The sequence below is a fragment of the Tamandua tetradactyla genome, chromosome 7, assembly GCF_023851605.1.
Source record: "Tamandua tetradactyla isolate mTamTet1 chromosome 7, mTamTet1.pri, whole genome shotgun sequence".
Taxonomy (NCBI): Eukaryota; Metazoa; Chordata; class Mammalia; order Pilosa; family Myrmecophagidae; genus Tamandua; species Tamandua tetradactyla.
The window spans coordinates 69,453,765-69,506,139 of record NC_135333.1 but is presented as its reverse complement, the minus strand read 5'-3'; the positions used below and the strand labels follow the sequence as shown (position 1 = coordinate 69,506,139).

At 47.6% G+C, this 52,375-nt stretch overlaps 2 protein-coding genes across 4 annotated transcripts; one reads left to right on the top strand and one right to left on the bottom strand.

Moving 5' to 3' along the window:
• Positions 1 to 2,511: 2,511 nt before the first annotated feature.
• On the bottom strand, positions 2,512 to 30,115 carry CLSTN3 (calsyntenin 3). Of its 3 annotated transcripts, XM_077169923.1 has the most exons (19): positions 29,985 to 30,115; positions 29,750 to 29,881; positions 27,280 to 27,402; positions 26,727 to 26,922; positions 25,213 to 25,421; positions 24,798 to 24,947; positions 24,352 to 24,537; positions 23,601 to 23,882; positions 22,757 to 22,869; positions 20,041 to 20,203; positions 19,237 to 19,293; positions 18,243 to 18,400; positions 17,960 to 18,108; positions 13,559 to 13,785; positions 13,089 to 13,259; positions 12,078 to 12,223; positions 11,724 to 11,859; positions 3,715 to 3,914; positions 2,512 to 3,515 (listed from the first exon to the last, which is right to left on the bottom strand). In XM_077169923.1, exons 2-19 carry the CDS (start codon positions 29,811 to 29,813, stop codon positions 3,375 to 3,377), a joined length of 2,871 nt encoding a protein of 956 aa, XP_077026038.1. In that variant the 5' UTR covers positions 29,814 to 29,881; positions 29,985 to 30,115; the 3' UTR covers positions 2,512 to 3,374. The 3 variants fall into 3 exon arrangements, with proteins under 3 accessions (XP_077026038.1, XP_077026037.1, XP_077026039.1); XM_077169922.1 differs by having other exon boundaries at positions 29,750 to 30,115; XM_077169924.1 differs by lacking the exons at positions 29,750 to 29,881; positions 29,985 to 30,115 and adding an exon at positions 28,434 to 28,839.
• A 1,356-nt stretch (positions 30,116 to 31,471) lies between these two features.
• On the top strand, positions 31,472 to 36,271 carry RBP5 (retinol binding protein 5). Its single transcript, XM_077167901.1, has 4 exons — positions 31,472 to 31,681; positions 31,936 to 32,114; positions 34,199 to 34,300; positions 34,691 to 36,271. The coding sequence occupies exons 1-4, from the start codon at positions 31,609 to 31,611 to the stop codon at positions 34,742 to 34,744; spliced, it is 408 nt and encodes a 135-aa protein (XP_077024016.1). The 5' UTR covers positions 31,472 to 31,608; the 3' UTR covers positions 34,745 to 36,271.
• Positions 36,272 to 52,375: the final 16,104 nt, after the last annotated feature.

The following is a 52,375-nucleotide window of genomic DNA, read 5'->3' as shown; positions in this document are numbered from 1 at the left end:
AGTTCAAGGGCTTCTCCAGTCCTTCAGGCTTCCACTTACACACCTACCATAAGTCAACATGCTCGACTGTCATGGGGACAGGGTGGCAACCACAGTTTGGGACCTGGGCTGAAGAGGAGGGACAGGAAAGCTTGCACAAGTAAGAAATCAACAGTGGTCAGTGGTTCTGATTCTGGAGAGTTTCCATGGAAACTAATGAAGAATAGCACTTTCAGAAAAAGTCCTTCGTGGGGCCCAGGGGGTGATGAGCTAAGAGGGCTGACAGACAGGGAGAGGCTGGGCAGATGCTGAAAGTAGGACCACACACACTTCCATTTGGCCCTGTGCAGATGTCAATACAGCAAGAGGGGAACAGAGTTTGTAGCAAGCTTGCCATCTCACCCATCTGCTCCCTAGAGCGGAACTTGTAGAAGGTGAATAAAGACCCAACTCCTAAGTCTCAGTAGCAGTGGAGAGGGCTGCAAGGACAACAGAGGAAGTAATGGGACCCATCTGTCTTTGGTTCCCCTGCATGGGAAGCTGTGGTCTCAGAGACCAAGGGGTAAGCAAGGACTAGGAGGGGCGATATGAGGAAGGACAAGAAGCTGAACTAATGGAAATTCAGAACCACAATGTATAAAATTCTCCCACTGCTTGGAGGGCTAAATTTCTCAGATGTCTGAATACCTGACCCCTCACCCACAGCCCTGAGCCTCAGAGGGACTCCAGGTTTAACCGGTAGGGCAGCCTCCCACATGGCATTGTTACAGCTGCTGAAACAACAACTTAGCATCTAGACGCAACCTTCGACGGGAGAAGCTGCTACAGGCATCAGCCTGGGTCATGCCCCCTCCTGAACCCTGATCTTCCAGGCCAGCAGCCACCAGGGCAGCCCTTCTCTCTCCTACCCTCAATTCATAGTGCTGTGGGAGGGCCAGGGACACAGAAGACTTCCTAGAAGGGGCAACAGTGAGCTGAATCTTCAGTGATAAGCAGAAGATTGCCAGGCACACAAACAGGAAAGGTTGTACTAGGCAGAGGGAATAGCATGTGCAAAGGCACTGGACAAGAAAGAACAGGGTGAGATGGGGGAAGGACAGTCGTTCGTGCCAGGTGGTGACTGAGGGGAGGCTAGGGAGGGAGGGCGGAGGGCTGGACCCATCTGGCCTGGGTGGCCTGCCCGGGCATCAGACCTGACCCTAGTAGTGGTGGGGAGATAGGGCAGCATTCTGAATAAAGAGTGGCATAACCAGGGTTGCACTTCAGCAAAGTCACTCACAGTGAAGGATGGGTTGAAGTGGAGCAAGACTTCCAGAGGCAAGGAGGATGGGAAGGGACAGGGCAAGTAGGAGACTCTTGTGACAGACCAAGCATAAAAAGAAAAGGGTATGAATCAAGGCAGCAGAAGCGGCAGTAGAAGGAAGAGAAAGAAAAGTCCAACTCAGAGATCTTAAGGGGTAGGAATGCTCTGGTTTCATCACCATTTGGACATGGAGCCCAGGAAAGGAAGGAACCTAAACTGGCCCCTGGGTTTCAGCTTTTGGTGACTGGATGGAAGGTGAGAGGGACAGGCAATGGAGAGTGGAGCAGAATTCGGAGAAAGTTCATTCGAGGTCCAGGCCATCCTGGTGAGGATGTCAGGAGGGAGATGTAAATACAGGTTAGGAAAGCAGCATGGGTGGGAGATAGGAACCTGGCAGCCTGGGTGAGGATGGAGGCAACAGGCAGAAGCAGGAAGGGGTGTTGGGCAGAGAAGGGGTGGACCAGAGAAGCCCCCCTCCACCCCAACTGTGTCTTGTTGTCACTCCAACTCCCTCATCGACAGAAAGGACTTCAGACTCAGATCCTCGTTATTTCCCAGGGTCACTTCACACTTGGGAACTGACCCCACCTGGCTACTGTCCCATAACACCCAGGCTTACATCAGACCTGGGCCAGTGAACCAATGGCCCGAGAGACTGAGGAAGGACCAGAATCTGCCTCTCATGGGCCAGGCTATAGGGTCAGTGTGAGGGGGTGGAGGCTGGAACCCAGCTGGAGGGCTGTGTGGACATGGAGAAGCAGATCCCCTGGACCTGAGAGCCAAGGACTGCTTAGCAAGAAAAGCCCAACCTTGGAGTGTGTCTTCAGATCCCTCTTTCTTATTATAAGCAGCAGGGCCAGCTGGCCTGTCCCTCCAGACTCCAGGGCTGAGAGGCCCTGAACTCAAGGCAGAATATTCCCAGTGGTGGGGAGGGGCTGGCAGAGTTTCCACAATGCCCCCAGCACCTGCATTCCCTGCACAGTGGACACTCCTTCAGGAGGTGCTGAGGGAAGGAGGCCACGGAAGCTATCTGCCCCAGCTTCCCAGGCCCTTGGCCTGGCATTTTGGTGATTTACCCACTCAGGCCCCAAGACAACCAGCCTGCTTCCCTTCCTGTAGCCCTGCTCAGAGACCCACACGGCCCCTGAGACCCAAGGCCTGGCAGCGGCACCCACCCCAGGGCAGGCAGGCAGGAGGCAGCTCACCAGGCTTCTTTTTTTTTTCTGAATGTTTTATTTGAAAACCCCAGAGCATGTCCCCTCCCTCCCCAGGCCTATCCCCCTACCCCCACCTCAGGACGCAAGGATGCCACACGCACACATGAGGCTGTGAGCTGCACACAGGAACACGGGGGCTATGCTCACGACAACATTGAAAAAATATACATTATATATAATCACCCAGCAGAGCCCTCCCCCCTCCATCCCTGTGACCTAACCACAGCCAGGCCATGGCGGAATGGGCTGTAGGACCTCGGGACTGCTAGGGAAGGAGGGGAAGAGGACAAAAAAGGAAGGAAACTGGGAAAGGTGGAGAAGCAGGGATCATGGAAAGAGAGGGGTGTGAGCTCATTAGAGGAACAGGGAAGGCCCAGTGGAGGGAGCCCAGGGTGAGAAGGGCCTCCTGAGGACAGGAGAGAGCAAGGAAAGGTAAAATAGCGGACTTCTTTCCATCCCAACCCCTCCCCACTGCAGTTGACCCCCCACACTCACATACACACAGCATCCATGGTGGGGGGCCGAAGAGACAGAGACACATGGGAGCTAAGGAGGGGGTGTTGCCATGAGGGGCAAAAAGGCAGCCAGAGTCCTCCAGCCCCCTTTCCAATGCAGCCAACCCGGGGCCTGCCTCAAGGAGCACTCCAGCGGAATGACAGGCCAGAGGTAAGGGGAATAGGTGGCAGGGGGAGGGCAGACCTCTGGGGGCCCACGGGGATTTTAATATTAAAGAACGACTTGCTCTGAAGAGTTCTCTTCCTCTTGGTCTCTCGTCTCTCCAAAATGTCCTTCTCTCTTTTCGTGGCAGGGGAGGGGGGGGGGTCTCTAATTCACCACGGCAGAGTTCTCTCTCTGTTTGGGGAGGGGCCGAGGCCTTAGTAGTGGTGGGGGGGCGTCTCGATGATGCGTCTCTCATCGCTGCTGGGGGAGTCGGCTGCCTCTGAGTCGCTGCTGTCCTCGTCCTCCTGCTGGCCACCAGCAGCCCCCGCCGCACAGTTCTGCCGCTTCTGGTAAGACTGGGAAAGGGCGGGAGCAGAGAGGAAGAGATGTGTGTGTGTGTGGACTGCACATACCCCAGGCCACAGGTCCCTTCTCCCCCACCCCAGACGCCACCCCCTGCCCGGGCTGAGCCTTCCTCCTGCCTGGTCCCTTCCAGAGCCTTTGCTGTAGGTTCCAGAGGACTCTGCACTCTGTAGACCCCCCACGGCCACTCACCTCCATGGGGTTCACAATAATGGTGAGAGCCGAGTCATCCCAGAAGAGGTCGGCGTCCTTGGGCTCAGCAGAGGCCTGGGGGCTTGAGGCCCCCGAGACACGGCGGTGAAGGGAGTGGATGCGTACCAGGCCCAGGACGACCATGAGCACCAGGAAGCCCACGCACACCACGATGATGAGGGTTGCTGCACTCGGGACCACTGTGGAGGGGAAGGAGCGGAGTGAAGGGGACATGGCCGGCGCCACTAGGAGACTGGGACGGGGGCGGGGGGGCAGCCTCGGGCATCAGGGGATCCAGGGTGAGAGAGGATAAAATCCAGGGTGACCCAAAAGACATGGATACCCTGCAGGCGCTGAAAGGGAAACCGAGCCCAGTGGGAAGAACAGGAGATGGACTGGGCAGGAGGGGACAGAGATGCCACCACAAAGGCCAAAGTGACAGACACACAGTCAGAGGGAAGCAGACATGTGAAGGGAGGCAAGGGCTCCTGGCCCAACACGGTCTTGAGCAGCACATTCTCAGCAGAGAGAAAGCAAGGACTAGAATTTGCCTTCCCCAGACTCCACCCAGCCTAGGAAAGAGGTGCCCCTGAACCCAGCAGGGGAAAAACCAAGAAAGCCACACGGGCTGGTCAGGTGCAGAAGGAGAGAATGTCGCCCTGCATCTTCAGGGGAGAAGCAGGCTCTAAGCCTGGCCTGGCTGCTGGAAAGGTGGTTCTGACACCCATGACTAGGGGGACAGTTCCCAGGGGCAAGGAGCAGCCTCTCTACTTACCCACCTGGACTGAGCTCACTCCTGCTCAGTGACACCTCCCTTCTCCTTGTGGGCACGGGGCTCCTGGACATCTGGGGTATCTGTTCCCACTGAATCTGGCTCTGAGGTGTGCCCTCCCCCTTGGCCCTGCTGTGCCTCTGGTCCCACAGCCTCATTTTAATGCCCAGGCTCAAGGGGGCATAGACCCAGAAGGGCAGGGAGACTTGGAAGGGTGCATGCACCCTCATCCAGACCTTTGAGCTGATGGCGGCAAGGCAGACATGCATGCACAGGGACATGCCCAGGAAGAACATGTGGGCACACAGCTGGACGAAGCCCACCACAGCCCGCACCTGAGACAGGCCTCGGGCGGCCCGCACACTCACCCACACCAGCCACTGGACCGCCTGCTCACACAGCAGGAGTAAAGGGATACACCTGAGAGTCTCCAGCAAGGCACTGCAGAGCTGCATGTGTAGCGCCACCCAGCTCCCCAGCAGCTGGGCGGACCAGGCAAGCCCCTGCAGGAGCACGTACATGCTGCACACCTGGACCCCGAGGGCCGCAGAATGAGCAGCTGTGATCACCACCCTGCCTGCCTCCTGAACACACACGTACAGCGCCCGGAGCAGCACCCGCAGGCGAAACAGAAGGGCCCACAGCCCCAGGAATAGCAGGTGGAGATAGAGACCCCACACCCGTGCCCCCAGGCCCAGGACCCTCACAGGCAGCTGGCTCACTAGCCCCCACATAGGTGCATACCCCTTGCCTGCCTGCTACAAAGGGGCTCACCCAACACAGAGGCCCAGATTCTGAGTTGTCGCACTGCTGGGGGACTATCACATTATATGTCCCCCCACTCGCCCTGCATGTACAGACCAGCAGTCACACGAGCTCCCAGGAACAGACACACACGTGTTCCGGCTCACATATATATGCTCAGGCCCGAATATACACACAACATCTGAGACTCCTATGTCTAGAGATAAAGCAGAGAGTGAAGAAGCACACGGCACAAGAGCCCCCCACCTGCTGCCTGGCCCTCCTCCCCAGCTGCCAAAAGCTCACTCACACAGCCGCCTGCTCCCGGGCCAACCAGGTGTGTGGAGAAGGCCCTGTCCGAGCAGGCACACCACTGCGCACCTCCCTAAGGCCGCCCAGATGGCTTTCTGCCAAGTTGGTCCCCCTCTTGCCCTGACCTACAGCCCACTTAGTGCCACTCTCCAATTAGAACTGACTCCTTGGGAACTGACACCCGGGCAAAGAAGGGCTAACTGGATCAGCAATTTCTCAACTGCCTGGGGACAGGGAAGGAGGCAGGAAGGGACAGAGCTGCCCTTTCTGGACGTCTGCAAGGAATCGTCCTTGCCAGGACTCTGTGCCAATGGACAAGACCCAGGGGCAGGTGACTCCACCAGCAGATGGACCCTGTGACAAAGCCCAGGCCCTAGAAGGCATGTGAGACCCCACATTCAAAGTGGAGGCTGCGGAGGGCAAACTTGCCCTTTGGACACAATGATGACAAGCCAAAGCTTCTGGTCTGTGCCTTCCTCCTCTGAGTCCCTGGCCTGGTGAAGGAGATGGCAAGTGGATTGCCAGGAATAAGAAATGACCACAGGAAAGACGAAAGGCTGATGCTCTATCTGTAGGCAAACAAATATAGTTAAGTTTTTTTTTAACAAAAAGGGAGGTAGGAAGATTTTTAAACTCACTAAAGACAAAACTCAGGAGTTTTTAAGAAGCACAATGACTTTTGCTGCATTAGATCTAAGCAGTTAATTCTGGCCCTGAGTTGCCTCCAAAGCCAGCACTAAGAGTGTTTTAGCACATGGCTCATGCGAAACTCAGGGTTTTGTTTGTTCTTAAGAGCTCTGAAAGCCCTATCCACAGCCCCTGGAATGCCCCCTTTTTGCAGATCCTCGGGAAAAGACTTCTTTCTGGGCTCCTATCATATGATTTTCGTAAACTGCTCTGGTTTCCTTTTGCTTTAGCCTCAAGGAAGCTCAGAGTCAGAATTCTGGCCCATTCTAGCAACTGCATAATATCTCATAGCATGTATTTTATGTACTGACTTTATTCCCTGGCTTCATCTTATTCTGTCATTGTCCCTTCCTCCTAAACTCCTAATTCACTTTCTTTTTAAATTCTTTTTTAATTCTATTTCACTGTACATCTTTCTGCAAAGACTCCTACTTGTAGGCTACAAAGTAGGGAAGTGGTTCCCAAACCTTGCTGCACATTGGAATCATTTGAGTATCTTCGAAAACTACTGATGAACAGTGAACCCTAAGTTAAACCATGCACTTCAGTTAAAAGTACAATTATTAAAATGCACAACAATCTATTGTAACAAATATTCTGCCCATTGCAAGATGTCGGAGGTGGGCTGGTGTACAGGAATCCAGCATTTTATGCATGATTGTTATGTAAATCCACAACTTCTCTAATAAACAAAAAAGGAAAAACAAAACAAGACCAAAAAAACTACTAATGCCTCACTCCCAGCCCCAGAAATTCTAATTTAATGGGCATAGGGTATAACCTAGGCTTTAAGAGTTTTTGAAGCTCTCCAGGTAGTTCTGATATGCATCAAAGCTTGGGATAACTACATGAATAATAAATGACATGTCTTCATCATCTCATCTCACCCTTCTTGGCCAACCTCGCACTTCCTTGCCATCATGTTCAGTCCCGTCCCCTTTGTCTTAACACATGCTATTCCCATCTGGAATACACTTCCCTTTTCTTGATGCCTATCCAAATCCCTTCTGCTCTTCAAGGACAAAGTTCAAACTCTGTTCACCACAAAGCTTCCCCTGAGGGTCCCAGTTCACACTGATCTCTCTTTTCTGATGCATTTATGAGCTTCAGGAAATGAACCTCTTGTCCCTTTAGGGGGAACAGTATCTCTTACTGTTTCTGCATGTTTTGAGTAGTTCGATATTGCAAAACCATAACTCTGTAACAGTACTCTTGGGGCGGGAGGGGGAGGGGAAGGAACACTCTGAAATCAGGGCGTGGACCTGGTATGGATCACCAGGTAAACTCAGGAGACATCCGTCACCAATGCCCTCAGGTGAACCATGAACTCTGTGCCCTATTTAGGCCAAAATAAGGAACTCGGCAGGGAGAAACAAAGGTGGGCTGCTGCTCTCCATAAGAATCTCAGGGGAATCACTTGGAATACATTTCCCTTTGGATGTGTATTGACCTGGGAGGCTTGACCTGACGTCCGCTCACAACAGTGGATGGAAAGGCTGGGATTCACCATGGGCAGGGGAAGTATGAAGGGTTGTATTATGTCCCCCACAAAAGGCACTCAAGTCCCAACCCCAGGTCCTGTGGATGTGAACCCATTTGTAAATAGGACCTTTGAAGAAGTTATTAGTAAAGCTGTACCAAACTGAATGAGGGTGGGCCCTAAAGCCATGGGAGCAGTCAGAAGCCTGAAGCCAATGGATTCCAGAAGAGGAAAAAGAAGATGCCACCATGTGAATTGCCATGTGATGGAAAAGCCAAGGACCAAGAATCTCTGGCAGCCAGCCCCAATATGCCGCAGTCTTCTGGGAGAAAGCATCTTTCGGATTGCTGATGCCTCAATTATGAGCTTCTCCTAGCCTCAAAACCGGGGGCCACCCAGGGGTGTAAACCTCCCTGGCAGAGTAGGACAGAAATCCTAGAATGAGCTGGGACTCAGCATCAAGGAATTGAGAAAACCTTCTCAACTGAAAGGGGGAAGAGAAAAATGAGACAAAATAAAGTGTCAGTGGCTGAGAGATTTCAAATAGAGTCAAGAGGTTATCCTGGAGGTTATTCTCATGCATTATATAAATATCCCCTTTTTAGTTTAAGGTGTATTAGAGAGGCTGGAAGGAAGTGCCTGAAACTGTAGAGCTGTGTTCCAGTAGCCACGTTTCTTTTAGATGATTATATAATGATACAGCTTTCGCAAGTGACTGTGTGATTGTGAAAACTTTGTTCTGATGCCCCTTTCATCTACGGTATGGACAGATGAGCAAAGCAGATGGACTAAAACTAGATAAATAATAGGGGGAACAAACGTTAAAATACATTGGGTAGAGGGAAATACTAGTGGTCAATGAGAGGGCGGGGTAAGAGGTATAGTATGTATGAGTTTTTTCTTTCTTCTTTTTATTTCTTTTTCTGGAGTAATGTAAATGTTCTGAGAAATGATCATGGTGATGAATATACAACTATGTGATGATATTGTGAGCCACTGATTGCATACCACATATGGAATGATCATATGTTAAGAATGTTCATATTATATGTTGATTGATTTTATTAATAAAAATTTAAAAAAGAAAGAAGCCATACCCCACCATGGCTGAAATGTTAAAAAAAAAAAAAAAGAGCCAAAAAATTCCCATTCCTTAAGCCAACCCATTGTATGGTATTTGTTTTAGCAGCTGGAAAACTAATACAGGAAGCGAGGGTAGTCCTTACAGTTACTGGAGCTTCCCAGGCAGCTCTGGGGCTAAGCGGTGAGAAGCACTGCCTGACACTAACAAAGGAAGCTCTGGGGCCATGAGAACATGACTCCCTCACCTGGGGCTCCTGCCCAAAGAAAACAAGGTTCAAGAATATCTCCAGGCCCAACAGCAAGGCCAGCCCTGCTGTGCCTTGGGCCTAATCTGAGTAGCAGGACTAGTATCCAACTCAGGTAAAGTTGAGTGGGATGATGCCTGAGGAAAGAACTAGAGAAAAAGCTATGGAGTCAAGAGAGGGACTAAATATATATATATATATGTATATATAAAGCTGACCCCAAGGATCGATAATAAACCACTTGTGATGCTTTGAAGCTCTATGTGCCCCAGAACAGATCATGTTCTTTTCATCCATTCCTGTAGGTGTAGATCTGTTGTGGTCAGGACCCTTTGATTAGGTTATTTCAGTGGAGGTGTGCTTCAGGCGAGTCTTAATCCTCTTACTAGAGTCCTTTATAAGATATAAGAAGATAAAACAGAAAAAAGCCCCAGAGAAGCTGAGAGAGGACACACAGAAGCTCAGAAAGAAAGCCACAGAACAGAGGAAGCCACTGAAGCCAGAAGCTAAAAGCAATGAAGCCCAGGAGAGAAAGGAGAGGCCAGGAGAGAAGAGAGAGGCCAGGAGAGAAGGGAGAGGCCACCAGATGTCACCATGTGCCTGGCCATGTGACAGAGGAGCTGAGGATTGCCAATAGCTGGTCTTCAGGGAGAAAGCACTGCCTTTTGATGCCTTGATTTGAGCATTTCAGGGCCTTAGAACAATAAACTTATCGGCTAACAAGTTGGATTTTGTTAAAAGCCAGTCCATTTCTGGTATATTGCATTTCATCATTTTTAACAAACTAATAAAACTCTTTAGTTCACTCACATGTGTCTACACTTGATCTTAGCCAAAAGGCCGAGAAGCGATCACTCACATGTTTCTTACTGGTTTCTTTGAATCTTTGCAACTTATGTCTTATACCCCTCCCTCATTGCCACTTTCCTCTACTTTGCTGTCCTGAATCAGAGTAAAACCCTTTACATTTAAAAGGCCCCTGTGTTCATTGGTAGAGAGAGCAAGGAAGAAGGAAGGCAGTCCTGGGAAAAAGGAAACAGAGGGGTCTGTACGTGTGGTGGACACAGGGCAGGGAGGGAGAGAAATGGGGGAGCTGGCCTAAGCCTTGGGAAGCTCCTCAGGAGCTCTCCCAAATTAGAGGCAACTACAAAGAAATGAGCCTAATAAAAAAAAAAGTACCGCATCTAGAAGGAAAGCATGTGGAGGGCCAGGGTTTAGTGTGCAGGCTCTGGAACCATGTGCATGGGTTACAATCATGACTCAGCCACTTTCTAGCTGTGTGACCTTGGACACAGTACTTAACCTCTCTGTTCCTTTATTTTCTTGCCTTTAAGTTGGGTTAATTCTAGTACCTATTTCAAGTGTTATTGATTGCAAGGACTAAATGAGTTAATATGGGTAAAAGCCATTAGCACAATGCCTGATACACACTCAGAGTGGTATTCATTATTATTATTATTCCCATCACTATACTGAAATGCATGCTAACTTTTACCATAATGTCTTCAGCAACTACGAACTTCTTCCAAAGTGTTGCCTCTGCAGAAAGCATTCTTGGAACTCCTTTGGGAATTGCCTTCAGAGGCTGTGACATAACCTTTGACCATTTTCAAAAGTGAAAAATCTGTGCCCTTTGAGCGCGGATTTAGTGTTTAAAAATTAAAATGACATCCAGCATCAACTCTGACAAAGGTTAATGATGAAGGTGGGTAATAATGAACTGGGCCAAAAGCAAGGTGCATCTGCAAAGCAATAACAAGAACAAAAAAATGTGCTTCCTAAATTGGCTTTGAAAGCAGTTCTTAAAAAGAGATTCCAAAAACCATTTTCAGCAACCTCAGCATCATTTTTTCATTTTAACCATGTGGAGGAATACCTGTTTTATAACATTAAGTGTAAATATCAGGTTACAAAATAGTCTGATCCCAACTTTGAAAAAAATTAAAAGAGGCATAGGAAAAAGACTAGGACAGAATATACCATATTAACAGTGCTTTCCTTTCTGTGATGGAATTATGGCTGATTTTTCTTCTTTATGCTTGTATTTCCTACAATTAAGCAACTCTTAAATTGGAAATTAAAAGTTGCATCACTGGTAAAGGATCCTGGGCAGGGAATGGGATTGCTTTGAAGGTCAGGATTTCATCTGGATGTAACATTTTGAATATTTCATTTTAGAAATATTCTTATGGCTTTATAGATAACACACAAATTGCTCATGTGACATAGTACAAACTTTCTACATGAGGTTAGAGACAGTATCTATCCTATAATTCTTTTATGTCACTAAAGTACCTTAGGACAGTAGTCATACACAACAGATGTTTAATAAATACTTGATAGCTTCTTTACAGAGGAAACCTCTGTAGGTCCAAGGTTAATTTGATATTGTTGGGGGGGAGGGGATGGGCAGCAGGAAGAACAAAGATGCCTAAACCCCACAATGACCTATGATTCCAGGCCCAAGTGCCCCCTGAAACAACACAAGGCTTATGTTCTTCACGAGGGAAAGTAAATGATCCAGAAAGAGAAAGGGCTGTTCCATCACCACCCACCATGCCAGATACCCCAGGGAACAGGACCCAGTGTTTCATCCCTTCCTTCCCCTCAGTGGTACAGGGAGAGGATGCCTGTGCCCAGTCCTCGCACCCGCTCCCCCAACCCAGCCTCACATGGCCTTACATACTAGAGTTTCGGTGGGAGCTGGCCAGGCTGTGTCCAGCCATCTCTGGGGGTGGCTGATGACCACGGTGCAGGAACTGCTGGGAGCTGAGCACGTGGCTGGGGTGGGCCACCCGGTTCACACTGTGCAGGACATTGACCTGGGGAGAAGCAGGGCTCAGTGGGCACATGTGCTTCCCCCCAGGTCCTACTCCAGCCATCTAGAGCCAACCTCCATCTCTTAACTATGCACCACATCTTCTTCTCCTCCACCCACTGCAGGGTCTAGGACCCTTCCTGCCATTTACATTCCCACCAGCTATTGGTTCAGTCCACTCCACCCCAGCTCCTTGCCAGAAAGAAGGCAGACTCTGGATACCTCCACGATGAACTCATTGCTGGAGTAACGGCCGTTCATTTCTGAGCAGGAAAGCCGGAATTTCCTGGCATAGAGGGCAGCTCCATGTCGCAGCCGATAACGAGCTTGCCTCAGGATCTCCTCATAGACAGTGATGCTCTCTACCCCTGTGGGATGAGGAAACAGCTCAGCATGAGAGTCAGGAAGGCAGGCCCTGGGGGGTCACCCTCTCTGGACTCCCTTCAGCTGCCACCACCATGGCCCAAGGTAGCGGGGTGGGGGGGCAGAACCAAGTCTCCTAGATAGGTTAGCCCATCTCTCAACAGGGGTGGGGCCTGAGTTCTCTGAGGAAGAGATGGTCCCCTCCCTCTTCCCTACACTAATCACTCTGTGGCTTCTGGGAGGGAGAGAGTGAAGAGAATAAGGAGATCCCCCAAGACAGAAGGAAGGTTGCAAGTAAGAGAGAAATTGAGAGTGAAGAAAATGCAGAAGTCCTCAGTGAGTCCCTGGAAGGAAATGGAACTATGAGGGAACTGGATTACGTCCAGCCTTTTCCATTCTCCCTTCTGGAAGGGCCTCCAGATAACAGCAGCAGTCTTCCTTTGGAAGCTACTAAATCATTGCTTTCCACTATTCATTAAGAGAGAAGTGTATACATGATGTACTAGCTATGATGTGTAGATGAGATTAGTAAAATGGAGGATTGAGAAAATGGTTCATATTGAACAGCTAGAGAATAGAACCTAGTAAGAGAAGAATGAGCCAAAGGAGAAGGATAAGAGAGACCAGAAATGGAACCAGAAGTTCAAGGGCTAGGCTGTAGTGAGGATTAGGGAGAAAGCCATATTTGGTCCCAAGCCCTGGCAAATCCCCTGGAGGGGCAACCTGAAAGCCAGAGGATCTTCCAGCCTAGGAACAAAATAGCACTTGGCCACATCCCCCAGGCCTGGAAAGAGGTCTCTCTGGGTTTCCCTGGTGCTGGAGGATAGGGAAAGAAGCAGAAAAAGAGGACAGGCTTTGAGGCCCACTGACCAGAAATGGTGAGGTAGGCAGAAGTATTGGTGAGCTCCAGTGTTCGCTGCTGTAAGGACACCAGGTCCAAGAGCAGACTTTCCCGCTCAGGATCCAGATCATCTCCCACCAGAGAAATTTCACAGCCATCCAGGTTGTGCACAATCTCATCCGACATGCGTGTGTCTGTCACTGGACAGGGAAGAGTCAGGGAAAGAGGTGAAGGACCCAACAAGGTTCAGCCATCAATCCACAGCCATCCTTCCTCCCCTTCCAGGGTCATTCCTGGAGAAAAGTCAGCATCAAGAAATTCATTCTGACCATTTCCTAACACCCAGGCGTCTCCCTGTGGTTCTGCTTCCTGATGGCAAGTGGTTCTAGTCAAGCAAATGCAAGATGCTGTCGTCTCCTATTTCTAGCCTCAGATTTTCTCCCTCACTCTGGTTCCAGCCCCTTCTCCTGGAGCTGTCACTTCCTGGAGTCATCCTTACCTGTGCCCTGCCAACTCTCATCCTTTTTGGCCTCAACTTGGTGAGAAATGGAACATGTGATTTGAAGATCGGGGAACAAAGGGATCCCATCGGGCCCCTCAAAGTCCACAGCCGGGCGGACAAAGTGAGCGGTGCCACTCAGGAGGATCTGGGGGGCATCAGGCTGCAGAACCACCACGTAGCCCTCTACGTCGGGGATGGAGACACAGGACTCCTCGCTGAAGCACCTATGTGAGTGGAGGGGAAAGAGGCAGCTGTGACCCCAACATCCCCTTCTTTACAGTCTATATTCCATTTCACTCCTCGGGGCCTCCACCTTTCCAATCGAGCACCCCATATCAGGGATGTTAAAGGGAGGTAGTATTTCTTTATCCCCAACCCTGGAGCAAAGCTGGAGGGCATGACCCCCTTTCCTGGTAGGACGCCACTGCAGGAAAGGGTTAGGAAGAAAAGGTCAAGCAAACCCAACCTGCAGGGGCGATCACAACCCCGACATCCCACCCCAGGCTTGTAGAATATCTATCAAACCTGATTTTAATGAAAAATAAAACAAACTGAACTGATGACATTGCATATACAAATGCAGTTCTTTACCCAGGAAGCTTTTTTTTTTTTAAGTGTATTCAGTAGAATATCTTAAAAATATGTGGGGTGGGGGCCTGTCAAAGGACATCCTCCTTCTTGGTGGTGTCTTCCATTCCCTTCAGTATCAGAGAAACACACTCTAGTAAAACCTGACCATCTTGGACATAGCTCCCCCCTCCCAAGATGTCACACTGATCTAGGCACCAGGACATTCTATCCCTAGGGGACTCGGCCATTCCAAACCAACCAACAGCACAGCCACTCAGGAACTACCCTTCCAGGGTAAGTTCTAGCACAATCCATTGTCAAAATAATAATGACACCTCACAGTCATATAGCACTCGCTGGTCTATAAAGTATTCCACCCATATTATTTCATGCTAGCCTTATTTCATCATGGTAGAGGAGGAATTAGAATCCAAAGCTTACTTAGATAAAGCATGCTGGCCACACAATTAAGATGCTACAGAGTCAAGGCCTAAACCCATTCTTCGCATTCCAAATTCACTGATCTTTCCACCAAACAGCCACACTTTGGAGAATGGTGAAGTAGGGAAATTTGTACCAAAGGAATTTATTTATAAAAGAAGTACCCCCTCAGTCTTCACAAGGGAGTTGGTAATTCATGGAGAGGGTCTATGGTCCACATGCTTGTGCTGACTGAAATTATTTTTAGGAGATTGCTGTTATTCCTAATGTTACTGAACACACAAGCTTAACTGTCAGAGCCAAAAGGGGGAAGGTATAACCACAGCAGGTGTGATGACCACTTGCTGAGTTCCTATGCCTTGAGACTCTCCCCAGCTACACAGTCCCCACTGTCATCCAGAGAGGCCCAGGTCAGAGCCTCTTGGTAAGTGACCCAACTGGCCCCTGGGAGCACAGGATCCAACAGACATCCCCACTGCAACGAGCAATGTTGTGTTCTTGGAGCCCCAAGGGGAATAGGGGGCCACCTCTGATCCAAAGGTACTTACTATCTGGTAGAGAGACTAGGTGTGAGCCATGAAGCTCACAACACAGGCAAATACCATCACGGCCATGTGAATGGAACACACAAAAGATGGCTGAGAGTTCAGGGGAGGGGAGGGTCATTTCTGGCTAGGGTGGAAGTGGGGTACTTGGAAAGGGAACGTAAGAATAATCAAGAAAAGCAGCAGTTGAGTGAGCCTTCGAAGGATGATAGGACTTTGGTAGGCAGTAGAAAGGCTAAGGGGAGTAGAGGAACATGAAGCAGGAAAGGGAGGCAAGGGCTGGATGTTGAGGGCTTGAATACCCTGATGAGAGTCCTTTCCATTCAGTGAGCAAAAGGATGCCACTGAAGTCTTCTTTCATCAGAGAAGCATGATGGTGAATACTATGAATTAAGGTCTCTGACCTAACCTGAGGGTGGAGAATGAACTAAGGATGGAAGACTTGAGGTAGGTAAACTAAACTAGTCAGGAGGCTACCTCAAGAGGCCAGGTGACCACTCATGGGAGCTTGGGTTCAAGTGATTACAGTAGAAATGGAAAAAGAGGAGGCAGAGAGTCTAGATGGCCTGTAAATTGCTGGGGCATGCAGGAGGAGGCAGACGGGGAGGAATCAAAGATGACACAGAGGTTTCAAGCTTGAGTGATCTTCAGAACAGAGATGCCATTACAGAACTGGAGAATTCAGGGAGAGGAGCTAGTTTGGGCATTAAAGATGATGGCTTCCACTTTAGCTTATTTTTTTGAGGTGCTGGCAGAACTTTCCAGATAGAGGTTACAGCATGCAGGTGGTAACCCAAGAGCTACAGAAAGAGGACAAAGTTGGAGAAGATGTAGAATCCATCTGTTCAATGATCGATACCATGAGAATAGACAGACTTTCCAGGAAAGAGAACAAAACAAAACTTAGGAAAAGCACACAATTAGGCATTCAATGAATGGCTACCATAATTCTTGCTTTAGATGAACAGAGGTTCAAGGACTGAAAATTGGAAGCTAAGGAAGCCAAACAAATGAGGGCAAAGATATGCATCAGAGAAAGGGAGATGCTGCTGGGTATCTGTCACTCTCTGTTTCACACACACATATACACCCACCCACCCATACACACATACACAGCCTCACTCTATATCATTTTCCCCCACGACCTCAGGGAGGTATTGGGATAGCACCAACCAAGTGGTAGCCCAAGAAATAGAGAAACAAAAGCTCTCTCTTTCTTAACTTCATAAAGGAAACACCAAGGCTCTCTCTCCCACCTCTATTACAGGATTCAAGTCAGGTTTCAAACCCTTAGATAAGCTTCTTCCCTGGTCATGAAAGAGGAAGGAGGGATTCTGAGGATAAGCCAGTCAGCAAAGAGGATGTCAACTCTTCCCCTGTGGGAACTCCCCTTACTGAGCTCCACCTCAAGCCAAGAGACAGAGTCTACCCTCTGACTCCTGAGCATCCTGAAGAGGACAAGATGATTCCTTCGTCTCGGAGGAATTAAGCCTTTCATAACTAGATGACAACCCATAGCAGCCAGAGTTCTGAGTAGGATCTAGTGGGTGTACCCTCAGCTCTGACGTGTGCCCACTGACCTCACCTTCTGCCTGTGGCTTTCACACCATGACCACCCAGCAGCCCAATTCCTAAAGGCCACTGACCCCGCCTTCCACAGCTCCAGCTGGGAGGTCTATTCCTCACACCCCATCACTCTCCCCTCTAAGCTGACACTACTTCCCTCCTGTGACAGGGAGAAGTCAAAGATGTCTGTCCTCACATGGTTCATGGAGAAACCAAAGTAGAGGAAGGGGAACTAATGTGAAAAGAATTCAGAAATCCAGATCCTGGGTCATGTCATCCACCCACTAGATGTCAGTATCTCCTAAGAACTAACCCACAAAAGCTAAGGGAAGAAAATGCCTCCAGCATTTCCATAACAGTTAATAAGTGCTTTGCTAAGCATTTAATCTGGATTATATCACTTAGTTCTCATAACAATTCCATAACTTAAATTCTATTGTTATCTCTGCTTCACAGATGAGAAAACTGAGGCTCAGAGAGATTAATTTGCCCAATGTTAAAATGTTAATAATAGACTCTGTGTCCTTCACTGCCTTCCAATTAATATGTATTTTAAGCATCTAATATATACTTAAACATTGAAATACCTATAATTTTTCTTTTAAAGAATTCAAAACCATCCATCTGGAATTCAGAGATCAGCAAACTTTTTCTGTGAAAAGCCAGATAGCAAGTACATTGGGCTTTGTGGGCCATAGGGTCTCTAACCAAACTACTAGGTTCTGCTACTGTAGTGTGAAATCAGCCATAGGCAACATGCAAATGAATGGGTGTAGCTGTGTTCCAGTAAAATTTTATTTACAAAATCAGGCAGCAGTCCAAATTTGGGACCAGAGCCCCAGTCTGCCAGCACCAGATTTACCACCTTGTATTTAACCTTGCAAACACTTGATGAATCAAAGTTGAAAAAGGGAAAGAAATTAGAGCTTACTATTCATCAAGGTCATCCAGGCAATTAGAATTGAGTAAGAATTAATGTCAGGGTTTCCAGTACCTTCTGTCTTCCACTTGACATGTCAGCATAGAGACATAGAGAAGACCAGACTCCCCCAAACCTGGAAGTATGGCTAAGGGGAAAGAGTCACAATCCAGTTGCTGGGAAATCTGAGTCTAGTCCAAGCTCTTCCATGTGACCTTCAATAAGCCAAGCGCCATCTCCAGGGGCCAAATCTCCCCAAATGAAGGAGGTGTGCCTGGTCCACAGTGATGGCTCAGGCCAAGGAGTCCTGACCCTCTCTGGTCACTCTATCATCAGCCCGCCCCACCCGACACTCACTTGACAGCAGTGGTGAGGCGCAGGGGCCTGACGCCAGGCGTGGCAAAGCGCAGAGTGTTCATGTAAGCCACATGCTGCAGGGCATGGTTGAAGGTCTCCACATCATCCCCCTCCAGAGTGAGCAGGGACTGCGAGGGGTTCACGTGGACCTGGGTCCCAGACACAGACACAGCTGAGAGCAGGGCGGGGAGGCAGGAGAAGAAGGAGTACAGGTAGACAGGTGGGGCCAAGGTGAGGGGCAAGGAGCATGCCGGGAAAGAAAAGGCTAGAGGAAGGGCTATACCTTCATGCCTTTGCCCAGGCTCTCGAAATCCCTATAGTCCAGCCCCTCCCGACATGCATAGAGGCACTCGATGACCTCGCGGCTCTCCAGGCGACCTGAGCGCACGCTGAAACCAGCCAGGTAGCCATGGAAGTAGTGGTGAATCGGCAAGGGGTCTCCTAAGGCAGGAACAGAGGAGCGGGACCAGAAGGTGAGAGGCCAGAGGAGGGGAGAGGTTGGGCAAGGAAAGAGGGACCAAGAAAAGGGGGAGGAAGAAGAGAAAGAGGAAGGGGAGGAAAGAAGAAATATGGAAATGAAAAGAGAGAGAGAGAGAGAGAGAGAGAGAGAGAGAGAGAGAGAGAGAGAGAGAGAGAGAAAGAGAGGAAGAGAGAAAGAAAGGAAGGAAGGAAGGAAGGAAGGAAGGAAGGAAGGAAGGAATGAAGAAAGAAAGAAAGGAAGAAAGAAGGAAAGAAGACAGGTGAGAGAAAGAAATGAGGATAAGGGGTAGATTGGAATAGTGAGAGATGAGACAGGGGAAGAAGGGTGAAAAATAGAAGCAACAGAAATGAGGAAATATTCCAGTGGAGCGAGAAAGGGAAGACAGAAGCCAGGACTGAAGAGAGGAAAGAGGAGAAATGACGAGGAAAAGAAGACTGCAAGAGACAGCCTCTTATTACGGTGGCATGCAAGGAGACAGAGAATGAGTGTGGGCAAGCTTCAAAGGATGCCCAGATCTTCCCCTCCTGATATCTGACTCCTGCCACCTCCTTTCTGCTCTGTGAAAAGCTGGCCAGGGAGCTCCTTTTTTTAGTCCTGTAAGCAGGAAAGGATCCCCAGAATCCAGCCAAGCTACATCCAGCCTTGACTTTCCAAGGAAACTCTGCCTGGCTGTATTTCTCTGAGACTTTGCCCCCTGGTGGCATTTTACAAGTAAATACAAGGCTGGGTAGGATTTGGGGTGAAAAAGGGAGCACAGAACAGGAAGCTCAGGTCTCAGTTCTTACACACAGAGTACCTTGTGTCGGGTCTGTACTGTTGTCACCTCCTTTTTCCTTCTCTTTATTCTTCTCTTCTGGAAAAAAAAAAGTACCAGTGAGCTCAGGACTGTGGAGACAGATTGACCCAGAAGAATGAGAGGTCTTCCCTGCTCTGATGACTCTGTTCAGGTAGCACTTTCAACCACTTCACTGAGTCCCAATCCTCTTTTCACATCCCGATCACTCAGGCCTTTATTATAGAGGTCTCTGTAACAAATCCCCCAACATATTGCTGGAGAAACACAAGGTTCTGGGAAGACACACACACACACCTGGAAGGAAACATTCCCAGTTCTACCAAGCTAGCTTACTAGTGAATTGCTGCCTTCCCAGTTTAGCTTAAGGAATCATGCCCTTGTCCAAAATCTATCAGACAACCAACCTAATACCTAAAATGACACCCTCTTTGGGTAAATGTGAAATGAAAAGAAAAGGCTCAAAATTTAGAAAATCAATGAATCTCTAAAGGCTCACCATCCTCTGACAAGGAAATGAGATGGTGAAATCAAAGTGGAAACTGGCTGAAGTTATAACAGAGATTCTGATGATACCTGAGAAAGGCATTCCTACAAGTCAGGGGTGATGGTCATGGAATGGGTGGGAGATGTGGGAGACTGTGGTCTCTTCTCCACTAGAGATCTTTCTGAGTCACCCTACCCAGCTGCAAGAAGATGCTGCATGAGGTGGCCTCCGCTCACCACCTGTCCTTGCTCCTTCCTTCACCAGTCCTAAACCATTGGTGGCTCTAAGCTTTGTTCTTCTGGGAAGAACAATGGACTTACCAGTCCAGCAGGCCCCAATCATGAGAGCAGGTTCCCTTCGGGGCGGGTGGATGAGGCCATTGTCATGGATGAGGGCAGGGTCGAAGGAGATGCCATCTGCATAGAGTGTGACTGTGGGAAACTCAAGGTTCAAAGCGTAGTGGTGCCACTCGTCATCACAGACCTGGGAGATGAGGGTAAGAGCAAGAACTTCTCAGCTATTTCATCTTCAGGGAACTAACCCAAGGCACTGCCCCAAATCCTGGGAGAAGAGGGATAGTCCCTCATGTCCCCAGTTCTACCAACAGGACTTACTAGTGAATTGCATAAGGAATAGTGCCTTTGCTCAATATCTGTCAGACAACCAGCCTTGTACCTAAAAATTCTACCCTTTTCATGTAAATTCTTAAAACTATAAATATTCCTAAGAGGAATAATACACCACTTTATGAATAAATTTTTTCCCCAAAATTTTATGTATGAATTTTATGTATGAATGTATGGCACTGGAGCCTCTAGGGTAATGTCTAACCCACCAGGAACCACCAAAACACATTTTGCTTCTCTTTGCAGTTTCTTCTAGGGTCAACCAGAAGATGGGAGTGGGAGGCAGTCAGAGGAATGAAGGGTAAAGCATTCTCTGCCCTCTCAACTTCTAAACAGTGGGACTCCTCCAGGTTCAAGACCAAGGCCCTCTTCCCTTTTCTCTCAACATTCTTTCCCTACATGTAACCTCATCTATTCCCATGGTTTCAGATACCATATTTATGCTGATAATTCCAAAATCTACATTTCCAGCCCAGAACTCTCCCTTGAATGCTGGGCTCTTCACTTGGATGTATCACAGGTATCTCAAATTTAACATGTGTAAGATGGGAGTCCAAGTCCCTTTCCAGTCCCTCAGTCTTCCCTCAGCAATAAAATGCTCCACCATCCATCCAGTTGCTCAAGTGGGCGGCCTAAGGAACAGCCTTCATTCTCTTTCTCTCATCCTCCATATCCCACCCATCAGCAGGTCCTGTCAATCTCGGTCCTACTAGAACGAAAAATAGTGTGTTTCTGTGCACTTGTGCCCACCCCCATTGCCACATGTCACACAAGGCCCAATCTCTCAGATGGACCATTGCAACAGTCTTGTCTCTTCACTTCCCCTCTTATATCTCTTCAGTACAGTTTACCTACAGTTGCAAAAAGGATCTTCTTAAAATGTAAACCTGATCGGATCATGTTCTTTCTTAAAATCCTTCAAAAGGCTATCCCATCTCTCATAGGACACAATCTAAACTAACCCCAGCAGACAAGCACAGCATGGTCCCTGCCCATCTCACAAACCTCATATCCAGTCTTTTCCCTTTGTTCACTGAACCCTAACCTCGCTCACCTTTTTTCCACACCTGGAACTTGCAGTGCTCTTTCCTGCCTCAGGCCTTTGCACTTGCTCTCCCCTCCACCTGGTACACTCTTTCCTACTCTCTTTTCATAGCTGGCTTCTCCTCATCCTTTAGGACTAAGCTTAAATTTTCCCTTAGTCAGGCCTTTCCTGGACTTCTAGTCTAGAGTGAGTTCCCCTTCTTCCTGCCCTCCCCCTTCTCTACCTCATGCGCGTCCTTGTTTCTTTTAGTGCAATTATCAGGATTTATCATTTTGCACACCTATTTATTGTCTCAAAATCTAGCTCCATCACTAAAATGTAGGCTTAGTGAAGGAAAATATTTTGTTTCATCTTGTACGCCATGGTATCCCCAGAACCTAGCAGAATGTCTGGGACTTGATTAGTGTTTAATAAGTACGTGTTGAATAAATGATGATGAATCAAAGAAAATAGAAAGGATAATATTACCAATATTAGCAATCTTGGGGGAAGATCAAGAGGTGGCAATTTTAAAGACTATCACTTTAAGAGAATTCCTCAAAGAGCAAAATCTTTTGTAGACAACCCTCAATTATCCATCCAGTTTGTAGATTTTTAAGCCCTTCATTTCCCTTCCTTTCTCTTCTACTTCCTGCCTTTTTTAGCCATCTGCTTACTCAGCCACTCCACCAGGGTTTGCAAGAAAAACAGAAGATGGAAACTCAAATTAGTCCACTTTGGTCCTTGTGGTCAGCTTGGAGAATGGCTGAAAAGAGAAGAGCCTATAACTGTTGGCTCAAGAGAAGATTTTTTTAATTTTTTGATCATTTTATTTATCCTTCATACTCATGGACAGCAATAAAGAAAATTAACATGTGGAGAGAATTACAAAGTTCTATTATATCACTTAACTCTAACAACCCTGGGATATAGTTCTTGTTATCCTTATTTAATAGGTAAAGAAACAGAGATTTAGACACATTAACCAAGATTTCATGACTAGTAAGTTCCCCTGGCAGGACTCAAACCCAACCTTTATTCCTACTTCAGAATTATTTATTTTCTTGATTACATGTTAACTGCCTGAGAGTCAGAGATGTGTACTAATAAGGTTCTAAATAAGAGAGAGATTGAATAAAACAAGGGGAAAAAGATGGTTCATCGGTTTGGGTGTTAGTGGTGATTTGTTTCTTCCAGGAATGCTTCCTGCAGGAGATATGCTTTGGAAAAAGAGAACAAGAGAATCTTGGGTAGCATAACCAGTGAGCAAAAGTGGAGAATGAATGAGAGGTACAGGGGTAGCCCAGGAAATGCCAACACTGCCTGAGAAGCCCCCTTCCTGAGAGTGACACCCACTGGCCTTCTGGAATCTGGTCCCAACCTCACCTGCTCCAGCTTCCAGAGGAACTTGACTGGGCGGGCACTCTCAAGCAGGGGCCAGTAGAGGAAAGCAATTCTGCAGCCATGGACAGTCAGTGAGTAGTGAGAGAAGCCATCCTCTGAGAAGAGAGGATGGAGGCAGTGGTCAAGCAAAGGACCTGTGGCAATTTCAAAGCACCAGGAGGGAGAGGACATGTGTGCTTGCTCTCTTGGTCTCTTTCTCTCTTTTCTTCTCTCACACACACATGCACACACACATACATACACACAAGAACCAGTCTAAGTAATAACTACGCCTTTTCGACACTCTGATTGCCTGAGAGAGGAACACTGGCAAGCCTGCTCTCATCCAACTCTTTATTGGTCCTCTAGTTAAGAGAAATGTCATGGGTGATGACCTTTTTCAGGTTGAGAGAAATGGGGTTGGAAAAGCGGCTACAAATGAAGGAGCAGATCAAGGCTGAGTCCTCCCTAGAGGCATGTGCCACTGCAGTACAGAAAAGATACCTACTTGGAGATGCAGCCGAGGCCCCTAGAGGCAGAGGATGGGATGGTGATGGAGGAGAAAGAACAGGACACACTGTTACCCAGCCTTTTCCATTACAATGAGGGGGCTTTGATGGGAGTGGAGATGGGAGCAGTGGCTGTGAGTGGTTCTATTGCTCTCTGAGAAAGGCTGGATTTCAACATGTCTTGTGCAGATAAATCACAGAATTTCAGGGAGTATCAAACCTACTGCTACCATTTCACAAAATGAGGAGAGGAGGAAGTGATCTGCCTGCAGGACAGTGACAGAGCCAGGACAAGCCAATTTTCCCAGTCTTGGACCAGTCCCCCATGGGAGGCTTACCGTTCTGGACAGTGTTACACACTATGGTTTCCTCTTCCTTCTTGCCCTTGTTGGGAGTGATGCCATGCTTCATCCAGAAGGACAGGGTGAAGTGGTCACTGAAGCTGTCCTGGGGCCCAGAGCCCAGACCAGCTGTGCCACCCAAGGGCACCTGCACAGCTTGGGTGCCATTGAACCAGTAGATAAGGCTGCTGTCTTGGCTGTAGTGCACTGAGAGCCCTGCTGTCCAGTTGGCATTGGGACCAGGCATGGGCAACAGATCCACCTCCCCAGGGGCAGCACCTGCAGAGCCCCAGGAGGCATAAACATCAGATCTGGGAGGCAGCACGTGGGCAAATGGGACAGAGGTAGGGAAAGAGTGACAAAGTGGGGCTGGGGAAAGCTATCCCACAGCTAGTCCCACCACCTCTTCTCATCTCTCAAAGACAAGACAGGGATGGACCTGTCCTCTAGAAACATCTCTTCAATTAACTCAACTGATTTTCCAACACTTCGTCTCTCCCTACATTGCCCCATAATGTATCTAAATTATTGTCTTATGCTAGGATTATGCATCTTGGCCAACGACATATCTATCTGCCTTTTTGGGTCACAAGAGCTAACCATGTGCCACGACCCAGGTAAATATATACATGTGGGGATGGTCAGAGGGAGACGTAAGGCAGGTTGTAAGGAAAGGGGCAGAGGAGTATCCAGCAGAGGCAGAGTGGGGAGGGACAGGCCTGAGAGGCTGGGTGGGGGGAACACCAACCACAGAGTTTCCGCAGTGCCCGCTCTGAGTAGTTGTCGCGGTCGCAGCCCTTGGCCACGTGGCTGGTCTGCAGTTCTATGGTGGCCTGAATGTTCCACAGTGGCTCATCACAGGTCTCCAAGCGGATACCAGGGAACAAAGCCAAGCTCCCAGCTCCTGGTGCATATTCAATCCTCTTGTTCCAGCCTGCATGGGTGAGGTAGAGAGAGCAATACAGAAAAGGGAGGGTAAAGGAGTAAGTCAGCCTCTCCCATTCACCTTTCTCCTACCATGTGCACTGCCAGCCTTGGGCTTCTAGGAAAATGGCTCAACCATCACTACAAGCCTCCTCCCAGATGTCCCTCCCCTGACTCCTGGCCTAGCCCCTATGCTAACAGAAAGGACAAAAAGAGAGACACAGGTGAAAACTGATCACAAGATGGGTCTCACAGAGCTGAGCTGCTCACCTTGCCAGCTGGGTTTACAAGTGGGCTTCACCTGGATTTCCACCTCAGCGTCATCTGCTGCCCTCTTCTTCCCACAGTCGTAAGCCGTCACTGTAAACTTGTAGAGCCTCTCACCACTGTACTGCAGTTTCTCGGTGTTCTCAATGTTTCCTGGAGCGGGAGAGGACAGAGAGGGCCAGGAGCACTAAAGAAAGCCTCAGAACGCGAGGAGAGGATTCGTGAGTTCATTGAGAAGCAGGTGAATTAGGAAGCAGGAAGCTGAGAAGGTATCTGGGAGAAAAGGGGCTGCTCCCGGGGGACGGAGGATGTGAAACGAAGGTCTGAGGGGCAGGAGTGGAGGGCACAGCCCTGGGTTGCACTGGCAGGTGTGGAAGGACAGAGGAGAGCAGCCAGGGTGGCCTCGGGAGGGACTCACCATCATTGTCAATGAGGAAAGGGGTGTTGGGCGTCAGGATCTCATAATAACAGATCTGGCTGTACTGCGGGGAGCAGTCGCCATCGATGGCTTCCACCCGCAGGATGCGATCGTACAGCTTCCCTTCAGTCACCGCGGCACGGTACAGCCGCTCCACAAACACAGGGGCGAACTCATTCACATCATTGACCCGCACGTGCACGGTCGCCCTGCACACACCGGGGCGGAAGAAGGGACAAGGAAGAGTCAGCCAGCCTGGATGGGTCAAGTAAGAAACCAGATGGGATGGTTTCTACCCCCTGCCCCCTGGACACCAGCCTGGGTCAAGATTGGGCCAGAGACGGGCAGACTCAAGGGAGAAGTTCCTCAAAGGAACTGGGGCTAAGGAAGGGGTATCTGGTGTAAGGAATCTGGAACAAGCCCAGGGGACACCAGGAACTGGTTGTGCTGACTTCTAGGCCACAGGTGGGGTACCCAGCTGAGGGACTAGGCAGAGGATATCATGTTCAGCAGATCCTTTCTCCACAACAGTCAGAGCCAAGGGGATAATCAAGGAAGATGCAAAGCAAAAGCCAAAGTTAAAGCCAGCTGTAAGAAGGGACATGACGTCTGTACAAAAGTCATAAGCCTTCTGACATGCTGAGTAATTTGAGAGAGGTGTGCGCTGCCTTCTGTGCATGTGTGTGAAACGTGCTTGTGAGGTGGGTGCCTTCCTGCTTGTGCACTGGGCCAGAAGAGCAGGAGCCCTTCCTGCTGAGCTCCCACCACTGGCTGAGTTCCAGCCCCGCCATCTCCATCCCAGGAGGCAAGGGTCCTATCTCCAAAAGGGAAACTAAGTCATAAAAAGCCATTGCTCTCTAATGCCTCTCTGGGTGCAGGAATCCTGACTGCCGATCTTTCTCCCAATCCCCAGTGAGAAGTCAGCTGGGAAAAGAGGAGTCCCAGACTCTATTCTCTTTCATGCTATGCCGTCTACTTGTCACCTTCACCTGGAGCTGCATGTGTGTGTGTCTGTGTGTCCATGTGTGTATGTTATGAACTGTGTGAGTGTGAGATCTGGATGAGAGCTGAACAGGGTACATCCTCTTCCTCTTCGTCATCATCACAGCTCCCACGCATTGAGCCTTTTACCACATGCCAGGCACTGTAAGCTGTGCTTTACACACACCATCTCATTTAATCTTCACAGCAACCCTATGAAGTAAGCATCATCATTACGCCCATTTAAAAGATGAGGAAAAGTAGATCCAAGAAAGCTAAGTAAGATGCCTGAAGTCCTAAGAGGCTGAGACAAGATTAGATCCCACTAAATCCTACTCTATGTTTCAATCTCCTTGACCAAAGACTCCTGGACAGGAAGAACCTTGTCCCCAAATCCTACAAACAGCAGGGGTTGGGTTCTATTCAGTGACAACATGGTCAGGAAATGGTGAGAGGCTTGGGCAAGGAGGGCAGAAGCTTGGGAAGGAGAGGGAGGGCCTGCTATGGTGGGGGGGGTTCAAGGACTTCCTCACTTGTGGGACTTCTTGGTGTTGGCACCATCGGGCCCCTCGCCACAGTCGTAGGCCTGGATAGTGAAGGTGTGCTCCTTCTGGGCCTCGCAGTCTACGGGCTCCTTGGCCCGGATCAGCCCTTCTCCCGTCGCCTTGTCCAGGATCACGGCCTCAAAAGGCACCCCGGACCCATGGAGCCGGAAGCCACAGATCTCACCTGGCAGAGGGAGGAAGGAAGGAGTGAGGTTCCTGTGTCACCTCCATCATCTCCTCCTCCATCCTCAGATTCCCAACATCAGGTTGCAGCTTCACCTTTCCTCCCAAATCCCCAACCCTTCTCTTGTAGGCAGGAAAGCCTTAATTATCAACCAGACCACTCCAGCCTCAGCATCACTGAGCAGCAACCTCTTAGAGCCACCAGGTCTGAGATCTGGTGAAATTTTGATGTGATGAACCCCTACCTTTCCTATCTCTGGAAAAGTATCCCGTTCCCCTTCTTGAGCCTCCTTCTTCTTGCCCTCCCAACCACTCTTCTCTCTCCTCCCCAACCTGGCCATCCCTCAGCTCCAGGTACCTGCATAGCGCAGTGGGGCATCCTTGTCCAAGGCAAAGAGTGGTGGGTTCAGCAGGACAGTGTTGTCGTTCTCCATGACAATGCCCTGGTATTCTGCCTCTATCCACGGCTTATGCTTGTTGGCTGGCCCCGCCCCAAGGGAGAAGAGGGGAAGCACTCCTGTGAACTGGACCTCCAGTTCCAGAACCAACGCTTTTTGGCCAAATTTACATCCCAGCATCAACACCCTTTCCACCCCCTGTAGAGGCACCTTGCAGAAGGAAGTCCTAAGTACAAGAAATCAACGTTCTAAATAGTCAGACTCTGGAGGTCACAACCTTCTCCTACAAGATACATAGTTTCCATGGCTACAGACTGCTGGGGTGGGGAGGCTCACTATCTCCCCTGGGTCCCAGGATCACGGGAAACTTCTTTAGGGATTCTAAATGTTGGAGAAGAGAGTGGAGACTAGGGAGGCAGGGAGCAGTGTGGGCCCTCAGATGGCCCTGGGAGAAGGAAGGGATGGACGAAGCCAGATTTGGAATTAGGAAAAGAAGGAGATCTAGAAGTTTCTTGAGGTCCTGGTTGCTTATCTTCCCTTCCACCCTACCGTTTTGGTTCTGATCCCTTCACTCTGCATTTCTCCCAGCCAAACCCCAACCTAGGGCCATTCTCCCAGCACAGAGGGAAGGGGAGAAAGGAGGGAAGAGAAGAGATATAGGACAAAGGGAGGGGACAGGGAGGTGAGGGATGGAGCAGAGGGCTCAATGCCAAATGACTGGACCCAGCAGAGCTGACATCCTAAGGGATTATCCAGCTGGCCTAGAAACATGATAAATCCCCTCCCTACTTCCCACTCCCACACTCAGAAAGGCACACACTCATAACCAGCACATTCTTTACCTCCCACAAGGCCGCACTCCCTGAACCCCAATTCTTACACAGACCCATGACTTAGTCCTAATTCTTGCCTACCCCATCCTTCTTCCCTTTAATCACTAGCCAATGCAGAACACTATGGGACTTAGTTTCTGGAGCTCCTCTTCTCCTACCAGACTCAGCTAACTTATCCCCCTTCCCAGAACTGCTGGCCTGATAATGTGCTACAGGGAAGCTCTGCAGCCTCCCATTCCCTCTAAATCACCCCCAAATCCAGCCTCCACTGGTTGCTGTACCTGATCCCATCATGCCAAGCCCCAGGCTCCCAGAACACGTTCATGTTGACACATCAGCAGGACATGGGCAGAGGGGTCATACCACCAGAGGGAAACTGAGTCACCAAAAGGAAATTCATCCCCAGTTAGAGCAAGAAATCCTGATTTCCATTCTTTCCTTTAACCCTCCTCCAAAAAGCCTCTGGCAGCTGAATGCCAGTCCCTTTCATGTAGATGACCACCTAAGCCCCTGCCCCCCCTCCAATGGCTGAGGAGGAAGCCACAAGATGGTGTACAGGAGGCGGCACAGGAAGTGGCAAGAGGCTAAGAAGCCAGGCTGAGGTCAGAGACGGAGGCGAGGAGCCCCAGGCAGATAAAAGAGAGTGCAGAGGGAGAGCTGAGGCACAGCCACAGCAGAACCCATGCAGCTCCGCAGCTCGCCCCTGTCCCTGCTCCCTTCCCTGGTGCAACGGGCCACTGCCCTCCTCCTCTGTGCTGCCTACTCTCCCCTATTTTCTTTCGCTCACTCCTTGACTCACTTAACTCTTCCTCCCGTGGCTCTCCTCCCCCACTTTTTCTCACCATTTATTCTTGATTTTCCTCTCATTCATCCGTCCTTTTTCCACCTCCACCTTTGTCCTTTTCTGCCCCTTTGGGTTCCCTTCCCGTGCTTCATCCCCCTTCTCCATCTCAGTTTTCCCTCTCACCACTCTTTTAGGGCTCCCCACCCACCCCTTTCTGCCCTTCCTTTCCTTTCTCTATCTACTTCTACATACCTGTACCCTCTGTCCTCCCCACCCCCTCCCTCAGTCCTTCCGATGGCCTCACCCAGCTGGATTTATCTGTTGTCTGCCAGAGAGGGCAGCTCTGGTAACCCACAGCCCAGCTGTGCGCAGGCATGAGAGTGTGGATGCAGAGGGACACGCAAAAATATACGTGCTCCGAATTGCTGAGCTGCGAGGAACAGTTTCTCCCCAGCATGGGGTGGAGATGAACCAGATGGATCTGTCACACACCTTAGTGCGTGGGGCACACCCCAGTGAAAATGGATACCCGCTGGGAGACGGATGTCACCCCTGGGGGCAAGTCCTTCCCAGACTTGAGACATCTACCCGCATGGAGAAATTGTGGGGATGGAGACCAAAGGGGGACAAAATGACCAACAAGAAAAGCACATGGGTAGAGAGGGACCAGAGAGGAGGATATGGCTGAGGGAAAGAAGAGGAACAGACACCTGTAATGTGCCAGAGAGCCTCCCACCTCTGCCCACCCCACCCCCACATCACTGACCCAGCTGCCCCTCTCTTAGTGCCCCCACCCCTCCCCACCCCACTCACCTTTGTTACAGGAGCTGGAGGGGAGCAGGGAGGTCAGCAAGAGGGACAACAGCAAGAGGGTCATGGTGTGGTATGGGGCAGGGCAGGGCCAGTGATCGCTCTCCCCTGGGAGCCTCAGCCTGCTTGTGCCACCTTGAGGGAGGGATACAGGAGCTCTCCAAGGATGGGAGGGATGATGAGGGCAACAGGACAGTGACAGAAGAGGCTGCTGCTCACACTAGTCCATAGAACAGACCTGGGCAGACCCCAGCTGGGTGGCTGAGGTGGGGGACTTGCAGTGGCTTCTTCTCGGTCCGTCTCGAGCCCGGCGTCCTGACTCTCTCACTCCCACCCCATCCCCGCTACTGCAGGATGACGTCAGCACAGCCTGGCAAGGATTGATGGGGCTGCTGGCCAATCGGGTAGCTGAGGGGGCCAGGTGCTGCAGGGGGGAGGGGACCAATGAGACTGGGGAGCAGGGGCGGGAGAATGTGTTAGAGCTTTTTTCCACTGACTGCAATTTGGGGGTGCAGGGGAACTGCGGGGGCCAGGGAGGAAACTGAAAAGCCATAGAGGGGGTTGGAAATAAGAGGGACATTGGGAGAATCGAGAAGCTGGAAGTCAGGGGGCGGGGAAGGGAGGACGTCAGCAGAGACCTGAGTAAAGGGGGAGGGCAGTACCCATGTCACCACCATCCCTCAACTCTGCATTAACCTCTTTTCACACACAGCCCATTCCCTCAGCAAGCCTCCTGGGAACTGTGAATTAAAACCTCAGCCTCAACCGGAGATGCTGGTATTTCAGTTCCCAGCCCCAAGACACAGGAGAAGCCATGGGATGGTCAGAAGAACCGTGGAAAGGGCTCTAGAACAAGGTCACTGCGCATGTCTCAGACATACCTGCTGGGACAGTTCACCACCAGCCAGAATGTCTGCCCTGCGGCAATGGACCTACCACACGTATGCTTCCCCTGCCTGCCTCCCCTGCCTCGCTCTCCCCAGGTTTCCCACCACAAACCAGGACCAGCCCAGCTCATTCTCCAGCTGAAGAAGTTTGTAGGTCTGAGAGAGAGAGTGGGCCGTTGAGGGACAGGACACAGTACTTAAGGCAAGGACCTCAAAGGGATGGATTTATCTGGTCCGCATGGTCTGAAGGGCTGGGGTTTGGGATTGAAGGTATCACTGATGAATCTAGAAAGAGAGAAAACCCTGGGTCCCATCCCAAAGAATAGAAAATTCTCCCAAATTTCCAACCTCACCTAAACTCTACATCCCCCTCAAGATGCTGAAAGCCCCCTCTAGGGTTGAAAGGCCAGTTGTCCTTGCCCCGCACCTTATGAGCCTATAGGACAGAGCCTGGAATGCCAGAGTTTGGGCTCCAGCTTGGCAAAGGTGTCTGAGGGAGTTATGGGAGCCAGAGATACAGGGCTTCCTTCACTGTATCTCCTGGCCAGCTGGCTATCCCTGCTTCTCTCCACCTCCTCCCTCTCACGTTTCTCAAGATCCCTGAATCAGACCAGGATCTCAGGATATTGTCAGAACTCAAGTCTTGGATGACTGACAGCCCTGGGCTCCTCCAGTTTCCTTCCTCAGGAAAAGCCGAAGTCAGACACAATTTTGCCAAATCCCTACCCGTCCTTCAGTCTGCTGGACAGCCCCAAACTCACTGGGTGGCGGGATAGGGAGAAGCCTGGTGGGACTCTTATTGCAACAGGGCCCCAGCCCTATAAAAGCTTTGGTAAGCAGAGACCTTCTCACACACCATTCTCACACACCAGGAGAGCAGCCTGGAGTCTCAGCTCCACCTGCCAGACAACACCTCCTCCCACCCTGTCTCCTCTTCTTCTGAAATCCTCATCTCCATCTTGACCTGCTGGGACAATGCCTCCCAACCTCACGGGCTACTACCGCTTCGTCTCGCAGAAGAACTTGGAGGACTACCTGCAAGCCCTGAGTAATGCACCTCCTCCCAGACCCCTTTCCCTTCTTCTTTCCTCTCCCTTCCTGCCCCTGTGTCCCATTGAGAAGCGGGGAGTGCTGGGGTTGGACACAGTTCAAGGGCTCAGGCTGCTGGAACCTGGCTTGGGATCCATTTCTAACCAGTGGCAATGCTAGGAGGGGGTCAGTCCACAGTTCCGGCCAACTCAGGGAGCGTGCACAGCCCTGGGTTTTGCCAGCAGGACCCTGGCTAAGAGGCGGCCCCCACAGACCTCAGCATGGCTCTGCGGAAGATCGCACTGCTGCTGAAGCCGGACAAGGAGATCAACCACCAGGGCCCCCGCATGACAGTGAAGACCCTCAGCACCTTCCGTAACTACATTCTGGAGTTCGAGGTGGGAGTTGAGTTTGAGGAAGATCTGAAGGTCGTGGATGGACGAAAATGCCAGGTACTTTTCCTCGGACTGGGGGTTGGGGAGGGGGGTGGATGAGCAGGTGCCTCTTAATTTGGTCACAAAACAAAGTGACCTCTACAAGCCAGAGCCTGGCGAAATGACACCACGGCAGGCTGCAGAGTCCCCAGGATACCAGACCCTGGGACAAACGGCTGACAGTGATCCCCCCACTCTCACCTACTCCTTCCCCACAGGTCACCCTCTCAGGGCCGATGAACAAATACCTATTCACCCTCTGCCCAGGGACGCTTCCGGTCACCTCCCAGGCTCTATAACTCTGAGCCTCTATAGCTTAACTCTCCAGCATTTCTTTCTGCTGCTTTGGTGTGCCTTCTTGGTCTCCTCTGCAGATCTGACTTCCCCTATTAATCCCTGGAAAGTGATTTTCTTCCCCAGTGTTTTTCTTGACTTTCTCTCTCTTTCTTGCACATAATCCATAAGCTGTCACGTCTTCAGCTACCATCTATAAGCTGCACTTGATATATATTCTCTAGTCAGCACTATCACCTGAGCTACAGGGATGCTTTCAACTGCCTGCAAGATCTTTCCATTTGTGTACCCCGAATTCATTATCTTCTTACCCAGACCTATTCCTCTTTTTATATTTACTGTTAAAGGCAATAACCTGCCACTAAATCAGAGACCCAGGAGTTCTGGACAATATCTCTAGTCCCTTTATGTCTGTGTCCTCAATACACACACACCACACATCTAACTGGTCAATTTTTGCATTGTCTAATATAGTAGCTGCTAGTCACATGTGGCTGTTGAACTTTTGATACTTCCAAACTGAATGAGCTATAAGTGTAAAATGCATACTGGATTTTAAAGACATTACCAAAAGTAGAACGGAAAATATTTAATTAGAAATGTTTATGTTGATTACATGCTGAAATTATATTTTGGATATTTCAGGTTAAATGAAATATATTATTAAAATTAATTTTACCCATTTCTTTTGACTTTTCTAATGTACCTACTAGAAAAGTTTATATATATATATATATATATATATATATATATATATATATATGCCTTGCATTTGTGACTCACTTTATATTTCACAAACAACACTGTTCTAAATGGTTCTCATCTGTCCCTTCCTAATCTTTCTCACAGTCACCACCTTAATCCAAGCCCTCATGTCTCGCCTGAACTTTGCAACAGGCATCCAGATTGGCCACCAGTGTTAACCCTCCTCTAATCCACTCTGCATACTGTTGCCACAAGGACCTAAATGTCAATGTGACCCTGTCACTCCCTGGTTTAAACCCTTTTGGTAACAATCGATTCCATTTCAGATAAAGTCCTTACTCAACATGAGGGAACGGGGTCTCCATGACCCAGCTCCTCTTGTCTGTCCTGCGCACACTCTAGGTTAGAGCCCCTCGGATCTATGGCTCTTTCTTCTCTCTTACCCAGAAGCTTCTCATTGTCTCCAATCTATGTCCTAACTTCCTTGAAGATTCAGCTCTTCTGTCTCTCTCCCAACTCCAAAACACTTGCCTGATATAACAGATTCCTGCTTACTGAGCCTCTGTCTTTTCAGGATGGTGAGCCTCCTATTTAACAGGGCCCGACCTCTAGGAGGGCTCAATATACTTCTAGTTGGAATGTCCAGGGCCATCCAGTTCTGGCCTAGGGGAGATTGGTCCTTCATTTCCAGGGACACACCCCAGCCGTCCTTGAAACCTGAGAATGGGGATTTCCTAGTGGGAGGCCCTAGGATCACTCTTCTTTCCCCAAGTCCCCTCCAGCTCAGCCAAAAATATCCAAAGGACAAAGTCTCCATTCTTCACCCATCCACTATCCTGCCCAACCCCTGCTTTTCCCTAGATCATTCCAGGCCCAGCCACCCCAAATGTCTCTGTGGAAGAGTTGTGGGTCCCCTCAGTGGCCTTTAGGAGTTGAGGAGGGGAGCCTGTGGTACTCAATCAGAGAAGTCCGCCCACTCAGAATGAAGGGGCTGGAGTGGAGTAGTCTCCACTAAGGAGTGAAGGCGGTTTAGCAGGGTGGGATGTGATGTATACTGGGTACCCCATCTCCCAATCTTCCTTTGTTCCTGCCTCCCCCTACAGACCATAGTAACCTGGGAGGGGGAGCAGCTGGTGTGTGTGCAGAAAGGGGAGATTCCCAACCGGGGCTGGAAGCACTGGCTGGAAGGAGAGAAGCTGTATCTGGTAAGCTGGGTGAGGGCCCAGAGGCGAGAGACAATTGGGGTGTTTCTGGGAGAGGGGCCTCCAGCTGGGATATGTCCCCTTTCCCACACCAAGTAAGTTCACTCCCCCCGTCCCCACCCCCCCCAAGGTAGGTCACCATGGAAGGAAAATAAAAGCACTGGGACAGAGGGGGAAAGGAAGAAATAGAGTGGCCAAGATGGGCCCTAGCTACAAGTCAGATGAATGTCCATAAATCATAACTGTAGGATGGAGATTTAGCCATTTTACATTCCCTGACCCAGCTACCTTCCTTCCTCTGGGGTGAAAAGTTGAGGATTTGGAACAATGAAACAATTGCCTAGCTTGTATGACCTTCTTTCTCTCCCTTCATCTCCCCTACTCTCTCCGCAGGAACTGACTGCCAGGGATGTGGTGTGTGAACAGGTCTTCCAGAAGGTCAAATAGCTGGAGAGAAGTTGAGCTCCCACTCCAAACAGTGGCCAGGCAGTTCACAGACCCCTCTTGTTTGTGCTCCCTTCAAGCCTAGATTGTCCCAGGTCAGCAGCCCCTCCCCGCTCCAGGTCCCTCTTTACCCTCCTCACGTTAATCTGTAACTTGCAGCCCCCAGGACAAAGTCCTTTCTTTCTCACACTCTAATGCCCAATAGTGTCCTCATATCCAGTTCAAGGACTGGCCTTCAGGGGAAAGAAACAGGCAAAGGGAAAAGAGCCCTTGGAATGACCAGGCTCTTCTCTTTTCTCTCTGTCTCTCTATCTCCCCCCTCCTCTCTCTCTCTGTCTCTGTCTCTCTGTCTGTCTCTCTCTCGACTTCTTTGACCTCTCATCTGCCTTCTAAAAAAGAACTAAGCTCTGAGTATTTAGGGCTTAGTGAAAATTCTACCTGGTGGACCTTTTGGAAAACTGTGACTGGGGTTCAAGAATTTAAATGGGAGCTACTGGTAGTCTTTTTGTCCTTTTTCCTTGTCCTTATTCTCAAGAAAGCCTCATGTACTCCATGGAACCGGACCCAAAACATGGTCCCATGCACAGGGCTCAACAACCTCCACATTTCTCAACTTCCTAATACATCTCACTATTTTATACATCCATCCTACGTGTCAGGGAAGAGGCCCGGGACAGGGAGAGGCTGGGGGTTTTCTAAACAGTGGCCTGGCCTCCATGTCTGCTTTGGGAGAGACAGGCAGCAAGAAGGCCAGAAAAGACTGAAAAGAGGAGGAGGAAGCAAGGCCAAGGGATAGAAAGATGAGGGACATGGAAGTACAAAAGCAGCAGTAGGGGAGAAGACCAGCAGACCTGGGACCCTCTGCTAAAGGCCAGTAAGCCTGGGCAAGGAGAACCTGAGGACAACAAGCCACTCTGCTTTCCTAGAGTCCCAAAGTCGATGTCCTGGAAAACAGTCCAGAAGGGTGGAGCCAGTTCAACGCCTAGGCCAGCTCCAGCCTCGTCCTGCAGACCTCCAGGGGCCTGTGCTCCTTTCAAAATAAAAGTCAGAGAGACTCCATGTGGAGTAGGGGCAGAGCCTACGGGGTGTTGGAAAGTCCCTGGCCTGAGCTCATCAGATGAATACTTCTGACCCCTCTTCCTGCAATGGTCAGACCCGCTAAGCCCACGGACACACACACACACATATTCACGCGTGCATACTCATATGCAGACATACACACATGACAGCCACAGAGACTCAGGCCAAGAAGTGGACCGGCAACACTGATTCTACCACACACCCTGCAATGAATTTGGAAAAGAGGAAAAAAAGAGCTGCCCAGCCAGTCCACAGATGTCCCCAGCAGAAGAGGAGCAAGAGCTCTCCACCCGCAGGAGCTCTGAGGGCTGCTGGATAACACTTTGCTGGTGAACTCATCCCAAATCAGCAGGTCAGCAGTGTCCCAGCCCCACTGAGTCCACTGCCTCTCACAGCAGGACTGTCCCCTGTGCTCTCCATGCCAGACCAGCACCCAGAGGCCTCCACGGTGACTGCCAGCCCCAAAGTAGAATGGGCTCACGCCCTAAATCCCCAGTGACCTGGGTGTCCAGACCATTCAGGCTGCGGGTCCCCATACCCCCCCACCCCACCCTTCCAGGAGCCCAGAGCCCGTAAAGAAGACTAGGAACACCCAGAGAAGCCAGGCAGCCAGGGAAGGCTGGGCAGTTGCTGGGGCAGCTCCAGGGGACTAGGAACCAGGACCTACTGAGATGGCGGGAAGCTGAGGCTGCTGTTTCCCCTGCAGGAATGGGGGTGCAGCTCACTGCACCGGGAGCCAGAGACCCTCAATTCCCTGTATGGCACACGTACATGCACACACACACACAACCTGTATACTTGAAATGAGGCTCCATTCATCCTCAGAGGGATGAGGAGGTCACCAGGGGGACCAACATGTGACTAAAGGAAAGGCAGGGGAAGGGGCGACAGCCATGAGTGGGCAGGTTATACCCCAGCCCTTCCTGGGGCAGACAAAGTTGTGGAGCCTGGGACCTGCTTTAACTTTTTTTGACCAGAGACTTAGACTCCAGGAATATCATCAGGAATCCAAAATGTTTATTTCCATGTGAGTTGGAGTAATCACACCCTGCCAAGCTGCCCAGTCCCAGGGCCCCCACCCCAGTCCCAGGCTCAACACTCTAGGGTCACTTAACACTTTCCAGCCTGATGTCCAAATGATCCACTGTCCTCTGTAAAGACCAAAGATCAATCCAGACCCCTCCCCCAGAGAAACTGACAAATAGTGGACAGGGAGGGCAGGCGCAGAGAGAAAGAGACAGGGATCCACATACTGCCACATACTACCCAAGGACTCAGCAAAGCCTAGCCACGTACCACTCCCAACTGTCCCACCTACAAGCCATGACCCAGAGCACCCTACCTGATAAGGACCAGAATTGACGCCTGCCAGGCCCTCCTCCTCCTTCCCCAGATCTCAGCCAACGGGATGGATCTGGGTCAGTTCTGTAGGCACCTGTGCTCCAAGCCTCCCACCAGAGGCCCCTTAGTTTCCAGAGGAAGGAGACAGAGCCTTTCACCTGTCTATTTCAAGGGTTTCCTGTCTTACCATCTAGCCTGGATGAGCCTCCTCCCTCCCCATCACCTACCAATCCCAAAGCTCACTTCCCTCTGTCCTCACTTTTTTTTTTTTTAACTTTTTATTGTATAGTATAACATATATACAAAGCAAAGGAAAAAAAAGAATAGTTTTCAAAGCACTCTTCAACAAGTAGTTACAGGACAGCTCCCAGAGTTTGTCGTGGGCTACCATAGCATCCTCTCAGATTTTTCCTTCCAGATGCTCCAGAACATTGGAGGCCAGAAGGAATAAATATTTTTTTTTATCACCACAATTGATTTTTTTTTCTTTTTTGTAAAAAAATAACATATATACAAAAAAAAAAACAAAAACCAAATCACAGCACAACAATTAGTTGTAGAACAGATTTCAGAATTTGGTATGGGTTACAATTCCACAATTTTAGGTTTTTACTTCTAGCTGCTCTAAGAAACTGGAGACTAAAATAAATATTAATATAGTGATTCTACAATCATACTCAAAATTTAAACCCTTTCTCTATATAACTCTACCATCATCTTTGGTCTTTATCCCACTTTTTAAGGGTATTTGGGCTATGGCCATTCTAACTTTTTCATGTTGGAAGGGCTGTCACTAATATGGGGTAGGGAGATGGAACTATCTGATGTTCTGGAGAGGCTGGGCCCTCTAGGTTTCAAGACTTACCTGGTCCAGGGACCCATCTGGAGGTTGTAGCTTTCTTGAAAGTTACCCTAGTGCATGGAACCTTTGAAGAATCCTATATATTGCCCTAGGTGTTCTTTAGGATTGGCTGGATTGGTTTTGGTTGGGGTTTGGCAAATTATGATAGGTAGCAATGTCTAATTGAAGTTTGTGTAAGAGTGACCTCCTGAGCAGCCTCTCAACTCTGTTTGAGCTCTCTCAGCCACTGATACCTTATTAGTTATACTTTTTTCCCCCTTTTGGTCAGGATGGCATTTCTGCCCTCACTTTTGCTCTGGCCACTGCAGAGAGGTGGCAGCCCTAGGCGATCCATGTCTGTTCCCAGTGGACAGCACCCAAGCAGAGGGTCACGATCATGGCCAGGCCATTGTGTCATGGATTAATCACGTGCCCCAGAGGCTCTAGATAAAATGACACCCAAAATTGGGAGGGAGTGTGGGGTGAACTGCAGGGAGAGAGGGCTGATGGGGAACAAGGGCATAGCGGCCCAGCCCCAGCAACTGTGGTGACCCCTGTTCACAGAGCCATGGAGCTCCACCCCATCCCTAAGTTCCCCACGGGCTTCTCCCCCAACACACACTGAAGCTGCACCATTCAAGGTAGTGGATCTCCATGGCAGGGGCTATGCCCAGGCTCTGAGGTCAAACTGCCTGGGTTAAAACCTGGCTGCATGTCATTTTAGCTGTGTGACCATCCACAAAATACCAACCCTCAGTTAATCAGCCACATTCGCCTGTCTTATCAGGCAACACCAGGCGTGCTTCCTTCTTCCTCGGAATCTTGCAAGGATTCCATGTAAAATAACTCAGTACAATGCCAAGAAAAGAGCAAATGCTGATGAATAATGGCTATTATTCCTTTTATTGCTTCCCTACCTCTTCACTAGATGACTGAAATTCTCTTCACTGGAAGCAAAGTTTTATTCCACAGTTAAGGATAAGGCATCAACTGCCAAGGCCCCTGAGGTAACACAGCAATTTATGTTCATACCAAAGTGTGAATGATGGAAACCAGAAAATTCAGATGGTATAGCTCTCCAAGGAGGGCCAGGTAGTGCAACCCCTGGGGTGATGGGGGTGAAGGAGCTGTTGCCTCCCGCAGGGCTCCAGAACCAGGATCTCTTGTATCTCCTGCCTCCTCACCCCCTGGTGAGGACAAGCATGTATGCCAGACAGTGCCACCTGCAGAGTCCCTGCACCAGCATCTGGGCATTCCTTCTGCTCCTGCCAGCCAGCCTACAGCATGCAAATCCCCAGCCATCCTTGGCTTCCCACCAGCCCAAGAGGAGGCCTCGAAGCAGAGAGGGAGCTGATGGGGGTAAGGGGCACAGCAACCCAGCCCCAGTGAATGTGGTGGCCCCCCACATCCCGTTCACAGAGCCATGGGGCTCCACCCCATCCTTAAGTCCCCCCAGGGGCTACTCCCCCAACACAAGCTGTTTGTTGAACTGCTCCAGTTACCAGCTGCAAGTCCAGCCACTTTCCCTTGACCCTCCTGGTTGACCCCTCTTCCCATGGATTTCAAAACCAACCAGCACTCTTATCCCTTTTTTTCTCATGCTTTATTCTTGCCTGAGAGGCTTCCACCCTCCTTCCTTGGTCTCCTATAGGATATCCCCTGTCACCTTTCTACACTAACAAGGCTCCAGTGATCCCTTGATTCCTGCCTCTATTTCAGTCTCAACAGTCCCACCCCACAGATGAGCCCCACAGATGAGCCAGTAGGTCGAGGGTCTACTTAAGTGAACTGAACTGTTTTTCTTCCAAGCAAACATGTGTGTACTACAAGATTCTAACTTACAAATGTTTCTTCTTTGTATAGGGTGGGGAAGGCTGCATATGTGTGTTTGTGCACATGGCCTTTTCATCCACTGTTCTATAGAGCCAGCATCCTCTTTTCTCTTCCTCTGAATATTTAACAATAACATTGGCTGATTCATTGACCCAGGCAAGTGGGACAACACAAAACTAAAAGCACGGCTTGAGGAGTCACTGTCCCTGCCTTGCTGTGTAATCTTGAGCAAATTCCTTCACTTTTGTGCCCATGTTTCCTGAGTCAAGCAGTGAAGGATAAGACTGGTCCTCATCAGCTCTGATATTCTATGACTGATCTACCGTATTGTCTTCTACAGTCGCCCCCTCCCCTGAGATTCCTTTCTCTTTCTCAGTTGTGTTCAGAAGAGGTGTGCTCTCTATCCTTGACCCAGCTTAAAGAAAACTATTGGCATGCTTAATTTGACTAAAGCATTTCTCGCTAGGTCCCCAGAGGAAAGAAAATCCCAGCATGGGAAGGGACAGCTAGAAGGCAAGGCCCTCTCTCAAGGTTGCTCCCCAACCACTGTTGACACTCATCTCCCCATTCTTGCTTCCCCACATGCTCTTTTATTGCTGTGGAATGCAGATGGGACAAGGGTGGGCCATTTGAATAAGAGTTCACTGAAGACTTGGCAGGAAAATAAAAACAAAGAGTAACACACAACTTGATTATCTGAGGTTCAAGTGCAGCCTCACCCCTAAATCCCTTATTGTCCAAAGAAGAGGTGGTGCAGGATACAAAAGAACTGCCTTGCTATTGGCAAGCCAAGCACATAGGCAGTATCTTTAAAGAGTGCGTGACTAAGGCACTTTACTTCAGGCCTGAAAATCCTTAGGATGTGGAAAATCTGGAACTGGAACTTCTATCCTATGAACAATTTACTACAGTCTTAGATTCTCAGGGCTGACAATAAGGTCACCCTCCCCCAGGTTGGAAAGGGCATTCTACCTAAGGTCTCATCTCCCTGCCCACCTCTCTCCTCTTCAACAGCTTCTTGGTCCTCCTAAACTTTTGATAGCCCCACAAAGCCCTACCTCCTCTCGTCATTCTTTGGTCTGTCCAGTCTCACTACTGGATAGGGATGGATGAAGGTGCCCTTCAGATCTTAAAGTAATGGAGAAGAGGATCAGGGCCCTCAAAGTTAACGGTTTTGGGGCAATGCATCTGAAATACAATTATACTTAGCAAAAATAACACCCTGTCAACTGATCCGCATTTATTATACTAAAATAATATGATAAAATAATATATCTGGGGATATATAAACAACTATGTGATGATACTGTGAGCCATTGATTGAATACTTCAGATGGTTTGTATGGTATGTAAATATATCTCAGTAAAATTGTATTGAAAAGAATAATATGCTTACTTCAGTGATAGCCAGCCTCCAAAATAGCCCCCAATAGTCCCAGCCTCCAAGATGGCTCTTAATGATCCCTGCCTCCTGATATGCCCACCCTTGTGTAGTCCCCTCCCACATTGTATCAGGGTTAGTCTGTGAGACCAATAGAATACAGCAGAGATAACACGTCACTTCCAAAGCTAGGCTATAAAGGACATTTTGGCTTCTGCCTTGCTCTCACTATCTATGATCACTGTCTTTGGGGGAAGCCAGCTGCCATGTCATGAAGACACAACACTCTATGGAGCAGTCCATTTCATGAGGAACTGAGGCCTTTGCCCACAGGCTTGGGAGTGAGTTAGCTTGGAAGCAGCTCCTGCAGCCCCCAGTCAAGCCTTTGGATAACTGCAGCCCCAGCCAACATCTTGACTGCTGCCTCATGGGAGACCCTGAGCCAAAATCACCCCACTAAGTTGTTCCCAGAGCCTTGACTCTCAGAAACTGTGTGATATAACATGTTTGTTGTTTTAAGTGTGAGAGTAATTTATTACACAATAATAGATCACTGATACAGCTTCTCAGCCTTGAATCATAGCAAATGACCCCCTCCATAATGCCCTAGCCTCAATATTTGCCAAGCTTGCTAAAGGATGGAAGGGGTGACTTAAAGCAGAAAAACCTCTCTCACCACAATGTCCTGACTCTACACTCAAGGTTCACAAGCCCTTCCATCCTAGCTCGAGGCCCACCCAGGACCATCTCAGTGCCTGCCTCCCCCAAAGTCTAAAGAGATTGAAACCCAGAAATAGGCAGGGGTCCTCTTTCCTTCCTCCTTAAGGTCCACCTGCCAAGGTACTATCTGAAACCTACATCTTCCCTGGATAATTGTTCATAAGAATGTCATCATCTTCAAGTGATGGGCCCACTCCTCACAGGAGTGTGACCCTACCCTTTGCATTAGAACACAACTCAATAAGCCTCAGATAATTAGAGAGAATGCATATCTAGGGGCAGGGAGGAGATCTCAGCACTAGAGCTATGCAGGTAGGAAGGTGATTGACAAATTCTGTAAAGGATACATTAGCAGGGCCCTGAAGGCTAGAAGCAGTGAGGAAAAGGCAGTGTTCCAGACCCAGAAGGCACAAAAGAGCCACTCATGTTATTACATATCACAGAGAGGAGTCCTGGAACATCCCCTAGCCTTGCAGGGCCAGCAGAGTGCTCCTGTAGCAAAAATTTTCTTTGCAGGCATTATTTACAATTGCCAAGAGATGGAAACAGCCCAAATGTCCATCAACAGATGAGTGGCTAAGCAAGCTGTGGTCTATAAATACAATGGAATATTACATAGTTGTAAGACAGAATAAAGTCATGAAGCATGTAACAATATGAATTGACCTTGAGGACATTATGCTGAGTGAGATTAGCCAGAAACAAAAGGACAAATACTGTATGGTCTCACTGATATGAACTAACATTAATGAATGAACTTGGAGAATTTCAGTTAAGAACAGAGGCCATCAGGGAGGTAGAAATAAGGTAGATATTGGGTAATTGGAGCCGAAAGGATACAGATTGTGCAACAGGACTGACTGTAAAAATTCAGAGATGGATAGCACAGTACTACCTGATTGTAGCACAATAATGTAAGTACATTGAATGAAGCTGAATGTGAGAAGGATAGAGGGAGGAGGGCTGGGGGCACATATGAAACCAGAAGTAAAGATAGACAATAAAGACCAAAATGGTATAATCTAGGAATTCCTAGAGTGTACAGTGATGGTGATGAAATATACAAATTAAAAAATGTTTTTGCATGAGGAAGAACAAAGCAATGTCAATATTGCAGAGTGTTGAAAATAGATGGTAATTCATATTTTAAAACTTCAACTTCTGTGTAAGACTAAAGCAAAAAATGTTTATTTGGTACAAAATTTATATTTTGATAGTGCATCTCCTAATTTAACTTATATGAACAGGTTAATTGAACACCATAAGTACATGGAACCTTGAATAGGGCATGAGATTTTGTAGGTTTGTCCAGTGTGATGCCCCGAAAAAATCCCAGAGTGATTTGAACAGTGAATAAAGAAGTAGTAGCAAAGTCCTCTTGGGGGAATGGCGAGAAAGGGGGAAAATTCACCTTCCCCATGTGCAGAATTCCTGATATTCTCGCAGGCAGTGGGGACCACCAAATCAATAGGCCAAGCCCGCAAAGGATAGGCTAAGCCTACTGAAAATTAGGCCTAAGAGTCACCCCCAGAGAACCTCTTTCTTCATTCAGATGTGGCCTATCTCTCTCTCAGCCAACACAGCAAGCAAACTCACTGCACTCCCCCACTCCATGTGGGACATGACTCCAAGGGGTGTGGACCTTCCTGGCAAGGTGAGGCAGAAATCCTAGAATGAGCTGGGACTCAGCATCAAGGAATTGAGAAAACCTTCTCGACTGAAAGGGGGAAGAGAGAAATGAGACAAAATAAAGTGTCAGTGGCTGAGAGATTTCAAAGAGTCATGAGGTAATCCTGGAGGTTATTCTTGCACATTATATAGATAACGCCTTTTTAGTTAAAGGTATATTAGAGAGGCTGGAGGGAACTGCCTGAAACTGTACAGCTGTGTTCCAGTAGAAAGGTTTCTCTTGAAGATGATTGTATAATGACATAACTTTCTCAGTGTGACTGTGTGATTGTGAAAACCTTGTGTCTAATGCTCATTTTATCTGAGGTAAAGACAGATGAGTAAAACATATGGATTAAAAATAAATAACTAATAGGGGGAACAAATGTTAAATTGAATAGATTGAAATACTAATGATCAATGAAAGGAAGTGGTAAAGGGTATAGAAAAAATAGGGAGAACAAAGGTTAAAATATATTTTATGAGTAGATGGAAATACTAGCAGTCAATAAGAGGGAGGGGTAAGGGGTATGGTATGTATGAGTTTTTCTTTCTTCTTTTTATTTCTTTTTCTAGAGTGATGCAAATACTCTAAGAAATGACCATGGTGAGGAATATACAACTCTGTGATGAAATGTTTATATGTTAAAAATGTTCGTGTTTCTTTGTTGTTATGCTTTGTCAATAAGATTATTTTAAAAAGAAAGATTTTTTTTGCCGAAAAGAGGGAAGGGTAAGATAGAAAAAAGTGGGAGATAGAAGAAAGATTTGTGCAAGGCCAGATGATTGAAAGGAGAATGTGATAGTTTGGAGTTGTGTGTACCCCAGAAAGACATATTATTATCCCCATTTTAGAAATAAGGAAACTAAGAAACAGGAAAGTTCAAGTAACTTACCAAAGGCCATATATCAAATAAAAGGAAGAGCTAGGAGTTGAACCCAAACACGTTGGTTCTGGCGGAACCCAATGATCTGACCCACAGTTTCTCAACCTCAGCACTCTTGGCATTTTGGCCCAGATAATTATTTGTTGTGGGGAGCAGTTCTATGCATTGTAGGATGTTTAGCTACATCCCTGACCTCTGGCCTCTGGATACCAGTAGCTTCTCCCCCAGTGTAACCCCTCCCCCCAAAAAAATGCCTACAAACCTTACCAGTTTGCCCTCCAGGGGACAATTCACCCCTGGTTTAGAACCATTGGCCATTGTACCATTCTGCCTCCCTAAGAAACTCATGATATTTATTTAGTGCTTACCAAATGTCAGTACTCTCCTAAGCAATTTTGAGTATTACCCCCATCTAATTCTCACAAAAACCCCAGTGGGTAGGGACTATTACTCTCCTCCTTGTTTTACAGATGAGGATGTTTAGAGGCACAGAAGAGTGACCTAAGCTACAGTCACAGAGCTACGTGGCAGTGCCTGGATTTAAACCTGGTGAATGTAGCTTAAGAGCCCAGACCTTTATCTACTGTGTCACTCTGCCTTTTTATCTCTAAGGACTGAAGAACATGGAATTGGCCAGGGCATCACATACGCAGAAGCAAGACATGTTTGGGAAATTGTTAAAGTGTCAATATGGCCGGAACATATACACGAGGGAAGACAGCACAGTGTGAGGCCCGAAAGGTGAATAGGACCCCAATTATGATTGAAGAACGTGCCGTGACAGACTAGTTTGGGCTTCATCTTGTGGCTCATGGGAAACACTCATTCTAAGGTTTTAAGCTGGGGAGAGACGTGGTCCACTAACACTTTAGACAGAGAGCAGGCAGAGTAGGGATGTGGGCTCAAAGGGTAAACCGGGTGGCTGGCACTCTTTTGGGGCTGAGATAGCCCCTGCCTAGACACCCTTGACCTATAAAAGTCAAGGCCCTACCTTGAGACAACTTGGGAAAACTTGGAAGGTGTGAGAACAGGCAGGAAAGACCCAAGCCATGCCAGGCGCCGCCCTATACCTTGCATCCCTGGTCTATCCACGTCTCTACTGGCTGTAAAGGACAGAAGAAGTCTGGGACCCAGCCCAGCTGACTCAGACCTCCTCAGTCCCCAGCTGCTCACCACCTCTCTCCGGACAACACCTGACGTTCCCTGACAGTACCTGATGCTGGGCATAAATGCCCCAGTGTGTCCTAGCCCAGGGAAAAGTGGCTAAGGATGAGACAGGGAAACTGGAAAGTCATAGCACCTGCTGCCCCTCAGCCCGGGGTCTCCCGTGGCTGTTTGGATTCCAGGAGAGGGCAAGTTCGTTCCTAAATGTCGGAATCTGATGAAGACTGCATTAAAATCCTCCCTGGCCGCTGAAATCCCCGGCCTTGCCTCTGCTGGGCCCTTCCCCAGGCAGGACAGCAGGTGGCAGCACCCACAGAAATTTTAAAAATAAAGCCTAATAAAAATCCAAACGCCGCAAGTTTGTTTACACACTTCCTGCACTCACATCCACGCATTCCCTCTGTCCTTCCCTCCTGCAACTTCAAAGACTGTCCCCTCCTGCCTTGGCTTGGCACTGGAGATAAGGGGACAAAGTTGAGGCAATGAGAAAGCAGTTTATCTTTCAACATAAACCCACATTTATTGTTGGTAATTGGAGTGCCCTGTACTTGTTCACTCAGCGCCCTATGGTTGAAAGGCTCCATGTGTGGCCGAAATGTGTATCCTAGGACAGAATGTTTTTCTTCATTAATAACATGCATTAAATATGCCTCCAGAGCCAGGGCCTAATACCAGTGGTGGGGATTTCATCCTTCTAATCTTGTCTGACTTACCAAAGTACCACCTGGCCACCATCATAATATTAAATACATTAATTTTTTAACTATTATAGTGATTAAATAACATTACAGAATTTTTCCTAAATAGAGAAACTTTTTTTTTTTAATCTTCTGTAAGCGCTATACTCTAATACCAAACGATTAATTTGGACTTTTCTCATGGATATTTTCTGTATTTGTGAATATAGTAGGTTTACAATCTTATAGCTTGCTTCCTTTATTTAGCATGCCCCAGGAGTCTCAGCCCTCTAAATATAAAGTAGATGTGGCTTTTGCCTTTTAGGGGTTCACACTTGGGTAAAGGAAAGAGAATAGTAAATGACTGTATGTTGGAAATATATGACAAACCATTATTTTGCCATGAACTGTCCCGGTTCTAGTGCTAAAAATTCCACCTCCCGGGAAACCCCTTAGTCTTCGACAAATCTGGAAACAAGATTGACCACCCTATTAAAAACAAGTCCCCCAAATTAAATCTCTTTGATGTTCAGAATCCCCTTTTATTTATCGGCCTTTTAGCTCTCTCTCTGTCTTATTTTTTCAGTGGTTGCTCTACAATAGCTATTCTCAAATTGTATACTTTTAATCATTGCTGAGAACCCCAAAGCGCTTTTGTTTGTGTGGGTTATATCTGTTAATATTCCCTTGACTAGAAATTAAAGCTGAGAATATTGTAAAGCACAAGAATACACAAGCACACATTCCTTTAGCCGCCAGGGAGATGGTGTCATCATACGTCCCGTAGCCTCTGGAAAACTCCACTGTACACTCATGAGAGAATGAGAGCAAAGAAAGCAAATACTGTATTAGCATTATTAGGGAAATAAATCTGACCTCACAGCCCCAGGGCTTCCCAACTGCTGCTCGAGGAATTACAGCATTCATCTTTAATTTATCAGTCTTAGAGATAATATTGCACTACTTGATGTAAAATGAAGGACACTTGTAGCCAAATGAGTACATTTAACAGCCCCTCATCTTTATTCTATAGTTTTCATATGTGTTACATCTATGTGCATTGTAAACCCTACAATACAATGTTATAATTTTTACTTTAAGCAGTTTTATGCATTTTAAAGAAATTTTTTTAAAATGTATTTTGTATTTACCTGCAAATTAAACATTTCCCTTTACTCTATCCTATACCTCTGCTCTTCCATTGCTTCCATTTTCATTCAGCCTAAAGAACTTCCAGCACCATTTCTCATAGTGCAGGTCTTTTGGTAACAAATCCTCGTACCTGAAAATTGCTTCATATCGTCTTTTTTTTTTCCCTCAGTGCTTGTTCCACTGACTTCTGGCCTGCATTGTTAATTTTTACCATGGTTTTATACACACACGCGCACACATAATATTTCACATAGACCTACACTGTTTTTTTGATGAAAAAACAGTAATATTCAAAATTTTTCAAATGAAGTGTGTCCTTTTTCTCATTATCTTTGGTTTTTAGAAGTTTGGCTATGATGTGCCTAGGTGTGCTGTTTATTCTTCTTTTCCTCCTTTTCTTTCATTTACCACTTTAATCATTTCTAAATATACTATTCAGTGGCATTAATCACTTTTACAATGTTTGCTACCATCACCACTATCCATTACCAAAACTTTTTCATCACCCAAAATAAATGTGCTTTCTTATTTTTTATTTATTTATTTATTTTACATGGGCAGGTACTGGGAATCGAACCCGGGTCCTCTGGCATGGCAGGCAAGCATTCTTGCCAGCTGAGCCACCATGGCCCACCCTTATTTTTTATTTTTAATTCTACTTTGGGTTTACTGAGTTTCTTGAAATTGAACGTTTATGTCTTTCAAAATTATTTCTTCAAATATTTTTTCTGTCTCATTCTCTCCTCTCCTTCTGGGACTCCTGGGACACCTGTGATATTATCCTATAGATCCCCCAGTTTCTGCTCATTTTTTCCAATTTTTTCTCTCTTCTTCAGAGTGGATAATTTCTATTTTTCTACCTTTAAATTAACTAACTCTTTCTTTTTACATCTCCATTCTGCTGTTAAGCCTGTCCTGTGAATTTTTTATTTCATACATTATATCCTTTAGTTCCACAATGTATGTCTGGTTCTTTGTTACAGTTTCTACTTCTCTTTTAATATTTCCTATCATTTCTTATTCATGATAAACATTTTTCTTGACATCCCTGATGATAGTTAGAACAGCTGCTTTAAAATCCTTTTATGTTGACTCCAATGTCTGGGTCATTTTATGGGTGACCTTTGTTGCTTGTCTTTTCTCTTGATGATGATTTGTATTTCCATGTTTTTCATGTTCGGAATAATTTTATAGTATCCTGGGTATTATAATTGATACATTATAAACACTGTGGATTCTGTAATGTTCCTTCAAAGAGTATTGATTTTTTTAAAACAGGCAATTAACTTGCAACTCAAATCTAAAGTTCAGTTCTTTGGTCTTAGCGAGGCTGCTTGGAGTCTGCCCCTTGCATGGTATTAGGATTAGGATGATTGAGAAGTATGAGATTGAGGCTACTTGGCCGATGATGATAAAGGGGTGTTCGACTGGTTGGCCACCGATTCATGTTAGGATTAATAGGTTGGCCACTAATAGTCAGAATAGTAATTGGCTTAGTGGTCGGAATATTATGCTTCGTTGTTTAGCTGTATGTAGTAGTGGCATAATTATTAGTACTAGGATTGAGCAGACTAAGGCTATTACTCCGCCTAGTTTATTGGGGATTGATCGTAGGATGGCGTAGGCAAATAGGAAGTATCATTCTGGTTTGATGTGTGGTGGGGTGCTGAGTGGGTTAGCTGGTGTATAGTTGTCAGGGTCTCCTAGGAGATCTGGTGAGAACAGTACAAGGGTTACCAGTGTTGCGACTATGATTAGTAAGCCTAGGATATCTTTGATGGTGTAGTAGGGGTGGAATGGGATTTTGTCTATGTCAGATGAGAGTCCTAGTGGGTTATTAGATCCTGTTTCGTGTAGGAATAATAGGTGTGTTATTACTAGGGCTAGAATGATGAAAGGTAGGATGAAGTGGAATGCGAAGAATCATGTTAGGGTGGCTTTATCCACTGAGAATCCCCCTCAGATTCATTCTACCAGGTCTGTTCCAATGTACGGGATAGCTGATAGTAGGTTTGTAATTACGGTGGCGCCTCAGAATGATATTTGTCCTCATGGAAGGACGTAACCCATAAATGCGGTTGCTATTGTGGCTAATAAGAGGATTACTCCGATATTTCAAGTTTCTAGGTATAGGTAGGAGCCATAGTACAGGCCGCGGCTTACATGTAGGTATAGGCATATGAAGAATAGTGATGCCCCGTTGGCATGGATGTAGCGGATTAGTCATCCGTAGTTAACATCTCGGCAGATATGGGTGACTGATGAAAATGCTGTGATTGTGTCTGATGTATAATGTATTGCTAAAAAGAGGCCTGTTAGGATTTGGATTACTAGGCAGATTCCTAGCAGAGATCCGAAGTTTCATCATGCTGAAATGTTTGATGGTGTGGGGAGGTCAATGAATGATTGGTTAATGATTTTGAATAGTGGATGAGTTTTGCGAATGTGGGTCATTGGTTCTTATAGTTGAAGTACAACGGTGATTTTTCATGTCATTGGTCGTGGTGTAGTCCCATGTAAGAATTATGATGTATTTTGTACTTTTGCTGAGTGTTTTGTTTGTTATTGGTTTTGTGAGTTTTTCATCTAAACCATCTCCTATTTATGGGGGGTTGGGGTTGGTAGTTAGTGGTGGTGTGGGTTGTGGGTTGGTTTTAAGTTTTGGTGGGTCTTTTTTAGGTTTGATAGTGTTTTTGGTGTATTTGGGTGGGATGTTGGTAGTGTTTGGGTATACTACTGCAATAGCCACTGAGGAGTATCCTGAGGTATGGGGATCGAATGTGGTTATTTTTAGTGCAATAGTTTTTGGTATTACTATGGAGGTTGTTGTTATGCTATGGTTGGTCAATTATGAGGATATCTATGGGGTATTTTGTGGGTTAAAATATATAGAGGATTGGGCAGTTTACAGTTATTTGGGTGATTGATATGTTCGTGGGGATTATGTTGGTGTTGCTGCTTTATATAGTCATGGTTGGTGGTTGGTGGTTTTAGCTGGGTGAGCTTTGTTTATTAGTATTTTTGTTGTTATGGAAATTACTCGTAGTAAAAGGTCAGTGTGGTGAGGGCTAGCATAATGGATAACATAAACGATAGGAAGTATAGTTTAATTAGTCCTTTTTGGTTGGATATTGTTAATGATGCTGAGATGTTTATTTTGGAGAGGCTTTTTGGGGCAATTTTCTCTAGCCAGATTAGGTCGAGTGTGGAGGTTGCTAGATTTTGGCTTGTTTTGAGAATTGAGTGTGGGTATAGGCGGTGGATGATGTTTGGAAAATATCCTAGTATGGTAGAGAAGGAGTGATGTTGAGATGGGTAGTTGTGCTGTAGATTGTGGGTTGTGTTGTTTAGTTCTATTGCTAGGATGAATCCAGTGATTGATACTGCTAGTGCTGTAAGTTTAATGTATGAGGGCATGGTTATTTGTTGTATTGATATAGGTGGGATGTTGTTTGTAATTAGAAATCCTGCAAAAATGCTTCCTACTGCTAGGCGTTTAATTGGGTTAAGCAAACATGGATTGTTTTCGTTAATGGAGATAGTTGTTTGAAATCGGGGTTGGCTTAGCAGGGAGAAGAAGATGATTCGAGTACTATATACGGCTGTGAGGGTTGTGGCAATTAGGGTGATTAGGAGTGCTCAGGCGTTTGTGTTGGAAGTGTTTGCTGTTTCGATGATAGTATCTTTAGAGTAGAAGCCTGCCTGTAAGGAATGGTATTCCTGTAAGTGCTAGGCTCCCGATGATGAGGGAGGGGGTAGTTAGTGGTAATGCATTAAATAGTCCTCCTATTTTTCGAATATCTTGTTCATTGTTTAGGCTGTGGATGATGGATCCTGAACATAGGAATAGTATTGCTTTGAAGAAGGCGTGTGTACAGATGTGTAGGAAGGCTAGGTACGGTTGGTTGAGTCCAATTGTTACTATTATCAGTCCTAGTTGACTTGATGTTGAAAATGCTACAATTTTTTTAATGTCATTTTGTGTTAGGGCGCAGATAGCGGTGAATAGTGTGGTGATAGCTCCTAAGCAAAGGGCTATTGTAAGGATTAGTTGGTTAGTTTGTAGTAGTGGATGGAATCGTACTAGTAGAAATACCCCTGCTACTACTATGGTACTTGAGTGTAGTAATGCTGATACTGGAGTTGGGCCTTCTATTGCAGATGGGAGTCATGGGTGAAGTCCGAATTGAGCTGATTTTCCTATGGCAGCTAGGAGTAGACCTATTAGTGGAATTGGGGTTATATTTGGGCTAAGTATGAAGATTTGTTGTATGTCCCATGAGTTGGAGTTGAGTATAAATCAAGCTAAGGCTATGATTAAGCCAATGTCTCCAATTCGGTTATATAGGACTGCTTGTAGGGCTGCGGTGTTGGCATCGGCTCGTCCATATCATCACCCGATTAGTAGAAATGATATAATGCCAACTCCTTCTCAGCCGATAAATAGTTGGAATAGGTTGTTGGCGGTTACTAAGATAATTATTGTGATGAGAAATAGTAGGAGATATTTAAAAAATTGGTTGATGTATGGGTCTGAGTGTATGTATCATATGGAGAATTCTATGATGGACCATGTTACGAAAAGTGCGATTGGAACAAATATTAGTGAGAAGTAGTCTATCTTAAAGCTTATGGAGAGTTTTATTGTTTGTACTGTGATTCAGTGTCAGTTTGAGATAATGGTTTCTTGGTCAGATATTAAAAATATGGTGGTTGGGATTATGCTGATTGTGAAGGCATATATAATTGAGGTTTTTACGTGATAGGGGTATGTTGTTTTGTTGTTTGTTAGAATGGGTGTTATGATTGGGAGCATTAAGATTGTAATAGTTATTATGGTAAATAGTGTGAACGCATTTATTACTTTTATTTGGAGTTGCACCAAATTTT

What these genes read in the sequence shown, in the direction of transcription:
- CLSTN3 (XM_077169922.1), bottom strand. Translation starts at nt 29,813, where the DNA reads ATGACCCTCTTGCTGTTGTCCCTCTTGCTGACCTCCCTGCTCCCCTCC. An exon ending in TCCTCTGGAAGCTGGAGCAG is followed by an intron (nt 20,204 to 22,756) that starts GTGAGGTTGGGA and finishes CTCATCTCCCAG; the next exon opens with GTCTGTGATGACGAGTGGCA. An exon ending in CAGCTCCCACCGAAACTCTA is followed by an intron (nt 3,915 to 11,723) that starts GTATGTAAGGCC and finishes TCCCCTCCACAG; the next exon opens with TGGTCCCGAGTGCAGCAACC.
- RBP5 (XM_077167901.1), top strand. Translation starts at nt 31,609, where the DNA reads ATGCCTCCCAACCTCACGGGCTACTACCGCTTCGTCTCGCAGAAGAAC. An exon ending in GGACTACCTGCAAGCCCTGA is followed by an intron (nt 31,682 to 31,935) that starts GTAATGCACCTC and finishes CGGCCCCCACAG; the next exon opens with ACCTCAGCATGGCTCTGCGG. An exon ending in TGGATGGACGAAAATGCCAG is followed by an intron (nt 32,115 to 34,198) that starts GTACTTTTCCTC and finishes CTCCCCCTACAG; the next exon opens with ACCATAGTAACCTGGGAGGG.